The following is a 72,089-nucleotide window of genomic DNA, read 5'->3' as shown; positions in this document are numbered from 1 at the left end:
CCTACCTCCAAATGAGATCATGTCCTGAGCCCCTGAGGTCAGGACATGGATGTCTCTTTCCCTGTGGGGTACACAATCCCCCTTCAGTCTGAGATAACTGTAAGTTTGCCCAGGAAACAAGCAAGCTCCTTACCTCAGCCAGCCTCTCGAAGAGGTCTGAGCCTGCCTGGTCTCTTGGAAACTGACTGGGCAGGAGAGTGTGGCTCAGGACCCGAGTGTGTAGGACACCAGGAAGCACCCGTTTGAGGCTCCCCTTCGCAGCGGCAGCACTGGACCAGCTGATGAGGCCCAGCAGGACAACCCCGAGCTCCTAAGAGGGCTCGACCCACGTGGACTGGGGGCGACAGGCAGCAGGGAGTGGGTGTGTGAGGAAGTGTATGTGATGGGCCTACAGTGAGCAGGTGAGCACAGCTGTGTGTATCACATCAGGCACACTTGATGGGTCAACAGTGAGCAGACATGGTTGAGATCAAGTGCGGTACACACTCACGTGATCAGGTTCACGTGGCATCTTAGCGGGCAGGGCACCCCAGGGCTGCAGTGCTGCCATGGGCTCGAGCCACCGACCCTGCCTGGTGTGGAGCTTCCCTCCCCCACCACGTGCCCAGCAGCTCCCAAGTCAGCAACTGCGCAGTGGCTGCACCTGCGCAGAGTACTTCCTCTGAGCAAGTACTTCTTGAAGAGGGTCACCTCCGTGGTGACGGCGACCTTTCTCTTCTGCTGCTTCAGCCAGGGTGCCCCTGCCAGTGCCTGCTTTCACCAAGGCGTCCGGGCCGCAGAGGGCTGGTCCCTGCACCTGAGATCAAAGAGAAGGACTTGAGGGGCTGCGCTTTCTCCCACCAGGAGCCTCATATCCAGGGGGGCCAGCGGGGGCATGTCAGACACACAGGACTAGACATTCTGGTTCACCTTCCCCCTACACGGTGGGCGAAAGGACAGCCACGTGAGACCTCAGACCATGTAGGACAAGATGAGTGTCAAGGACCATCTCACCATGTCGATTGGCCCATTCAGTTTGCTCTTCTGTGAAATGCTGTTCATGACTGGCTTTTCTCTATGTGAAAGCTGAAAAGAAGAACTTGTGTTGAATAAGTGACCCATTTGTGTGAATTTGATGAAGGGGTATGTGCAACCAAGCGCACAGCTTGGTAGGAGGTTACTGCTATTCAGCAGGGACAGATACCTTCATGGTTTTAGTGCTTTTCTAAATGTGGGAAGAGGCAAGAATCCAGGTTCATAAAAATTTTCTCCTGAAAATATCAAACTCTCTGAGGGCCAGTTCTGGCCCAGAGTACAAAGTGCCTCTTCCTGATCTTCGCCCTGAATTCCTTTCAGAGTGTCCTGTAAGTCAGCGACTGTGGTGGTTGATGACTTAATTCTTGTAGAACTGAATCGTGGGCAACTTTCTTTAGGTTACAATCCCCTCTCTTTTGGTCTTAACTTTGACCAATGTTTAGGAGGCATTTCAGGACCAATTTATCCCACGCGCTAGGAATACTCATTCCCAGTTCAGGCGAGGATTTCGTTGATAGGCCACTCAATGTGCTGTTACTGGACTAGGTCCTGTTAACAGTAGCCCAAAGCCACTGGGTCGCCTGTCCTATTAGTCTGTTATGGTCCAGGAAATGGTTTTCTCTTGTAGCGTCTTCCCATATCTAGAGTTATACTATTATAATCACTGATCTTATAGAACTATGTATTTGACAGTTGTTTTAGGCACTGTCCTGTGCCTGCCTGCCCTTCCTGGGAAGGACCTGCTTGTGATTTTCTGAGCTGAGAATCTGACTCTTTTCTGCTTTACACACAAGTTATTTCTATATGGCTTTAAGATACACTGAATTTTGTAGGAATAGAAGAACCATGTGATTCTAGGAAAGCTTCTTCTCAGTTATTCAGAACTTTACCAAGAATTCTCTGACATTTTGGAAAATCAAATCCCCTGGGAAAGTGTCTCAGAGTTTCTGAATTGTCAATAAATGCACTAGGATTGCTGTCAGTAAAGTAATTAGAATTCTATACAACAATGCCTATTTGTCCTCATTTAAAAACATTAAGTATAAAGTTTGAATTGAGTTGAATGTTATCTGCCTTTTCTTAAATCTAAATTGAAGAAAAATTTAAGCAAACATCTGATTACTTAGTGTAGTTGAAGCCAAGCATTCACCTATTAAATTATGTATTATTTCAATAAAATGTATTTATCTTTAATTCTCTCTATTGTAACTAGAGATGTATACACACATATACATAATTATACTTAAATTATATGTGTAGAGAGATTATCTTATCTCTGCATCTGATTTCAGAAAGTGAGGGGAGCATTACAAAGTACTTGATATAAAAGGGGTGAGGGTCTGGTGGGCTGACAGAACACCCATGACATAGCATTTCATTCCCACTAAGGTGCTAGAATCCAAAAGACAGACGATAAAAAGGGAAGAAAATGGAACATTCAAACATCGCTAGTGGGAATGTGAAATGGTGCCACCATTTTGGAAGACAGTCTGGCAGTTCCTCTAAATGTCAATCATGGAGTCACTACAAGACCCAGCAATCCCACTCCTACGTATAAACCCAAGAGAAAGGAAAACACACGTCCACACAAACACTTGTACATGAATGTTCATAGCAGCATGACTCACAACAGCCAAAATGTGGAAACCACCCAAATGACCATCAACTGGTAAATAGAGAACAGATACACACAATGTGGTCCAATATACATAATAGAATATTACTCAGTCATGAAAAAGAGTGAAGCGCTGACACTCGTTACAATATTGACAAACCTCGAGAACACAATGCTCAGTGAGAGAAGACAGACACAGAAGGACACTGTCTTAGTCTGCTTGGGCTTCCATAAGAAACTTCCAGGCTGGGGTATTCAACAACAGAAATGTATTTCCTACAGTTCTGGAGGACAGAAGTCAGAGATCAGGGTGCCAGTCTGGTCAGTTTCTGGTGAGGCTCTCTTCTTGGTTGTACGTGGCATCTTCTCCCTGTGTCCTCACATGGAGAAGATGTGAGGGAGCTCTCTGAGGTCTCTTTTATAAGGACACTAATCCCATAATAGGGGCTCCACCCTTATGACCTAATCACTTCCCAAAGGCATGACCTCCTAATACAGTCACCTTGGGGGTAAGGATTTCAACATGTGAGTTTTTGGAGGGACACAAACATTCAGCCAAGGGCAATCACAAACTGTATGATTCCATTTACATGAAATGTCCATTAGAGGCAAAGCCACAGAGACAGTAGGGGGTTAGTGGTGCCAAGGGCAAGGGGAGGGGGAGGGGTCTCCTTCTGGGGGGATGAGAATGTTTTACAACCAGATGGAGGTGGTGCTGGCTCAACATTGTGAATGTGATCAATACCACCATGTTGTGCAAGTTAATGGTCAATGGTGAATTTTATGTTACATATTTTCATCACAATTTTAAAAAATTCGTCACATCAACAACTTGACATCTCAGGGAATTTCCATTTCTGCTAAGAGACCCTGTCTGTTTGCCCAGGTGATTCCTGGGACCGCGGGTGATGTCGTGGGGGCCGTGGAGTGTAAATGAGGGCATGAACAACCCCACACAGGGACAGTCCAGAGGCAGACCCAGGGCTCATCCCCAATAGCACAGGACAGGATCCATTTGGATTTGTCATCACACTGTGAACAGCCCCATGGGGCCGGTGGCCGGGCACTGCCTGACTGCAGCCCTCGACACCAAGGCAGTGGCCCGATCTCCTTCGCCCCAAAGCTGGGACCTGCCAGGTGAAGCCAACGGCGCTGCAGTAGGTCCTCGGGAGATGCAGAAGCAGGGGCCCAGCCACAGAGTAAGGCCAGAGCACTTCCATCTACCTGAACACCCACATGTTAGAAACAGGATTTTCCCATAACACATGGGAGACCTAAAAGTGTGTTTTCTCACGTAAACTGATAACACCGCCCCCTCCATGTGTGGACGCCGCCCTTACAGCGGCAGAGTTGAACCCTCAGCCCTCCCCCACCAGAAATGACCTCCAAGGCCTCCTGGGGGTCCTCCCCAAACCCAGAGGATGTGTCATGCCTGAGGCCCCTGACACAATATACTCCCACTCAGGACGGCCTGCAGAGGTCACGCGGAGTTCAGGCCCCATGCAGCAGGACGTGACCCTCGACACAGGTGTGTTCACCTGCACAGAGGGGTCCCTATGAACAAGTGTCAGGTCACCTCTTAGGGCCACGCCTCTGTCCCACTTGAGGTGCAAGGCCCATCCCACTGCCGGCCCACGTCCCTTTCTCTGGGGCGCCTGTGGGACTCAGGCCCGCACCTTCCCCAGCCCTGCCTCCCAGCCATGTAAGGCTGTCAGCATAACTGATGCCATCCTGGGCTCGTCCTTCCGTTGACCCGTCCCAGGACTGTACTGTGTGCTCAGTCACCTCTCTGTCCTCAAGGCTTTTCTAGTTAATAGATGCTGTTTAGTAATTATCAGGACCACGTGGCCTCTATGCGTGTTAGTCTCCATACAATGATGACCTTCGCTGATGTGTTCCCGGCACCCATGAGGCCAGTTACCCATTCATGAACCTTTACTTAGGAATGTACGCCCTGTTTCCAAGCACGCCCTGCCCACAAGTGAAGCATAAAGTGTGCCGGTGACCCCTTGGCCATGCAGAGCGCAGCTGCACATGCTGCCGATCGTGGTCCACCACATCCCAATCCCACCCTGTGAGTAAACTACCAATAATAAACGGATCTATTAATTACCTGGAGCTGCCTGCCTTGGTTTTCAGTCTCACGATGTCCTGTCAGTTCGGTGGGCACTTCTCGTTCCCTCCATCTGCTAACATCTCACTTACTACTGTGGGTTCAGTAGTGTCCCACCGTCCCCAATTTATATCTGTTCTGACCCCAGAATCAGGCCTTTTTTCTGAAACAGGGTCTCTGCAGATGTGTTTAAGATGAGGTCATGCTGGATTAGGGAGAGCCCTAAATCCAGCAGCTGGTGTCCTTATAAGAAGAGGGAAATCTGGACACAGACACAGAGGAGAAGCCATGTGACGATGGAGGCAGAGGTGGGGGTGATGCAGCCCCAAATCCAGTGACGCCAAGGATTTCTGGAGACCAGAGAAGCCGGGAGAGGCCAGGGCAGATTCCCTGAAGTTCCAGAAGGAACCAACCACATCTTCATTGTGCATTTCCAGCGTCCAGAGCTGCAAGAGAGAAATCTCTGCTGTTGTGACCTCCCCTGGCTTGTGGTATGTTGTCACGGTCGCTCCAGGACCCCCACACCTGCCAGATACGAGACACGGGGCATCGGAGGAAAGAGCCCCTCGGTATCTGGACGAGCTTCTCTATACACACGTCTGGGTGCTGAAGGTGGAGGACACGCAGCCGCCTCCGCACCCGAGCTGGGCGTCGCGCTGCCTTGCTGTCACGCTCGCTCCTGTCGTATGTGCAGTGGGTGACCCGCCTCTGCTGATGTGGGCGCCCCACTGCTCTCCTGCGACCTCCCCATGTCCCTCCCACCCACAGGCCGCGCTCCGGCCCCGGCCGCTCAGCAGCCTCAGCCTGGCTGCAGTGACGGCTCAGGGGACCCGTCCAGAAGACGGACTCCCCGGGACCTCAGAATGGGATGTGGTGTGCAGATGGGCCACCGCAGCGCTGCCCGGGTGAGACGAGGTCACTGAGCTGTGTGCGGGCATCCTCACCGGGGCATTTGGATCCAGGCACATGGGGGAGAAGGCGGTGTCACGGCAGAGACGGAGACGGGGATGGCAGTGGCCCGCGCCCAACTGACCCGAAAACCCGCGGAGGAGCGGCCCCCAGCACCTTGAGGTCGGGCTCCAGGCCTGAGAGGATGCGTCCCCTGTCCCAACCCCACCCCCGTCTGGTGTTCTGTGCCGGGGCCGCAAGACTCCCACACCCGGGCTGCGGGGCGCAGCACTGTGCTTGCTGACACCCAGGACTGCCACCGGCCGCCGCCCTCTGAGCATGACCCTCCCTCCTCCTCGGGGATGGACCCAGGGCCCAGGACCCCCGTCCCACACGTCCCCATCACAGCGACCTCCGCCCTTCCCCAGCCACCCCGCGGGTATCTCAGGCCCCAGAAAGGAGCCGCAGAGCCGAGGTGACCTCGATGAGTGGCCACAGGCCACCAAACCCACCCCAAGACCTGAGTGTGACCATCTGAGAAGGGTCGCACCAGCCCCCTGACCCAGGCGCCCCGTTTCACAGGGCAGGTCCTCTTGCTGAGTCTGTGGAAGGGGGTGTCGGGCAGGGGTGACTGAGGCCTGTGAACGTGTGGGTCAGAGAGGTCCTCCCCAGGAGCCCAGGCACAGTGAGCCCAGGACGTGTCCATCCCTCCCCTCCTGTACCCCACGGAGTGAGAATAAAGCCCCAGTACCCCAAGAAGAACATGACACCCAGAGGACTAGACCATCCACAGACCAGGGGCTGAGTGTTCACCTCATTTCCCTGGAGAGAACAATGTCTTCACCGGGGCTGCAGACTGCCTCATGTCCCCAAACACCCAGCTTCAGTGAGCCAACCAGACAGAAAACCCCCTTCCAGGGCCCCCTGTGTTAAGAGACCCAGCCTTCAGGGGAGGGGGCCAGCCCGATGGAGGATGGAAGTGCTGCAAAAACGGACACTCACTGGTCCTCGACACGCGCCTTGTCCTACATGGTGTGAGGCCCCACGCAGCTGTCCTTTCGCCCACCGTGTAGGGCGAAGGTGAACCAGAATGTCCGGTCCTGTGTGTCTGACATGCCCCCACTGGCCCCCCAGATATGAGGTTCCTGGTGGGAGAAAGCGCAGCCCCTCAAGTCCTTCTCTTTGATCTCAGGTGCAGGGACCAGCCCTCTGCGGCCCGGACGCCTTGGTGAAAGCAGGCACTGGCAGGGGCACCCTGGCTGAAGCAGCAGAAGAGAAAGGTCGCCGTCACCACGGAGGTGACCCTCTTCAAGAAGTACATGCTCAGGGGAAGTACTCTGCGCAGGTGCAGCCACTGCGCGGTTGCTGACTTGGGAGCTGCTGGGCACGTGGTGGGGGAGGGAAGCTCCACACCAGGCAGGGTCGGTGGCTCGAGCCCGTGGCAGCACTGCAGCCCTGGGGTGCCCTGCCCGCTAAGACGCCACGTGAACCTGATCACGTGAGTGTGTACCGCACCTGATCTCAGCCATGTCTGCTCACTGTTGACCCATCAAGTGTGCCTGATGTGATACACACAGCTGTGCTCACCTGCTCACTGTAGGCCCGTCACATACACTTCCTTACACACCCACTCCCTGCTGCCTGTCGCCCCCAGTCCACGTGGGTCGAGCCCTCTTAGGAGCTCGGGGTTGTCCTGCTGGGCCTCATCAGCTGGTCCAGTGCTGCCGCTGCGAAGGGGAGCCTCAAACGGGTGCTTCCTGGTGTCCTACACACTCGGGTCCTGAGCCACACTCTCCTGCCCAGTCAGTTTCCAAGAGACCAGGCAGGCTCAGACCTCTTCGAGAGGCTGGCTGAGGTAAGGAGCTTGCTTGTTTCCTGGGCAAACTTACAGTTATCTCAGACTGAAGGGGGATTGTGTACCCCACAGGGAAAGAGACATCCATGTCCTGACCTCAGGGGCTCAGGACATGATCTCATTTGGAGGTAGGACCTGGTCGTGTAACTAGGTGAAACAGGGGCCTTTGGGTGGTCCCAGTCCTGTGTAACTGCGTGCTTATATGATGAGTGGAGACACAGACACAGAGGGGAAGCCACATGAAGATGAAGGCAGACATGGGAGGGGTGCAGCCATAAGCCCAGGGATGCCTGGAGCCCCAAGAAGCTGGAAGAAGCAGGAAGGACCCTCTCCTGGAGCCTCAGCACTTTCCAACTAGACAGTTAGTATGAGTGGGCCTGAACTGAAGGCAGCACCGTGGTCCCTGACCCGTGTGTCTTGCCCGCTTGGCACGGTGTGGAGCAGCTCTCACGAGACGCTGACGAACGAGTTGGTTTCCCATGAGACCGTAGGACGCTGGTCCTGTTAACAGGCAGGCCCATCTCACCCTTCCTCCTGGGCTCTGGTCACACAGGGCAACTGTGCACCCTGTGCAGCTGGGCTTTCAGCCTCTGCACAGGACCCCTTGGTGTTGGTTAAAAGTTCAATTTACCGCCCAAGAATGATGGAAGGTGAGAACCTCATCAGCTCTGTGCAGTGCAGGCAGGGAGACACAATTAATTATAGAGTTAAAAGCAGAGAGGGTAAGGGTGACTCAGCCATGGAAAAGGAGTGAAGCACTGACACAGGCTATGATGTGGATGAACCTCGAACCCATGATGCTCAGTGAGAGAAGCCAGACAGAGAAAGACAATTAGTGGATTCCACTTACACGAGACATCCAGAACAGGCAAGCCCACAGAGACAGAAAATGGACTGGGGATTGCAGGGCTGTGGGAAATGAGGGGTGACCTCTAAAGAGTGGGCTTCTGGGGAGATGATGGAAAATGTTGTCAAACGCATTGTGCTGCTGGCTGCACAACCCTGTGAATATGCAAAACACCACTGAGCTTAATACTTAAAGTGGGTTAACTAACTGTGTGGTTAAGAAATTCAATCTCAATAATGCTGTTTATCAAATAGTGAAAACCTGGAGGCTTCCAGGCCCACCTCCAGAATGTGACAGCAGAGGTTCGGGGTCAGACAGGACCTTCGTGTTTGAAAGCCCCGTGTGTCCAACCAGGTGGTCTGAGGGCACCTTGGGAAATTCTCCCTGTGACATCAGAAGCGTGGGGCACTAGTGCGGCCAGGCCTCAGGCAGAGAGGCTGGATTCCGTGGCCTTGCTGTCCTCTCTTAGAGACTGTGCCATCATCTCTGTAGAAGGAGGTGGGTCATCTTGGAGCCGGGTTCCCTCTTCTGCATGTTTCTTCTTTCTCTCCCAGTGATGGTGCCGGCCGAGCTGTGCCAGAGCAACCAAGGCAAAAGCGTCGTGCACAGAATGACTGAGAACTTTGACCAGGTGCCGTGGACTCCTCAGAGGCAGTGACCCAGGACTGACGTCCCCGAGCATCCTTCTGAGTGTCGTGGCCCTGGTGCCCCTCTCACAGGAGTTGCTGTCAGGCTTGATGGTTGAAGCAGCCATGGTATCGGGATTTCACTGGTAGAAACTATTCCTTTTCTTCCCTGGGAGAAACAGGACTCCTTCTACTTTGTTGGGGAGACTCTCTTTTTACTAAACAAAAATTATAAGCTGAAAGTACATATTAAGGATTAGGTTATATACATGTAAAGAATAATCATAAAGATCAAGAAACAGAACAAGATGAGTGGACACCCAGGAGTGCCCTTCCCTCATCACAGCCTCCTCCCCACCGTGAGGTAGCTGTTCTCCTGATTTTGTGCCAGTGACTTGTCCTCAGAGTTTTCACCCAGAGACGCATCTCTGCACAACGCAGCCCAGCTTTGCCTAGTTCCAAGTCGGTAAGTGCGTGAACCGTGCATGCTGCTTTATTGCTCTTGATGGCTCAGCATTGTGTCCATGGGATCCTTTCATCTTGTGAATAGAGTTTTTTTTTTTTAAATAATGTTTATAGTTTTACGAAGTTCAAACAAAATGTACTCCATTGCTGTGAAATATTCCTTCATAGGAGCGTGCATGGTTCATTTCTGCATCTGCTTGTGATGGCCTTCAGGTTCCTTCAGGTTTGGCTCGTGTGGTTGCAGAGCCCATGTCCGTGTGTCCTGGTGCAGGGCCGGTGGGTTTGTGTTCAGCTGGGAGGAGCCCTGCGGGTCTGTGTGCACGGACTTCGCTCTCTGAGGCCCGACTGTTTCAGAAGTGGTTGCATCCCCCTGCTGCGTACCAGGCTTTCCATTGCCCCACAGCCTGCTGATATTTGATACTATGTCTTTCATGTCTGCCATTCTGGTAGGTATAGGCACAGTATTTTTCTTATGCTTTTAATCCCTCGGTGGTTAGTGAAGTTGTGCATCTAGTGGTATTTATGGACTATTTCCTGTTGGTTTTAAAAAGTTTTAAACATTGTGGTCCAAAACACATAACATAAAATTTAGTATCTTAACCATTTTTAAGTGCACATTTCAGGGTGAAGAAGTAATTGGCACTGTTGTGCAAACCTGACCATCATCGTCCTCCAGAACTTTCTCATCTTGCAACATTGATCCCCATTCTCCCTCCCTCAGCCCCTGGCACTCAACATCCTGCTTTCTGTCTCTATGTTTCCGACTGCTCTAGGGGCCTGTATGAGTGCAACGAGCACTGTGTGTTGTTTTGTGTCTAGCTTACATCACTGAGCACAATGCCCTCAAGGTTCATCCCTGCTGAAGGCTGTGTCAGAATTGCCTTCCTTTTTAGGCTGAATAACATTCTCTTCTATTGATGGACTGTGTTTTGCTTCTCCATTCATCCATTAGTGGACACATGTAATGTCTACATTCATTTCTCCTGTCATAATAATTGTGGAATAACATCAGAAAGTCCTTTGAATCTAAAGTCATTTGCCATTAACTTTTTTCTTAAAGTTTTTATTGTGAAAAACATCAAAGCTAAGAAAAAGGGAAAATACATGTCAGCTTCACTTGTGTTCAGGAATTAATTCTTTACGGACTCACTTTTTTCCCTCTGTTTGTGCTACGTGTGTGCATGTGCTTGTTTGCCTACATATGCTGTGCATGTCCATAGGTATGTACACTTGCACACGTTAGTGTCTGCATGGGTATATGCGTGCATGTGTGTTCATATGCTAGTGTGTGAATGTATTTGTGTTGTGCACATGCATATGTTTGTGTGGGTGCTGTGCCTGCCTCTGGGCAGAACTGTGTGTTTTCTGAAACCATTTGCAAGTTGGTTGCAGACTGAATTGTGCTCCAGATATGTCTGCACGCATCTGCTCTAACATTCCTGCTTTTCCACATAAAGATCAGAGATCTCAGGGATTTAAATGGATGGAGCAGGATGTCCTGACACAGGATCTGTCTTCCAATGACTGTCACTGTCTCAGTAACATCCTTCACACCTTCTTTAAACCCCATTCAGGGTCCATCTTAGGCCCTCATTACATTCAGTCACCTGCCCCGGGTCCCCTATAAGCTACAAAGTCACAGTTGGAGAGCCCGGCCAGGGCTGGGGGTGCCCCTCCTGTTGGCCTGGCCTCTAGGCCCTGCACGTGACTCCTGTGTTCCCATCTGTCAGCCAGGCCCCGACTTGGATGGGGCACCACATCTTTCATCACAGGGTTCCATCGCCCAGTCAAGGGGGTTCGTTCTCCTCAAACTCAGTATCAGGAGTGGGAGGGGTGACAGTCCCCACTGAGGCTACTTCAAGTGAGACACTGTGCTATTGAAAGAGCAGGCACCCTGCCCTCGGGGGTGGAGGCTGAGGGGTGACATTCTGCCCACGAAGGCTCTCGGGTCCCCGGGTGGGGTGTGCCAGTGTGTAATAGTTTCCGTGGTGGGTTCTCCTCTCTAACGGCTTCTGTGCCCCTACCTCTCCCCGTGTCTCCCTTCGAAGACAGCGTGGTGCCCGGGATGGGAACCATGGGAGCCATCAGCCACCACCCCCTCTACACACACACACACACACACACACGCACACGCTTCAGGGAGGCAGGATCTGAGTGCAGGGCTCTCAGCGGCCCTGAGCACCCCTCCTAGAATCGGCCAGTGGAATGGACAGACAGGCTCTCCCGGTCTGCACCATGCAGAACTGTCCTGCCTGGACCTCCTGTGTGGCCGCCTCCTTCTGGAAGCCTGGGAGGCTGGAATCAGGCCGCTTCTTGTCTGGCCTGGCAGCAGACTGGGCTGCACTCTAAGAAGTTCTTAGATCACATGTGGATCCTGACCATCAGGTGGCCAGAGACACTGGTAACATTTCTGTTTTGCCTGTTGAAATGTTTAATGACAACGATATTGTTCAGTGCCCTGATGTGGGTGTCCAAAGATGAGAGACCCATATGTGCGATCTGTACCTCCTATGAGATCAGCCCTAAGCTAGTTTAAACATGATCAAGTTCTGTCTACACGGTAAATTTAGACCTCTCCATGTCCTGTCTACTGTTTATGTTTAGAGCTGACCATGTGTTGCCTATAATAAGAAGATTTAGACCTGACCATGTTCTGTGTACGCTAGGAGTATGGGGACCTGGGTAGAAATCCAGCCTGGCCTCAGTACTGGGAAGCTCCATGCCTGCATATGAACGTCAGTGCTTAGATGTCTGTGTTCTGGAGCTGAGGTGGGCTTGTCTAGGTAGCAGCCTCTCTTCTGAGTGTGGTGACCTGACCACCCCAAGGGTCAGTGCTATGGTCGGGGCCTTAGTATTTATTCCTGCAAGGTTCACCTTCCTTGGGGCCCGTGGAGAATCCTCAGGAGGGCTACCTGTCGATTATTCCAATTTACCAGCACGTGCATGGTGCGTAGGGAGGCAGGTTTAGCTGGTGAATTGATTGCAGGGCACGCAGATCGGGCAAAAGGCCGATGGGCAACAGCTGAGGCTGCTGCTGAGCTCTCCTTCCTGTCTGCCGTCCCTAGTCAGCAGCGTCCAGAGCTGCCCTTCGGCTTTCAGCCCTGCTGTCCTGTGAGTTTTCTCAACAAGTAAGTGAGACAAGAAAGGACTGCGCCTGCCAGAACCAAGTAGTGTGTTCAACTCTAGCATGAAAGCTTTAAAAAGAGGTAAAATCACACAGAACCAAAGTGAAAAGAGGAGGATTTCTGTGAGACAAGTGTGGGGAGAGGAGACCCACCCTACACTTTTTCCCATCCCAGGAGGTCCCAGGAACCCAGCTTGTTTCCACATTAGGGAAGCAAGCAGCAGAACCATGGTGTCCTGACCAAGGGGATGTGTGACCCCAGGTGCAGGGTCTGGGGAGATGAGGTCACCCTGGAGAATGTGCACGTGTGACCCCAGTTGGGGGAGTCTGGGGAGGGCGGTTCATGCTGGGACTGTGTACATGTGACCCAGGTGGAGGGGTCTGGGGAGGAGGGGTCACCTGTTGAGAGAGAACGTGTGACTTAGGTGCAGGGTCTGGGGAGGTGGGGTCACAGTGGTGAGTGTGGATGTGTGACCCAGGTATAGGGCGCGGGGACTGTGTGGGTCTCACCACCTCTGCATGCGTCAGGATCACATGTATGGGGAGACCCCTATGTGCTCTTTGTCTGCAGTGTGTCTATTCCCTTTTGAGATTTCCAACCTCTGCATTAAGGGTGTTGCCCTGATTAACCGGTGGATCCTTTTCTTCCCTTAATCTTGTCACATTTATATGAAGTCATGTATGTTTGAGTGGGTTGCTGCTCTGTGTTCTGGTGAGTGACAACGTTTGGTGGTGTCATATTAATATCATAGCATATCATATGTCTAATCTATGGGGGTCACCACTGCCTGGGTCCCCCTGTACAGAGGTCAGGTGAGCACAGACTAGGCCACCCTGAGAATGGTCTCCCATGTGTCATGTGAGGGTACCGTGATGGTCCCTAAGGTAGGGGACTGTGTTTGGGCCTCCGACATTTGTGATGAACGGGAGTCGAAATGGAATCTCATTGAAAAAGACATTATTTTATGAATTTATTTTCAGTGAAATAAAACACATGTCACATACCCTTTACCATCGTCACCATTTTAAGTGCACGTTGCTGTGGCATCCGATCTATTCACTTTCTTGTGGAGCCATCACCACCATGTCTAGAGCTTTCATCTTGCAAAACCAAAATTCCACAACCATGAAAGTCTCACTCCCCATCCCCTCACACTGGCCCTGGCCCCAATGTCCACTTCAGTCCCTGAGTTGTCAACTCCAGGGTCCCCACTGGAGTAGAATCCTGCAGTGTTTGCTGATGGCTCATTTTAGAAGAGCTGACTTTCAATCTGAAGCTCTGCCTGTTTGCATCTGAAGAATCTGCATTTAAGGAGGGGGTGTATGAGGAAGGGGTGTATGAGGGACAAAGGTGTCTGGGGTGCAGTTGGGCCAGGACCTGACCAGCTGCCTTTTGTGTCCTTTGGCCCCATCTCTTGGTCTGTGCCTCATCTGGATCATCACTGTCCCAGCTGGCACCCCTGGGTGTTGTTGTCTGAGTGAGATTCCCCTGGTGTCCCTGTTCTCCTCCCCTCCTCCTGCTGGTTGGGGAAGGAACTGCTTGCTGTGTGGTCTCTACTCCTGAGGCACGAAGGATCCTGTAGCATGGACCTGCAGAGTGTGGGTGTGGTCCCCAGAGCATGGTGCCCACATAGGACACAACATCGTGGCATGACAAGTGTTAGGTTGCCTTATCTCTGACAAAGATAGTTGCCAAGATCCTGTTCGGGAGGGCGTGGTGGGTGGCCTGGGACCCCAGAGGCCTCATTCCTATCCTGGAGCTTGGAGAGTGCATCCCCATGGGCTCTAGATTCACCCCATATCTCAGCCATATCCTTCTGTCCTGTCTTTGAACTCAGGAAAGTGACCTCTACTGATCATTGTCCACAGCATAGGCATGGTTCTGTTGGTATTAAGATTCTTTAATTTAGGAGTCCTGGGATAGCAGCCCTTTTTAGTCCTGAGAAGGAACAGCTCAGGAGTGTACAACAATTTCAGATGAAACTAATATTCAATGAGTATCTCTAACTCCGCGGTTGTTGACTTCTATTAGTCATTATTCTCCTGGTTTTAGCTCTGATGTGGGGATTACAGAGGAGTCAACATTTAAATGTTCATAATCTGTGTATTTGTAGCTTCAGTATCATTACTGACCCATAGTTTTTATGGTTTGGGAAGAGTTATTGATTTCATGTATCATGTAAAGGATTCACAATGATGATAGGGCAATTAAGGTTACAATAATGGCTGGTAAATTGTTCACATTTTCTCTACCTGTGCATCTATTGTGTGTATATGAGTTAGTTTAGTTTTCAATATTAGTGAAATAATATAGAGGACTAGAGAACGTCTTTTAAAAATCACTATTAATGTGTGATGATGAAAATGTAAATGTTCTTCCATAATCGGTGATGTTGTATCTTGAGGCCCTAGATGAAATTGATATGCCTTCGTGATATACCAGATTTTAGCCTCTGATTTAACTTTGACAAAGCTACATCAATTATTACTTTTATCTCATTTATTGAGAAAGACATAATTGTTATGGTGTTGGCTTGGAAGTGGTTGAAAAGGACTTGAGACCTTCCTTATTTTACATTTACTTAGGTAGGATCTTGAAACATAGGATATGGTGGAGGACATTTGTGTAACCATTCTAGGTTAGGTAGGAGTAGCAGTTTCCAGGGCTAAGACTTCTTGTTTAGACGCAAATGCTTTTCAAAGTGTGAAGATTATTATTAGCATTACTGCTGCTACTGAGATGAATGAGCCTAAAGACAAAATTTTTCATGTGGTGTGTGCCTCAGGGTACTCAGACTAACGTAGTGACGTCCCTGAGAGGCCAAGGAAGTGCTGTGGGAAGTCATATTTACTACTACAGATATACTTGTGAAGTGAATTTTTGCTCATATTGAGTTAACTGTGTAACCTGAGAAGAGTGGGGATCAGTGTAGGAAGCCTCTTATAATAGTGAAGGCTGCTCCCATGGGCACTACGTCATGTAAGTGTGCTGCTACATAGTATGTATCCTGGAGGACAGTGTCCGGGAATGAGTTGGCTAAGATGATTACTGTCAAACCTCTTACTGTAAAAAGAAATACTAAAGCCTAAAACTCATAATATAGTGAGAGGTCATATAATATTACCTCTGTGAACAGTTGCTAACCAGGGACTTCCCTGGTGGTGCAGTGGTTAAGAATTCGCCTGCCAATGCAGTGGACACAGGTTCGAGCCCTCGTCTGGGAAGATTCCACATGCCGTGGAGCAAAAGGCCCAAACTCCACAACTACTGAGCCTGCTCTCTAGAGCCTGCAAGGCACAAATACTGAAGCCCATGTGCCTAGAGGCCGTGCTCTGCAACAAGAGAAGCCATTGCAATGAAAAAGGCCCTGCACCACAATGAAGAGTAGCTGCCACTCACTGCAACCAGAGAAAGCCCACTCCTGTAGGGATAGCTTTTGCAAAATATGCTCCTGAGTGGACAGCTATCCCTATGGTAAATATGTGATGGGCCCACAAGAGAAATCCTAAAAAGTCAGTGGGCATGACTCATACTATTCCCAAATAGTTGAAAGGTACTTTTTGTCCTAAATAGTATGTCATGATATATGAGTTTATAACAAACCCTGGTAGGCCATGAATAGAGATTTCAGGGTGACCAAGAAATCAAAATAGGTGTTGGTATAGGATTCAGTCTCCTCCTTCAATGTCACGAAAGCAGTGTTGAGATTTCTGTCTCTTAACAGTATGGCAGTTCTGGCTGCTCGGACTGAGAGTGGTAATTATAGTAATATGACTATAGTTGGGGAAGATTAAACACATAATGGTGTTTGGTATTGGGATATGACTGCTCGTTTTGTATGAAAGACAATAGTTATAAAAATAATAGCACCAAGTAGTGAAGAGACGCCTACTAAATGTAACAAGGAAATGGTTATGTCGACAGAGGCTCCTGCGTGGGCCAGATTGCAGGCTAGAGCTGAATACACGGTCCACTGGTACCAGAACCAGCTTCTACTATTGGTGACATGAGTAGGGGTAAGAATGATGGGGGAAGTAGTCAAAAGTTTACATGATTTATTCGGGGAAATGGTACCTCAGGTGTCTGAGTTATTAGCGGCCCAAGTGAGTTTTCAAACCCTGCAATACAATGGGTACAATTATAAAGAAAATTATTACAAGTGCAGAGACTGTTATGACTACCTTATAGATGTGGGCATCTCCAAGTAGCGCGCCAGGTTAGCATAGCTCGTCCTGGATTAATATACACAAGGTGCTGCCTGCTACTCCAGCTCAAGCACCAAATATAAAATCGATATCTTTGTGATTTGTTGAAAATAATCAGCAGTGTATGAACAGAGGTAAAGTGACTGAGCTAGCATTCGACTGAAACTCTAAAGACAGAGATTGAGCCCTCTTTCTCGCAAACCCTGTGGTGAATCAACAAATCGAATTGTAACTTCAGAGAAGCAGCTTCAATTCTGCCAGTGATTTTCCTGCCATTTTTTTTCTTTATTTCTTTCTCAAATGAAGGAGAAGTAGACTGAAGTCAGTTGACTAGAGGATTTGCCTGTTAGGTAAAGTTTCCTGGGGTTAAAACTCATCAATCTCGTAAAGATTTGGCTTAATTACAATGCTTGCTTTACATTCCATTGATGTAGGATGAAGTCTTGCAATCCTTATTTTTAGGAATTAAGTAAATTTTATTTGTTTAGGGTTTTGAAAGCTCTTGGTCTGACCTAACCTAAATTCCTAGCCCAGCACTGGTAGAATGGGTGTTATGTGTAGTAATTGTCTGGGTTTTATGATTGGTAATGATAGGAAGGTTATTTCTTTGTATGTGCAAATTGCTTTGTGTTTGTGTTGTTTAAGTAAGGGAATACAGTTAGTGATGTGGAGTAAGTTAGCTGCAAGTAGAAATATATGCTGAGGACTGCTATGATGGCTATTAATGTTGGTAGAATGATGTTGTCATTTTTGTTATCTCTTGGATAAGTATTCATTTGGGTAAAAACCCTGACAGTGATGGGCGATGTCCTAATGATATTATATGGGTGAGGAGAAGGATTGTGATGAGAGGTGTTTTAACTGATCTGTGTGATAATGATACTCTTGTAGTACATGATCTTTGCATAAATAAGAAGATAGTGTTGTTATGACATAAATTAGTATGTTTAGGATTGTTATAATCTGAGTATACATTATAATAGCTGTTATTCATCCTATATGGGCAATTGGTGGGGAGAATGTAATTTTTTCAGGTGGGTATGGTTAAGTCTGCCTCAGCCTCCAGCTACGACTTATAATATCACTATGATTAATAGTATTTTTAGGTTGATGGATGGTGACATGTGATATAAAACTGATAAGGGTGCAATTTTATCATGTTGTTAGCATCAGGTCTGCTGTTCATGGGACGCCTTGTGTGACTTCAGGCACTCAGAAGTGAAATGGGGAAGTCCTACTTTTGTGACAAAGGCGATTGTCATGAGGGTGGATGCTGCTGGATTAAAGATTTTTGTTATTCATTGTGTTCCTTGACCAGAGTATATTAGATTAATGATAATAGCCATTATAAGTAGTATTGATGTGGTGGATTGTTTTAGGAAATATTTGTTGGATGCTTCTGTAGCTTATGGGTTCGTGTTTTTTATTAGAATGGGGATACCATTAACCAGTGTGAGCTTCTTATACAATTATATTTCCTGAGATAATGGTCAGTAGAATGAGAGTAAAGACAATGAGTGTTTATTAGTACAGGAAGGATATATGACAACATTTTGGGGGTATGGGCCTGAAGCTTACTTAGAGAACCTTAGTATATAGCATGTGGTGTAATGTGGTAGCATGGAGAATGTAAAATTCTTAGGAAGAATTCAATTCCAGGAATAAGAGCATTGAAACCTCTATGATTTACTCTATCAAAGTAACTCTTTTTTTAAACATCTTTATTTGAGTATAACTGTTTTACAATAGTGTGTTAGTTTCTCCTTTACAACAAAGTGAATCAGTTATACATATACGTATGTTCCCATAACTCTTCCCCTCTTGTGTCACCCTCCCTCCTACCCTCCCTATCCCGCCCCGCTAGGTGGTCACAAAGCACAGAGGTGAACTCCCTGTGCTATGCTGCAGCTTCCCACTAGCTATCTAATTACATTTGGTAGTGTGTATATGTCCCTGCCACTCTCTCACATCGTCACAGCTTACCCTTCCCCCTCCCCATATCCTCAAGTCCATGCTCTAGTAGGTCTGTGTTTTATTCCCATCCTACCACTAATCTCTTCATGACATTTTTCTTTTAGATTCCATATATATGTGTTAGCATATGGTATTTGTTTTTATCCTTCTGACTTACTTCACTCTGTATGACAGACCCCAGGTCTATCCACCTCATTACAAATAACACAGTTTCATTTTCTTTTATGGCTGAGTAATATTCCATTGTATATATGTGCCACATCTTCCTTATCCATTCATCTGTTGATGGACACTTAGGTTGCTTCCATGTCCTGGCTATCATAAATAGAGCTGCAATGAACATTTTGGTACATGACTCTTTTTGAATTATGGTTTTCTCAGGGTATATGCCCAGTAGTGGGATTGCTGGGTCGTATGGTAGTTCTATTTGTAGTTTTTTAAGGAACCTCCATACTGTTCTCCATAGTGGCTGTATCATATTACATTCACACCAACAGTGCAAGAGTGTTCCCTTTTCTCCACACCCTCTCCAGCATTTATTGTTTCTAGAGTTTTTGATGATGGCCAATCTGACCGGTGTGAGATGATATCTCATTGTAGTTTTGATTTGCATTTCTCTAATGATTAATGATGTTGAGCATTCTTTCATGTGTTTGTTGGCTATCTGTATATCTTCTTTGGAGAAATGTCTATTTAGTTCTTCTGCCCATTTTTGGATTGGGTTGTTTGTTTTTTTGTTATTGAGCTGCCTGAGTTGCTTATAAATTTTGGATATTAATCCTTTGTCAGTTGCTTCATTTGCAAATATTTTCTCCCATTCTGAGGGTTGTCTTTTGGTCTTGTTTATGGTATCCTTTGCTGTGCAAAAGCTTTTAAGTTTCATTAGGTCCCATTTGTTTATTTTTGTTTTTATTTCCATTTCTCTAGGAGATGGGTCAAAAAGGATCTTGCTGTGATTTATGTCATAGAGTGTTCTGCCTATGTTTTCCTCTAAGAGTTTGATAGTGTCTGGCCTTACATTTAGGTCTTTAATCCATTTTGAGTTTATTTTTGTGTATGGTGTTAGGGAGTGTTCTAATTTCATACTTCTACAGGTAGCTGTCCAGTTTTCCCAGCACCACTTATTGAAGAGTGTGTCTTTTCTCCACTATGTTTCCTTCCCTCCTTTATCAAAGATAAGGTGACCATATGTGTGTGGGTTTATCTCTGGGCTTTCTATCCTGTTCCATTGATCTATATTTCTGTTTTTGTGCCAGTACCATACTGTCTTGATTACTGTGGCCTTGTAGTATCAAAGTAACTCTTTTGACAGATATATTTCTTAAGTTTGTGGTGGGTTGCTTGGTACGATGACAGGTAGTGAAACTTCCATATACATCGGGCTAATGTTAGTAGTAAAAAAATTTATAAGAGATGTATACATTGATCATGTCAAAATTGTGGGTAGGATGTTCAAATTCATAGAAAGGAGATTGTTAGATGTGTTTTAATGATGACTTGGGCTGTATATAATTCTGGCACCTAGAGATTGTTGAATGCTCCTAAAAATGGATTGTTGTGGAAATGTTTATTATAAGGAAATTGACATATTCTCTAGGAAGGACAGGGTGAATGGGCCTGCTAGATTTTCTACATTGAAGACAATTACAGGTTTTGATTCTACTTCTGTTAAATCAAGTGAGGCTTCATTGGATTTTTGCTACAGCGGAGATAATCAAATTCTGGGTAGTGGTCAGGAGAAAATTAGTCATAGGTGTTCTTGTGTAATGATTATGGTTGAAGTGTAAATGATCCATTTATCAGTAAGACTGAGAATAGAATAACTGCTACATTACTTCATATGAGATTGTCTATGCTACTGTCCCTAGAGCTCCAGTGTGTGAGTATTTTGAATGTGAAGCTCATCCAGAACTGAGGATGGAATAAATGGCTAGGTGTGATATGGCTAATATAAATAGTATGTGTACATTTATATTAATTAGTGGATAAGATATGGGAAGAGGAATTCATGTTGTGAGAGCCAGTGTTAAGGCTAGCATTGGGGCAATAATATATAAATTGCTGATGTTGATGGACATAGTGGTTCTTTAATAAGTAATTTGAATGCCTCAACAATGGGTTGTAATAATCCATGGGGGCTGATGATTGTTGGCCCTTTCTGGATTTGTATATAGCTTAGGATTTTCCATTTAGTTAATATGAGGGATGCTATGGTGAATTTAATTGGGTAATTTGTGAAAAACTGTTGATTATAAACATATTCTTAGGAAGAGGACTTGAACCAGTACAGATAAAGGTTTCAGTTTTACATAATTACCGGGCTCTGCCACTGTAACTAACCCTTTTCTACAGTAGGGTATGTATAAATTAATTGAATGTAGATTATATCATCATTTAGTTTGAAGACATTTTGTACAGTAAGCTGTATTGCTCTTGTCCCTTCATACTGGAAGAAATCTGCAATAGACAGAAACCAACCAGGATAACTCCAGTCTGAACTCAGATCACGTGAGATATTAATTGTTGAACAAATAGACAATTAATAGCATTTATACCATTGAAATGTTATGATCCAGCATCAAGGTCATAAACCATATTGCCTATATGAACTCCAGAATACAATTATACTGTTATCCCTAGTAAAACTTGTTCCGTTTATCAGTGTTTGAGAAGAACAGGTGATAAAGAATTTTGCCTAGCTGGTCTAAATTGTAATCACTCAGAGGTGGTTTTATTCTCCAAAAATAAATGGCGCACGGGCTCAAGGCACACCAGCTTCAGTATTTGTGCTGCACAGGCTCACTAGTTGTGGCTCACTGGCTAAATTGCTCCATGGCACGTGGGATCTTCCCGAACCAGGGATCGAACCCGTGTTCCCTGAATTGGCAGGCGAATTCTTAACCACTGCATCACCAGGGAAGTCCCAGAATCGGTCGCCATTTTAATACACCTTAAGCCCAAAGAATCCATGGAAAATTGTTACAGAAAATAAGAGAATAAAATATTGTAAGGAGTATAACAGAAGCATGTAGTACACAGTTCATATAGACACATTCCAAGCAGTTACAAAGTATATTAAAAAGGAGGCTGCAATTTTCAAAGAATAAGATAAATTTTACCCACAAACTTCCAATCTTCCCTGAAACGCTGCAATCTGAAACCCTATTGTAGGAAGCAGAACTTCCAGGAGACATTCTGCAAATGAAGGACTCTAAACCCTGTGGGTGAATAAGGAATTCTGGAAGGAAGGTATCCTCACCCAAGGAGAGCAGGTTCCTATGCTTTTCTCATATCGCATCCCTGTACAATTCCCATTGATCTTGGTCCAGGCATTCCCAGTCCTCTTGAGAAAAATCTATGGGCACATCCTGGAATGTCAGCAGTCCCTGAAATTAAAAATACACATGGCATGTGGCCACGGGAAGAGTTCATAATGTGACTCAAGAAGAAAACAGCAAGTTAAGAGAACTGGTTTTAATTTAGAAGAGTGTCTTCAATTATCCACTAATATCTATCTATCTATCTATCTATCTATCTATCTATGTATATTTTTTTACAAAGTAACTTTCTCTAATTCTAAGTACAAAAAAGAGTATGACATGTGATCCACAAAAGCAGTATAGAGACAATACTTATCTGGAAAAGAAATGATAAAATGATGGTTTCAACACTGGCATATGCATTTTTGAGTGTTTTATTTATATCAAACTGGATAAAATGTGTGTATTTCTGACAGAAAAGACATGTCGAGGTAGAAATGAACCTTTCAACTATTCATGGGTCCACAAGTACACTGGAGAGATTGTAAAATTGCAGATTCTGATTCAGTAGTTCCGGTGGGCCTGAGTTCTATTTTTTTAACAAGCTCATTTTTAACTAGTGGTGCCAGTCTCTGATTCATTAACGACAATTGTGAATAGCAGAGACATAATAAGGAAAGGTAAAAATTCATAGTTAACTTTTAACTTCAAGTGTTTTATGGATTTCACACGTTTAATACGATAGTAAGCACAGCAGCAACAATCATTTGTGAACATTGACTGTAGACCGTGGATCTTTCTGACATTTTGTGTAGGATTCCAGGAAAAAGGCCTGCGCTGCGGCCACAGTGGGCGGGGCCCCAGGCCGGGCCGCCCCTCCAGGACCCCCGACGGGGCCCTGAGCTCCTGGCGGCTCCTCCCCCGGCGCCCCCTCCCTCCCGGAAGGCCTCGGGGCAGAGAGGCCCCACCCACTGCGCCCAGAACGGAGCCCGCGTTTCCGCAGAGCTGGAACTTCCCGCCCGGGGTCTCTTCCCTCCGCCGTCACGGAGCTGCCCCAGGGCCTGAGGGGAGGGTGGCCTCATTGAAGCTGCCGGCTGCGGAGGGACCCCGGTGGCCGAAGCCGTGACAGTCGTGGGGACGGAGGGCCGGGTAAGTGAGTCCAGTGTCCGGGCGGCAGGGCAAGAGCAGCTTCTGAGGGGCAGGGGTTCGCTGCCACCCGCCGCTGCTGTGCAGAACGAGCGGCGCCGGGGTCTGGTCCCAGGGAACTTCGGCCCCTCCTCTCGGCCCTGCCCTCGGCCTGGCTCGCGGGGCCTAGGGCCGAGGAGAGGGGGCGGCCTTAGCGGTCTGAGGGGACACGGGGCAAGGGAGGCGCAGGGTCCGGCCGCAGCGTCAGCACCCCTCATCCCGACGGCGGGGAAAGCGGCCGAAAGTTCCTCCCGAGGCTTGCAGGCCTGTTATTCAGCCGAGCCCCTCTGCGCCCCTTCCTCCCTGAGCTAAAGTACGGGGGGAGGGGACAGGGCGGGGGGCTGGGGCAGGTGTTGGGGGACATGAAAAGGTGATTGTCAACTAAGGAAAACCAGCTCTCCCAAGGTGAGGAATGCAGGGCTTTCCTTTTCATAGGCAGATGCCAGAGTTGGGCTCACGGAATTCCTTCCTTTGATATGCACCTCAGCTCTCTGGGGCCTGCATTCTGTATTTGCATTTCCTGAGTGCCTCAGGACCTGTTAGCTCACATTGCAGGCCTGCAGGTGCTGATGGCTGTGACATCTTTTGTTTACTGAGATGGCAAGAAATATTCCATTTCTCACAGGCTTGAGGGGCAGACAGTGAGAAAGAGTCGGAGAATCTCACTTGGCATGTACTTTGGTTTAAGTATAGATAATATTTATACTTAACTGTGCTAATAGAGGCTCTCGAGTACAATCAACTTGTACTACTGCCCTCTATGTATTAATTTCATCAATATCATAAGATAAATGCCTATAGAATTGACTTAATCCAGTTAAACAGGATAATGATTTTTAAAGGAAACATAATAGAACTATAACAACAAAACCTTTACCACTAAAGGCTGGGTCTGGAACAGCCTAAATAAATGTTCCATTGTTAAAATATTGAAAGAGTATTCAATAGAAATATCAAAAAAATGACAAGTAATAAGGGCAGCAGAATGTTGAAATGTTCTATCTTTATCATTAAAGTGGCAGAAAATCATTTATTAGTAGGCACTGGGGCAGAAGATGCCTGATTTTATATCTTTGTCATATTTGTGCAGTTGTTTGAACAAGTAACTTAAAGACAAAATGGAAAAACAAGGAGATTTGTGCCTGAGATCATGTTGATGTGAAACTAAGGATAGCCACCTTGTGTCAGATGAGTTAAGATTACCTCGCAGGTAGCTCCCAGAGCTCCTGAGAAACAAGGGCTGGAATTTTTCTGCTGGGTGCCCCTTAGGTTCTGTGACTTGATTGATTGTGAGTCATGTTTCCGGAAAGAGCTGATCACAGGAAGAGGGTGGGAATAGAGTGATTTGGGGAGCAGCTGAAAACATTTATCACAGCTCATGGCCTGAATGAATTTTTTTTAACATCTTTATTTGATTATAACTGTTTTACAATAGTGTGTTAGTTTCTCCTTTACAACAAAGTGAATCAGTTATACATATACATATGTTCCCATAACTCTTCCCTCTTGTGTCACCCTCCTTCCCACCCTCCCTATTCCACCCATCTAGGTGGTCACAAAGCACAGAGGTGAACTCCCTGTGCTATGCTGCAGCTTCCCACTAGCTATCTAATTTACATTTGGTAGTGTGTATATGTCCCTGCCACTCTCTCACATCGTCACAGCTTACCCTTCCCCCTCCCCATATCCTCAAGTCCATGCTCTAGTAGGTCTGTGTTTTATTCCCATCCTACCACTAATCTCTTCATGACATTTTTCTTTTAGATTCCATATATATGTGTTAGCATATGGTATTTGTTTTTATCCTTCTGACTTACTTCACTCTGTATGACAGACCCCAGGTCTATCCACCTCATTACAAATAACGCAGTTTCATTTTCTTTTATGGCTGAGTAATATTCCATTGTATATATGTGCCACATCTTCCTTATCCATTCATCTGTTGATGGACACTTAGGTTGCTTCCATGTCCTGGCTATCGTAAATAGAGCTGCAATGAACATTTTGGTACATGACTCTTTTTGAATTATGGTTTTCTCAGGGTATATGCCCAGTAGTGGGATTGCTGGGTCGTATGGTAGTTCTATTTGTAGTTTTTTAAGGAACCTCCATACTGTTCTCCATAGTGGCTGTATCAATTTACATTCCCACCAGCAGTGCAAGAGGGTTCCCTTTTCTCCACACCCTCTCCAGCATTTATTGTTTCTAGAGTTTTTGATGATGGCCAATCTGACCAGTGTGAGATGATATCTCATTGTAGTTTTGATTTGCATTTCTCTAATGATTAATGATGTTGAGCATTCTTTCATGTGTTTGTTAGCAATCTGTATATCTTCTTTGGAGAAATGTCTATTTAGTTCTTCTGCCCATTTTTGGATTGGGTTGTTTGTTTTTTTGTTATTGAGCTGCCTGAGTTGCTTATAAATTTTGGATATTAATCCTTTATCAGTTGCTTCATTTGCAAATATTTTCTCCCATTCTGAGGGTTGTCTTTTGGTCTTGTTTATGGTATCCTTTGCTGTGCAAAAGCTTTTAAGTTTCATTAGATCCCATTTGTTTATTTTTGTTTTTATTTCCATTTCTCTAGGAGATGGGTCAAAAAGGATCTTGCTGAGATTGATGTCATAGAGTGTTCTGCCTATGTTTTCCTCTAAGAGTTTGATAGTGTCTGGCCTTACATTTAGGTCTTTAACCCATTTTGAGTTTATTTTTGTGTATGGTGTTAGGGAGTGTTCTAATTTCATACTTCTACAGGTAGCTGTCCAGTTTTCCCAGCACCACTTATTGAAGAGGCTGTCTTTTCTCCACTGTGTTTCCTTCCCTCCTTTATCAAAGATAAGGTGACCATATGTGTGTGGGTTTATCTCTGGGCTTTCTATCCTGTTCCATTGATCTATATTTCTGTTTTTGTGCCAGTACCATACTGTCTTGATTACTGTGGCCTTGTAGTATAGTCTGAAGTCAGGGAGCCTGATTCCTCCAGCTCCATTTTTCGTTCTCAAGATTGCTTTGGCTATTCGGGGTCTTTTGTGTTTCCATACAAATTGTGAAATTCTTTGTTCTAGTTCTGTAAAAAATGCCAGTGGTAATTTGATAGGGATTGCATTGAATCTGTAGATTGCTTTGGGTAATAGAGTCATTTTCACTATGTTGATTCTTCCAATCCAAGAACATGGTATATTTCTCCACCTATTTGTATCATCTTTAATTTCTTTCATCAGTGTCTTATAGTTTTCTGCATACAAGTCTTTTGTCTCCTTAGGTAGGTTTATTCCTAGATATTTTATTCTTTTTGTTGCAATGCTAAATGGGAGTGTTTTCTTAATTTCCCTCTCAGATTTTTCATCATTACTGTATAAGAATGCCAGAGATTTCTGTGCATTAATTTTGTATCCTGCTACTTTACCAAATTCATTGATTAGTTCTAGTAGTTTTCTGGTAGCATCCTTAGTATTCTCTATGTATAGTATCATGTCATCTGCAAACAGTGACAGCTTTACTTCTTCTTTTCCTATTTGGATTCCTTTTATTTCTTTATTTTCTCTGATTGCTGTGGCTAGAACTTCCAAAAATATGTTGAATAAAAGTGGTGAGAGTGGGCAACCTTGTCTTGTTCCTGATCTTAGTGGAAATGGTTTCAGTTTTTCACCATTGAGAACAATGATGGCTGTGGGTTTGTCATATATGGCCTTTATTATGTTGAGGAAAGTTCCCTCTATGCCTACTTTCTGCAGGGTTTTTATCATAAATGGGTGTTGAATTTTGTCAAAAGCTTTCTCTGCATCTATTGAGATGATCATATGGTTTTTCTCCTTCAGTTTGTTGATATGGTGTATCACATTGATTGATTTGCATATATTGAAGAATCCTTGCATTCCTGGAATAAACCCCACTTGATCATGGTGTATGATCCTTTTAATGTGCTGTTGGATTCTGTTTGCTAGTATTTTGGTGAGGATTTTTGCATCTATATTCATCAGTGATATTAGCCTGTAGTTTTCTTTCTTTGTGACATCTTTGTCTGGTTTTGGTATCAGGGTGATGGTGGCCTCATAGAATGAGTTTGGGAGTGTTCCTCCCTCTGCTATATTTTGGAAGAGTTTGAGAAGGATAGGTGTTAGCTCTTCTCTAAATGTTTGATAGAATTCGCCTGTGAAGCCATCTGGTCCTGGGCTTTTGTTTGTTGGAAGATTTTTAATCACAGTTTCAATTTCAGTGCTTGTGATTGGTCTGTTCATATTTTCTATTTCTTCCTGGTTCAGTGTTGGTAGGTTGTGCATTTCTAAGAATTTGTCCATTTCTTCCAGGTTGTCCATTTTATTAGCATAGTGTTGCTTGTAGTAATCTCTAATAATCTTTTGTATTTCTGCAGAGTCAGTTGTTACATCTCCTTTTCCATTTCTAATTCTATTGATTTGAGTCTTCTGCCTTTTTTTCTTGATGAGTCTGGCTAATGGTTTATCAATTTTATTTATCTTCTCAAAGAACCAGCTTTTACTTTTATTGATCTTTGCTATTGTTTCCTTCATTTCTTTTTCATTTATTTCTGATCTGATCTTTATGATTTCTTTCCTTCTGCTAAATTTGGGGTTTTTTTGTTCTTCCTTCTCTAATTGCTTTAGATGCAAAGTTAAGTTGTTTACTCGAGATGCTTCCTGTTTCTTAAGGTAAGATTGTATTGCTATACACTTCCCTCTTAGAACTGCTTTTGCTGTATCCCATAGGTTTTGGGTCGTCGTGTCTCCATTGTCATTTGTTTCTAAGTACTTTTTGATTTCCTCTTTGATTTCTTCAGTGATCACTTCGTTATTAAGTAGTGTATTGTTTAGCCTCCATGTGTTTGTATTTTTTACAGATCTTTTCTTGTAATTGATATCTAGTCTCATAGCGTTGTGGTCAGAAAAGATACTTGATACGATTTCAATTTTCTTAAATTTGCCAAGGCTAGATTTGTGACCCAAGATATGATCTATCCTGGAGAATGTTCCATGGGCACTTGAGAAAAATGTGTATTCTGTTGTTTTTGGATGGAATGTCCTATAAATATCAAGTAAATCCATCATGTATAATGTATCATTTAAAGCTTGTGTTTCCTTATTTATTTTCATTTTGGATGATCTGTCCATTGGTGACAGTGGGGTGTTAAAGTCCCCTACTATGATTGTGTTACTGTCGATTTCCCATTTTATGGCTGTTAGTATTTGCCTTATGTATTGAGGTGCGCCTATGTTGGGTGCATAAATATTTACAATTGTTATATCTTCTTCAAGGATCGATCCCTTGATCATTATGTAGTGTCCTTCTTTGTCTCTTGCAATAGTTTTTATTTTAAAGTCTATTTTGTCTGATATGAGAATTGCTACTCCAGCTTTCTTCTGATTTCCATTTGCATGGAATATCTTTTTCCATCCCCTCACTTTCAGCCTGTAAGTGTCCCTAGGTCTGAGGTGGGTCTCTTGTAGACAGCATATATATGGGTCCTGTTTTTGTATCCATTCAGCCAGTCTGTGTCTTTTGGTGGGAGCATTTAATCCATTTACATTTAAGGTAATTATTGATATGTGCATTCCTATTACCATTTACTTAATTGTTTCGGGTTGTTCTTGTAGGTCTTTTCCTTCTCTTATGTTTCTTGCTTAGAGAAGTTCCTTTAGCATTTGTTGTAAAGCTGGTTTGGTGGTGCTGAACTCTCTCAGCTTTTGCTTGTCTGTAAAGGTTTTAATTTCTCCATCAAATCTGAATGAGATCCTTGCTGGGTAGAGTAATCTTGGTTGTAGGTTTTTTTCCTTCATCACTTTAAATATGTCCTGCCACTCCCTTCTGGCTTGTAGAGTTTCTGCTGAAAGATCAGATGTTAGCCTTATGGGGATTCCCTTGTGTGTTATTTGTTGTTTTTCCCTTGCTGCTTTTAATATGTTTTCTTTGTATTTAATTTTTGACAGTTTGATTATTATGTGTCTCGGCGTGTTTATCCTTGGGTTTATCCTGTATGGGACTCTCTGTGCTTCCTGGACTTGATTGACTATTTCCTTTCCTATATTAGGGAAGTTTTCAACTATAATCTCTTCAAATATTTTCTCAGTCCCTTTCTTTTTCTCTTCTTCTGGGACCCCTATGATTCGAATGTTGGTGCGTTTAATGTTGTCCCAGAGATCTCTGAGACTGTCCTCAGTTCTTTTCATTCTTTTTTCTTTCTTCTGCTCTGCAGTAGTTATTTCCACTATTTTATCTTCCAGGTCACTTATCCATCCTTCTGCCTCAATTATTCTGCTACTGATTCCATCTAGAGTATTTTTCATTTCATTTATTGTGTTGCTCATCGTTACTTGCTTCCTCTTTAATTCTTCTAGGTCCTTGTTAACTGTTTCTTGCAATTTGTCTATTCTATTTCCAAGATTTTGCATCATCTTCACCATCATTATTCTGAATTCTCTTTCAGGTAGACTGGCTATTACCTCTTCATTTGTTAGGTCTGGTGTGTTTTTATCTTGTTCCTTCATCTGCTGTGTGTTTTTCTGTCTTCTCATTTTGCTTATCTTACTGTGTTTGGGGTCTCCCTTTTGCAGGCTGCAGGTTCGTAGTTCTATCTATTTTTGGTGGCTGTCCCCAGTGGCTGAGGTTGGTTCAGTGGGTTGAGCAGGTTTCCTGGTTGGGGGAACCAGTGCCCCTGTTCTGGTGGATGAGGCTGGATCCCGTCTCCCTGGCGGGCAGGTCCACGTCTAGTGGCGTGTATGGGGATGTCGGTAGCCTTACTATGATTCTAGGCAGCCTCTCTGCTAATGGATGGGGCTGTAGACCTGTCTCGCTCTTTGTTGGGTATAGGGTGTCCAGCACTGTTCGTTGCTGGTCCTTGAGTGAAGCTGGGTCTTGGTGTTGAGATGGAGATCTCTGGGAGATTTTCGCCATTTGATATTACGTGGAGCTGAGAGGTCTCTTGTGGACCAGTGTCCTGAGGTTAGTTCTCCCACCTCAGCGACACAGCCTTGACCCCTGGCTGGAGTGCCAAGAGCCTTTAATCCGCACGGCTCAAAACAAAAGGGAGAAAAAAATAGAAGGCAAGAAAGGAAGGAAGAAAGGAGGAGGGGAGGAAAGGAAGGAAGAAAGGAAGGGAGGGAGGAAGAAAGGAAGGGAGGAAGGAAGGAGGGAATAAAGAAAGGAAGGGAGGGAGGAATAAAGGAAGGGAGGAAGGAAGGAGGGAATAAAGAAAGGAAGGGAGTGAGGAAGAAAGGAAGGGAGGAAGGAAGGAGGGACTAAAGAAAGGAAGGGAGTGAGGAAGAAAGGAAGGGAGGAAGGAAGGAGGGAATAAAGAAAGGAAGGGAGGGGGGAAGAAAGGAAGGGAGGAAGGAAGGAGGGAATAAAGAAAGGAAGGGAGGGAGGAAGGAGGGAATAAAGAAAGGAAGGGAGGGAGGAAGGAAGGAGGGAAATAGGAAAGAAAGGAGGGAAGAAAGGAAGAAAGAAAGGGGAGAAGACAAAATAAAGTAGGGTAAAATACAGTTATTAAAATAAAAAAATAATTTTTAAGAAGAAAAATTTCTATTAAAGAAAAAAAAATGGACGGTCTAACCCCAGGACAAATGGTGAAAACAAAGCTACACATACAAAATCTCACACATCAGCACCCACATATACACTCCCAAAAAGAAAAAAGGGGGAAATAATAGTATATCTTGCTCCCAAAGTCTACTTCCTCAACCTGGGATATTTCGCTGTGTATTCAGGTTTTCCACAGATGCAGGGCACTTCAAGCTGACTGTGGAGCTTTAACCCGCTGTTTCTGAGGCTGCTGGGAGGGACCTCCCGCTCTCTTTGTTCGCACAGCTCCTGGGGCTCAGCCCTGGACCTGGCCCCGCCTCTGCGCACAGGTAGTCCGAGGGCGTCTGCCCTTCGCTCAGAGAGGGCGGGGTCAAAGGAGCAGCGTTAACGGAGCAGCTGATTCGTGGTCTCTGGCTCACTCAGGTGGGGTGGGGGGCGCGGATGTGGGGCGAGTCCGGGGCGGCAGAGGCCGGCGTGACGCTGCACCGGCCCGAGGCACACCGCGCGTTTTCCCGGGGAAGCTGTCCCAGGATCCCGGGACACTGGCGGTGGCAGGCTGCACAGGCTCCCGGGAGGGCCGGTGTGGAGAGTGACCTGTGCTCGCACACAGGCCTCTTGGTGGCAGCAGTAGCAACCCTAGCGTCCCACACCCGTCTCTGTTGTCCGTGCCGACAGCCGCGGCTCGAGCCCGTTTCTGGAGCTCCTTTATGTGGTGCCCTTAATTCCCTTTCCTCGCGCCCCAGGAAGCAAAGAGGCAAGAAAAAGTCTCTTGTCTCTTCGGCAGCTCCGCGCCCGTTTCTGGAGCTCCTTTACGCGGCGCGCTTAAACCCCTCTCCTCGTGCAGCAGGAGGTAAAGAGGGAAGAAAAGGTCTCTTGCCTCTTCAGCAGCTCCAGACTTCTCCCGAACTCCCTCCCGGCCAGCCGTGGTGCACTAACCCCTTCAGGCTGTTTTCACTCTGCCAACTCCAGACCTTTCCCTGGGATCCGCCCAAGGCTCAGTTCCCAGCCCCGCCCGCCGCGGCGGGTGAGCAGACAAGCCTCTCGGGCTGGTGAGTGCTGATCGGCACCGATCCTCTGTGCGGGAATCTCTCCGCTTTGCCCTCCGCACCCTGTTGCTGTGCTCTCCTCCGCGGCTCTGAAGCTTCCCCCTCCGCCACCCACAGTCTCCGCCCGTGAAGGGGCTTCTAGTGTGTGGGAACCTTTCCTCTTTCACAGCTCCCTCCCACTGGTGCAGGTCCCGTCCCTATTCTTTTGTCTCTGTTTATTCTTTTTTCTTTTGCCCTACCCAGGTACGTGGGGAGTTTCTTGCCTTTTGGGAGGTCTGAGGTCTTCTGCCAGCGTTCGGTGGGTGTTCTATAGGAGAAGTTCCACGTGTAGATGTATTTCTGATGTATCTGTGAGGAGGAGGGTGATCCCTGCGTCTTACTCTTCCGCCATCTTCTCGCTCTCCCCGGCCTGAATGAATTTTAAAGAAAGGAAAACAAATGATTCTTATGGAATCAGAGAATGTGAGGGCTGGACAATCCCAGGAAATGAGGAACACCCATCCCATTTTCCAGATGAGAAAACAGAGGCCTAGCAAGGTGAAATCCCTAAGCCAAGTTGCACCCGTCTCTCCTCCCCACTACATGGTTCATGTAAGCAGGACTCTTCCTGTCTTGATCACTGCTGAACCCCAAAAAGGGCCACACATCTAGCAGCTGCTCCAAAAATTTTGATTGCCTGTATGAACAATGCTATTTCTTTCTTTCTCATTCTTATTCAGGATTGTGCCAAGTACTCCCCAGGTTGCAATGTAATTCGAGATATGTAAATATTAATTGAGTTTTGTTGTGATGAGGACTTAGGCTTTGAAAGTAACAGACTTGGTTCAGATCCTGGTTCTGCCACTCAATAGCTGTTTGGCTTTGGGAAAATTACTAAACCTCTCTGAGGTTATTTCCTCCTTTGTAAAAGTAGAGATAAAACTGTCTGAGCCAGCAGAGTACCTGTATGAGACATGTGCACTAAATATTGGTCTTTCTCACTCTCTCACACCATCTCTCTGTTCTTCCCAGAGAAGTTGTACAGAAGGATATAGTACTTTTAAAAAAATATTTATTTATTTATTTATTTTTGACTGCTTTGGGTCTTCGTTGTTATGCGTGGGCTTTCTCTAGTTGCAACAAGCGGGGGCTACTCTTTGTTGCAGTGCGCGGGCTTCTCATTGCAGTGGCTTCTCTTGCTGCGCTTGTTGTGGAGCATTGGCTCTAGGCATGTGGACTTAAGTAGTTGTAGCCTCCAGGCTCAGTAGTTGTGGTGCATGGGCTTAGCTGCTCCGCGGCATGTGGGATCTTCCCTGACCAGGGCTCGAACCCATGTCCCCTGCCTTGGCAGGCAGATTCTTAACCACTGTGCCACCAGGGGAGTCCGATACAGTACTTTATAAAGAGGGGATTTTATTTAATTCAGATAATGTACATTTTTCTTGTAGAAAAGATTATTCCACTGTAGAAACATTAACACGCAATACCACTACAAATGCAGTATTCTATGGGTTAGATATTATCAGTAAATTTTATAAGGAATTGGGCAAATGCCAAAGCACTAGCCACTGTTGAGTAAGAGAATTCAGATCTGGGGTGCCCCCCACCCCAATTTCAAGAGCAGCGTGTGTTTTTCAAATCCATGTTTCATCTGGTCTTTGTTTCTCATCCATCCCCTGGGTTTGCCTTTTTCAAGAAGGCTCAGATCCTCCGCTTTCACAGCCTCGCGGCTCGCTGTGCCCCAGCTCCCGTCCTGGAACCTCTGCATGCCTGGGTGTGCCTGCTCTCCCTGTGCATCACCAGCTTTGCCAGGGAGCTGCTGCGTCCTGCACTGCTTGCTGTACCTCAGGGTACCTAGACACTTCTGGTACATGAAGTACACCCTCATACCATGTGTGTACGCCCATCCCCTTACCTTATATCCTGCCTCTAAGCCAGGCTTGGGGAATAGTACAGTGTGCATTCAGCTATGTTAGGTGCTGGGATCAAAGTGAAGTTCCCACCTTTTGAAGTTGCAGGCTTGAGGGGCACACAGTGATTTAAAGTCGGGTCACCTGACTTAAAGGGGGGGGCTGATTGATTTAAAGCCAGGGCAGCTGACTTAAAGCCTGCGTCCCTCAACTGCAGGATGAGACCAACTTTGGCGGTGCACGGGTTCGCTCCAAGCCAGCACTGCTGTTCAGGAAGAGCTTCCAGTAGCGCCTTAGTGCAGGGGGACTTGGTCCATTGTCTTGCCCCTGCCCTCAGAGGGAGGCCACCTGCTCTTCTGGAGGAGAATCAGGGAGGGGGAAGTGCAGAGTCCTGGCTGGAGTTGCGGTATCCCTTGTCTGATGGCAGGGAAAGCGGGGAGGGGCTTTGTGGTGTCCTGGGGCTGGACTCACCAGGTCGACTCAGCCTCTCAACCTCCTAACCTCACCCTACACACCGCACAAGAGTTTCCAATAATATGTAATTGCGCTTTAGGTTCTCGGTCTTCAAACTCATACCCAGGCTCCCAGGTCCCTTGATCAGCCAATTCCTCTGTGCTCTTCCTTCTATTAGATACAGTCCCAGAGGGAGGGGCCGGGGGATGGGACTGGAGGGACCCCGGCAGCACTGGCCTCAGCTGAGTGCATAGATCCGGGACCTGTGCTCTCACACATGTGCGAGGACCCTTAAGGTGGAGTCGAGGGGGCCAGTTAGAGGCAGTCCTTTTTGCCTCAAGTGAGTATGGATCACCGTCGGGTGGGGAGCACGCTGAGCCCTGAGAAGTACTGTTAGGAGGATGTGTTCCTCCCCTGGCTTCAAGGACGTGGGTGGGCTTCACGGCTCCAGTTCCCCTCCAGGCTTCCAGGTCCCACTGCACCCCAGCGGCCTTGCAGAGCTGCCTTCCTGTCCCAGAACATGCCAGGCTCCAGGAAGAATCCAGACTGCAGAGATGGTGCCTGAGCGCTCCAGCTTAAGAAGTGCTGTCCCTGGGGACCCAACAGTGGAGGCAGGAAGGGTGAAGGGAGTAGGGGGGTGGGGTAGGGAGGGGTGGCTGCCCTGGGAGACGTTGAGAGAGAAATATCATCCCACACACCCCCTGCCCCCTGCAACTGACCCACTGATGCCATAGGATCTCAGGGCCCTTTAGTCAGAGATGCCTCTGCTTCTTTACTCCTGTGTTCAAAACTATGCAAAACCAACTCTTCATCCTCTTGCTGTCTTGCCAGGACTTTTTTTTTTTTTTTTTTTTTTTTTTTTTTTTTTTTTTCGGTATGCGGGCCTCTCACTGTTGTGGCCTCTCCCGTTGCGGAGCACAGGCTCCGGACGCGCAGGCCTAGCGGCCATGGCTCACGGGCTTAGTTGCTCCGCGGCACGTGGGATCTTCCCGGACCAGGGCACGAACCCGTGTCCCCTGCATCGGCAGGCGGATTCTCAACCACTGCGCCACCAGGGAAGCCCTTGCCAGGACTTTTAAAGCACTGTTCTTTTGAAGCACTCGTTCCCTAAACTGCAGTTTGGAGCTGCCCCAGCTATTTAAAAGTGTTTTCCTTAAACTGAGACTAAATCCTACTGTTTTGGAAAAACGACCTTAACTTCAGAGGAGATCGTCTTTTCTGCCCATTCCTTCCTTCTACTGCCCTCTTAAAAACCCCTGTGCTTAAAGAGCTTGGTGATTTATTTTTTGCTTGATGTCAAAAAGAAACCTTCCCCATGCACCCCAAGAAGCTTTCCTGGAACATAGGTGTTTCAAAACCATGACAGTGTTTTGCAGTTAGTATACACTCGGTAGACTGCCTAGCAATCCCTCCAAGAGGCAGAGGTGAGCAACACCTTTACTTATTTGATTGGATGCCCTTCAAATTGAGGAAGGTCCCATTCTTATGACCCAGCAGATAAGACAGAGCCCTGGATGGCTGTGGCTGTGATTAGATAACTTCTGGTGATTTTATTTCCCTTACTGAGCTGCTGCTTCTAGGTTAAATTCATTTTGTTACCTGTCCATTTTTAAAGAAAGACTGACAAAATCACTGTAATAGGTCAGGAGTTTGAGCTCAGGGTTGGTCAAAGGTACTCACAGGGAGGAAGGTGGATAAAAATAGGTGGGTAAAATAGGAGGGTTGGCAAGTACAGCTAGGACACCCGTGTTCACCTTGCATACTAATAAAGGCCAGAATCTCCTGATGTATCTCTGGTGGGAAGTTCTGATGGTTCACAGGATCAAACTCAAATCATATTTAAACTAGGGGATATTCCTGAGCATAAAAGGAAGTATCCATCCCTAGCAGGAGTTGCTGCAGAGGAATAAAGACATAGGGAACAGACTTGAGGACACAGGGAGGGGGAAGGGTAAGCTGGGATGAAGTGAGAGAGTGGCATGGACATATATACACTGGCAAACGTGAAGTAGATAGCTAGTGGGAAGCAGCTGCATATAGCACAGGAAGATCAGCTCAGTGCTTTGTGACCACCTAGAGGGGTGGGATAGGGAGGGTGGGAGGGAGATGCAAGAGAGCACGGATATGGCAATATATGTATACGAATAGCTGACTCACTTTGTTATACAGAAGAAGCTAACACAACATGGTAAAGCAATTGTACTCCAATAAGGATGTTAACAACAGCAACAAAAAAACCCCAAAAACTAAGTCAATCAAGCCAACGGAGACATTGTACATTCTTACAGTTCAAGAAATCCACAAGAGAATCCTTTATTCTGTATTTAATGAATGGTCCATTCAAAAAGAAAAAACACTTTCTAAATGTTGTTTTTCCATTTATTGTTCAGAATGTCATTTTTCACCACTGCATTTCTTACTATTCAAAGCCAAGTCACCTGAGTTACAGGGAAGCAGCTGATTGATTTAAAGTTGGGTCATGTGATTTAAAAACCACTGACAGTTGATTGATTTAAATCCCAGTCATATGACATGAGGAGAGGGTGCTAAAAACTGCTTTTTCATCTCTGGCTCAGAATATCATATTTACCTTGGTTTTTCTTATGATTTAGAAAACATGAGCTGTCTCCCCTTGGAATCATCAGGAGAAAAATATAGTATTTCAGGTTCATTCTTGAAACCAACTTCTCACTGTTAAGGTGTATTGACTAAAAGATCTTCCTTCTTCAAGAGATTCCATACCTCTGTAAGACACTTCATTGTAATTGGTGAAAAAAGAAGAATGAAATCAGGCCAGCAGCTGCAGGAGGCCAAGGCAGACCCCAGGACTAGGGAAGAAGGAGGGGGAAAGGCTGAGAGTTGCCATTAGAGCAGACAACCTTCAGAGTGTGCTGAAGCACCGGCAGAGCCCACCTGCCACTTCCAGTTCGGCACTCCAGGGTCAGATTTGGGCTTGGAGATGGGGGTTGCTGTTACCTCAAGGAGGTGATCAGAGAGGAGGAGTTGATTACCAGTCTCCTCTGACTCTCTGGCCAAAATTGCCTGGCTTCACAGGGGGGACAGAGTTTTGCTTTCAGCAACTGATGGGGCACTTCCAGGCTGGTCGGGTTGTCAGTGGCCCGACAGCCTGACAGGCTGACTGCGGTGTGACCGCCCTTTGTTTCTCCAGAATGTGTACATCAGGAGGTGCATGGTTGTGGGAGCCCATTCACCCCCCACTGCAAGGGGGATGGCACCATCCCTGGCTGCACCGTATGATCACCAGGTACTTGAAGTGAATGCAAGTTTTTTGACTTCAAGGAAAAGCTCACATAACTGCTCTGCTTCTGTCTCATCATGTGTGGGATTTACTATAATGGAAGGACATTATAAAGAACAGGTAGAAAAAACTCACCTGTTGTTCTCCATGTAGGAGTTTATTTTGCATGAATCCCTCCTACATGAGTAGATAGCAGAGGTTTATTTTTGTTCCCCTGTGTGTAGTTGTGGCAGAGGATGTAGGTATGGTGATTTGAAGACCTCAAAGAAATATTCTCAGAACTCTCAAGACTTCTCTTGATTGGAACCGAAAGAGACCTGGAAAAGGAGGAAAAGAAAAGGAGGAGGGAGAAGGAATGGCTGTTTCTCAGTAAATTCACCTTCCTGGTTGATTGTTCTGTCTTCTCCTTTCTTTTAACTTCTATGTATGTCTAATGGAATAATGCAGAAAGGCTGATTTTATGCTTTAAAAGATTTTACATCACAAAGAAACTAGAAGTGGCTAACAGAAATTATTCAAATCAATTTGACATGGAGACTTTGATATTAAATTTGTATACTAAAATGGGTTAATCCAAATTTTCTCTTTCTTTTAGAGTGAATATTTGTAACATATTTTTGTAGATAATAATTTACCCTAGATATACAAAATTGTGAGAATGGGTACCATTTTTCACCACTTAAATGATTTCTTTTAAATAAATAGATTGTACACTTCAAATGCCAATGTTGTGTCTTACATGTTGTTTTTTAATTCCTTGATTTTCAAAACTTGTGTTTATTTAATTGATTTCTATCTAATAATCTGTCTCCCTTTTATTGTTTCTTACTTTATATTTTATTGATCTATAGTTAATATACATTATTCTATTAGTTTCAGAGGTACAACATAGTGATTCATAAACGTTTAGGTTCTTCTCCATTTATACTTATTATTAAAGAGTGGCTATATTCCCCATGGTATACAGTACATCACTGTAGATTATTGATTTTATACCTAGTGATTATACCTCAAAATCTCCTACCACCATTTTGCTCTTCCACCCTGTCTCTCCCTGCTGGTAACCACTAGTCTGTTCTTTAATCTGTGAGTCTGTTTTTTCTTGTTGTTGTATTCAATTTTTTAGATGCCACGTGTAAGTGATAACCTACCATGCTTGTTTTCTCTGCGGCTTATTTTACTAAGCATAATACCCTCCAAGTCCATCCATGTTCTTGCAAATGGCAAAATTTCATTTTATGCTGAAGTCATCATAAAAAAATCTTTTTTATCCCCTAACCTATTGATGAACACTTAGTTTGACTCTATATCTTGGCTATGGCAAATAACACTGTTATGAATATTGGTGTGCAGTTATTTTTTTGAAATAGTGTTTTTGTTTTCTTCTGATATACCCAAGAGTGAAATTGTTGGATATTATGGTAGTTCTTTTTTTAGTTTTTGTGGAACCTCCGTTCTGCTTTCCACAGTAGCTGCACTACTTCACCTTCACATCAAGAGTGTACATGTGTTTCCCTTTCTCCACATCCTCACTAACCTTTGTTATTTGTGATCTTTTTGATGACAGCCATTCTGACAAGACTGAGGTGATATATCTTATAGTTTTGATTTGCATTTTACTGCTGATTAGCTATGTTTAGCATCTTTGTGAGTTCTGTCTATCTGTATTTTTTCCTTGGAAAAATGTCTATTTAGGTCTTCTCATTTTTTTAAAAAAAGATTTTGGGTATTTTTTTTGATATTGAGTTGTATGTGCTGTTTCTGTAGTTTAGATATGAACTCTTGCTTGGTCATCTTTTTGAGGTTAATGTCTTATCATGTGCAAATATTGTCACTACTTCAGCAGGTTGTCTTTTCATTTTGTCTTTGGTTTCCTTTGCTATGCAAAATCTTTTAAGTTTAGTGAAGTCCCATTTGTTTATTTTTGCTTTTGTTTCATTTTTCTTAGTAGACTGAACCTAAAACTGTTGCTATCATTTATGTTCAAGAATGTTCTATATTTTCCTCTAGGGGTTTTATGGTCTCTGGTCCTACATTTAGGTCTTTATTCAGTTTTGCATTTATTTTATATATGGTGTTCTAAAATAATCTAATTTTATTCTTTTCCATGTAGCTGACCAGTTTTCCCAGTACCACTTATTGAAGAGACAGTTTTTTCTCCATATTGCCTGCTTCGTCATAAATCAATTAAATATAAGTGTGTGGGCTTATTTCTTGGATGTCTATTCTATTCCAGTGATCTTTGTATCTGTTTTTGCTCCGGTACGATTCTCTTTGATTACTGTCGCTTTGCAGTCTAATCTGAAGTCAAGGTGCGTGATGCCTCTAGCTCTGTTCTTTCTCAAGATTGTTTGGCTATTTGGAGTCTTTGTGTTTCTACACAAATTTTAAAATTACTTTTTCAAGTTCTGTGAAAATGCTTTGGTATTCTGATAGAGATTGCATTAAATCTGTAGGTTGTCTTTGGTAGTAAGTTTATTTTAACAGTATTAATTCTTCCATCCACGCACATGCTATATTTTCCCATCTTTTTCTGTTGCCTTCAACTTCTTTCACTAATGACTGATAGATTTCTGAGTACATGTCTTTTACTGCTTAGGTGTGTTTGTTCCTAGGTATCTTATTCTTTTTGGTGTGATTGCATATGGTATTGTTTTCTTAATTTTTTTCTTTCTGACAGCTTTGAGTTTTGTTTTGTTCTTCTTTTTCTAATTCCTTCAGGTGTAATGTTAGGTTGTTTATTTAATATTTTTCTTGTTTCCTAACAATAAGTTTGTATCACTATAACTTCTCCCTGTGAACTGCGTTGGCTGTGTCCCATAGATTTTGGATCATTGTGTGTTCATTTTCATTTGTCTTGGGTATTTTTAGAATCCCTCTTTAATTTCTTCAGTGTTCCTTTCTTCTCCTTTTATTCCCTTCATCTGTGATGTGAGGACTATCTTTAATATTATGTTTGGATTTCTTTCAGTTTTTTTTTTGTGTGTGTATGACTATTTAAGTTGCTGAGCTCTTAATTTCACGTGGACACTAACAACCCTGCATTGTTACTCTGCTCCACCACAGTTACTGAATTGGACCTTATATTTTACATCTACTTGTTTTGTGTGTCTCTTACCTTCTCGTTGTGAATATAGATGATTTTATTAGTATTTTCTTTCATCCTTCCTATTAGCTGTGTTCATGGTTGATTTACTACCTTTGTTGAATATATGCCTTACCCAATGAGGTTATTCCTTTAGTAAGTTTCCTTTCCTAATTTTTTTTTTTTTTTTTTTTTTTTTTTTTTTTTTTTTTTTGCGGTACGCAGGCCTCTCACTGCTGCGGCCTCTCCCGTTGCGGAGCACAGGCTCCGGACGCGCAGGATCAGCGGCCACGGCTCACGGGCCCAGCCGCTCTGCAGCACGTGGGATCCTCCCGGACCAGGGCATGAACCCGTGTCCCCTGCATCGGCAGGTGGACTCCCAACCACTGCGCCACCAGGGAAGCCCTCCTTTCCTAATTTTTATGTTTCAGTCGTGGCCTTTTCTTTTTCATTTAGAAAAACCCCTTTAAGATTTCTCATCCAGCTGGTTTGACGATGCTGAGCTCTTTTAGTTTTGCTTCTCTGTAAAACTTTAGATCTCACCACCAAATCTGAAGGAGAGCCTTGCTGGGTAGAGTATTTTTGGTTATAGGCTTTTCCCTTTCATGACTTTAAATATACCATGCCACTCCCTTCTGGCATGCAGAGGTTATTCTGAAAAGTCAGCTGATAACTTTATGCAAGTTCCCATGTTTGTAACTTGTTGCATTCCCTTTGCTCCTTTTAATAGTGTCTTTTTATCTTTATTTTTTGGCCATTTTAATTACAATGAGTCTTGGTGTGGTCCTCTTTGGGTTGATCCTGTTTTGGCCTTACTGTGTTTACTGGACTTGGATGTCTGTTTTCTTTTTTTCTTTCCCAGGTTATGGAACTTTTCAGCTCTTATGTCTTCAGGTATGTTCTACATTGCTTTCTCTTACCTTTTTGCTTCTGGGACCAGTATAATGCAAACATTAGTACACTTGATGTTGTTTCACACGTCTGTTCAACTTTCCTCATTTCATTTTAATCTATTGTTTTACCGTTCATCCTCAGTGATTGCCAGGACTCTGTCCTTCAGTTTTCTGATTCATTCCTCTGTATCATTTAGTCTACAGTAGTTTCCTTTTAGTGTATTTTTCATTTATTTTTCAGTTATTGTATTCCTAATCTCTGTTTTGTTGTTCTTTAATGGTCTAATTCTTTAAAAAATTTTTTAACTTCTTGCTCTGGTTGTCCATTCTTCTCCTGAGTTCTTTGATCATCTTTACAGTCATTACCTTGAACTCTTTGTTGAGGAGATTGGCTATCTCCACTTCACTTAGATCTTCTTCTGAGTTCTTATCTTTTTCCTTCATTTGGATCATGTTTCTGTATCACCTCATTTTTCTTAACTTGCTGTTTTTATTTCTCTGTATGTAGTAGGTTTGTTACATTTCCTGACCTTGGAGAAGTGGCTTTTTGTAGGAGAGGTCCTATGTGTCCCAGCAACCCACTGTTCCCTGGTCACTAGAACTATATGTTCTAGGTGTACCCCCTATGTGGGCTGCTTGGGCTCTACTGTTGTGGTGAGCTGACTACTGTGGATGGTCTGGTAGGCTTGGCTGTCCCCAGAGTGCTTGTTTGCCAGACTCTGCCTTGTATGGAGGCTGTCTGTGCTGCTTGGTGAGGCTAAACCATAAGGCAGCTCGCTGAAAACCTCCGAGGGAACCAAATCTAGTGCTGGTTCACTTGTGGGTAGAATTGCAGTCCAGGTGATACCAGGGCTAGTGCCCAGTCACTGGTCCTGGGGCTATGCTAGCTACTGGGAGGAAGACACAGGTCCTGAGTTCTGGCTGCAGGCCCCAGGAGTCGCAGAGTTGGTGTTGGATCACTGTCCCTGACACAGCTCCTGCAGGGTCTGGGGTATCCCTAATCTTGTGTTGGCATTCTGATGGGCAGGGTCAGGACCCAGCTGAGCGCATGGCTGCTTCTGGCCTGCAAGGGAGTGTTCTGGTCACACAGGCTTCTGGGCTGTGGTATTCCTGGAGCCGGTGTGTGCCTGTTGGTGTATGAGGCTGATCCCACTGCTAGTGCAGGTTTGCGGTTGTGTAGGTCCAAGCTCCATCCAGTCCCTGTGCAGTAATCACCTGGCAATGGTGAGGCTGATTCCAAGGCCAGAGGAGGCTCACTTTTCAGAGGGGTCAGGGACTCTGGGGCTGGTGCCTGTCCACTGAGGTGTGGAGGTGTGTAGGCTGGTCCTGGGGCGTTTGGTGGCTGGGCCCATGTCCAGGGGCAGCTGTGCATTGACGGTCTGAAGGCATCCTGTTCGCTGGTGGATGTGGCTATGCCCCTGCTCAGTTAGTTGCTTGGCCTGCAGCCCCCTAGTGCTTGTGTGTATAGTATGGTGGAAATGGGTAGGGCTAGGTCTTGAGGCTAAAATGATAGAGGGAGGGTTCTGAAATTTTGCTTGCTGGTACCAGTGGCCACAAGGTAGAAGGAGCTCCCCCAGATGGCTGCTGCCAGTGTCCATGTCCCCGAGGCTGTGCTGTAATTACCTCTTGCGTCTCTGGGAGACTCTCCAAGATCAGGAGGTAGGTGTAACCCAGGATCCTTTCAAATGACTGCTTCTGTTCTGATTCCCGGATCATGTGAGATTTTGTGAACATCTTTTAAGAGTGGAATCTCTATTTCCCACAACCCTCTGGCTCTCTGGAAAATAAGCACTACTGGTGTTCAAAGCCCAACTTTCTAGGAACTCTTCTTCCCAGCACAGGATCCCTGGGCTTGGGAGCCTGATGTTGGCTTCATAGCCCTTGCTCCCTGGGAGCCCCTCAGAAACTGTAATAATTCTCCCAAGTGTGGGCCACCCCCCCGGTGGTGTGGGTCATGACGCTATTGAGATGTTTCCCATCCTTCCTGCCTTGCTGAGGGGCCTCCTTATGTCTTTAGCTATAAAAGAGCTTTCATGGGGGGTCCCGCCTTTTTCATCAGTTGCTGTTCTGTAAACAGTTGTGACTTTGGTGTGCACATGAGAGGCATCCACCTCTGGGTCTCTGAACACTATCATCTTGGACAATCTCTCCACTTCATTCTTAAATCATATTGTTTATTTTTTCTTAGTATCTTGTTTGATTAGCACAGTTTGAAATTTATTATCACTCATGTTTACTTCACCTGTTTTAAAAAATTGAATTCATTTTGAAATGACGGTAGTGACCTGTGAATTTCCATACCTCAAAAATGAAGGATATGACAAAAGCCTTTTCTACCTGTGTTACCCTCAAACTCTGCACCCCAGCCCAGCCTGGGGATTAACCTCTTGCACCCATGCTCACCTTCTGTTTTTGGACCCTAAACCGTCACTGCATCTGCATGTGTGTTGACAATGTGAACTCTAGTCTTTCCAGTTTTTGTGTTTTGTTTTTTGGTTTAAGGAACAGTCCTACTATGAATATACATTTACTGGTCTGCTGAAGTTCATATATAAACCTGTCAAACACATTACCAGAATTGGAATTGCTTGTATATACACTTTGCTAAATTTTAGAGACAATGTTAGAACAGAAGTAAATTGTATTTCAAATCCCACAATATTCTCACACCATGAAAAGCCTTCCCTTTTTAATATATTTGTGTGTAGTTTATCTTTATACCCATATTATATTTCCCAGAGATGGGTAAGTGTTATGTTTCTTGCCAGCACATTTACCGTATTGTTCAAAGTGAGACGTTTAGTGGTTTTAGCATGATCATATTTCCATGGACTCGCAAATACAAGATCTTCTCTCACACTGTCTTTTACTCCCTGCTGTTTTCTATTGCCCTCGTAATTCTCAGTCCTGGTCTTTATGTTCTTCATCAACCTGGATAGGTTATACTATTTTCTCCTTTATTCAAGACCAATAGAATAGAATAGAACACCTAGAAACAAACCCTGATATATGGCCAAATGATTTTTGACAAGTTGTCAAGACTTTTCAAAGTAGAAAGGATAGTATTTTCAACAAATGGTGCTGAGAAGTCTTGTTGTCAACGTGCAAAATAAGGAAGATGGACCCTTACCTAATATCATATGCAAAAATTAATGAAAACATATCAAGAAACTAAATATAAGACCTTATAAACTAAAAAGTCTTAGAAGAAGACACAAGACAAGGGCTTCATGACATTGGATTTGGCAGTGTGTTCCTCAGTATGAAATGAAGGAACAACAAATGTACAGCTAACAAAAAAATAAACAATTTGTAGTACATAATTAAAAAATAATGTGTATGAAAGAAATGTAAACAGAATAAAATGGCAACCCAGAGATGGGAGAAAATATTTGAAAGACATCTATCTGACAAGAGATTTCTCTTCAGAATATACCAAGAACTTCTACAACTCAACTAAAAGCAAACACCCTGATTCAAAAATGGAAAAAAGATTTGAATAGATGGTTCTTCAAAAAGATGTACAAATGACTAAGCACTTGAATAGATGCGCCATATCACTAAATGCGTGTTTATATATTTGTGTGCATGCATACACACACAAGCACACACACACACAAGCAGAAAACAAGTATTGGTGAGGAAGTGAGGGAGTAGGAAGCATTGTGCTATGTCAGTGGGAATGTAGAATGATACAGCTGCTTTGCAAAAGAGTGTGGCAGTTTTTCAGATATTGAAAAATAGAATTACTCCATTATCCAGGAATCTTACTGTGAGGTATACCCAAAGGAATTGAAATCAGGGTCTTAAATATTTGTACTCCAGTGTTTAGAGCAGTAATAATCAGAGTAACTAAAATATGAAAGCAAAGTAAGTGTTCATCCACTAGTTCCTGGATAAGCAAAGTGTGATATACCCATATAATATGATATTATTCAGTGTTAAGAAGGAAAAGATCAAGAATGTGCTACAACATGGATGAATCTTGAGGAAATTTAGTTTCCCAGAATGCCATTTTTGTGACTTTTACTGAGGCATAACAATACAACTACTTATTTCAATTATATGGGATACTTAGTGTAGTCAAAACCATAGAATCTGGGAGGGTAATGATGCTTTTCATGTGTTTATGGAACAAAAAGGAAAGTTATGTTTAAAGGATATAGAGTTACAGTTTTAAAACGTAGAAAAGAATTAGAAAGATAAATGGCGATGTTGATCGCCCAATAATATGAAGGTATTTAATTTTACTGAGCGGTGCACTTTATAATAATTAACATGTTATATTTTATGTTATTTGATTTTACCAACATACAAAATTGGGAAAGAATGTAATATGAGGAAAGGGAGTGGACCTGGGATAGAGCAGAGAGTAAGCAAATGGGTGAGTCACTGCATATGTTGAAGAAGAAGAGCTGAGAGTCTTCATTACTCTGAGGGTGTATTAAATAGATATCTGTGGGTGTACTGCTATCTCCCATGGGTTATCTTAAAGAGTCTTTAATAAAGTCCATAAGGCTTGCTGAGGCTTTTTTAAAAACTGGATAACCTAGGAGACAATTAGAGGGTGGTACTTAAGTCTATGTCTAGGTTGACCGATTTTGCAGGGAACACGAACCTGAGAACAGTGGAGGTCCTGAGAGTGTAAGTACATGGAAATTAGAAAAAAAAATAATAAAGGGAATTAGGAAAACTTTGGACTTCGAAGGTCCTGTATTAATGAGTCAGACCTGAGGTTTCTAAGGAGTGATATACACAGTTGCTATTTGGATTACTTGTTGATAAAGATCAGTGGAAAAACTAGAGTCGTTTCCAAGTATAGGTAAGATATACTGAGAGGATGGAGGTGGAAAGTAGGGAGGCCCAGAGAAAAGTGGGAAGGTCATATTGGGCTACGGTGGTGGTAATATCCAGCAGAACAGATGGTAGGGGAGAGTATGGATTCATCTTTCTTCTTGCGGTTCCCCACCTCATCCTTAATAATTCTTTGGGAATATTTCATTGCTCTGTGATGCAGGTAAAGAATTCGAGTGAGGAGACTACACCCTCAGTGTCCAGCTGTCTGAGTCATCAGTGTGCTTCAAATAATGGAGAACTATTTCTTCTTTATGAGAAGAGTTAGTACCTCGTAGCTAAGCTTAGGCTGGAGCTTATGCAATATTGATTCCATACTGTTGGCATAGAGGTTCCTCCTCCTCTTTTCTTGACCATTATGAAATGAATCTATATATCTCAATATTTGGGTATATCAGATAAATACATTAAGTAAAGGAATGTTATATATTGCTCCCTGCATAGTTTGCTCTTTCTTGTTTCTCCTTTACCTTTACTAAATTATCACAGGGAGAGACCTTGAAATGTTCTAATCAGGAGATATTAGAACATCATATTTCTAGAGAGGTTTGTTGGACAGAGCAGGGGTCCCAGTGAAAATCAAAACTTCCATTTCTACATGGAAGTCCTGTGTAGAGTAGAGAGCTCCAGGAAATATCCTGGAATATTCCAATGTCCCTGCAGGAGATCATTAAGAGAGGCAGGATGTGGTACCAGATCAGGGTACTATGACATGTTTGTCCGTCATCTGATGTGAGATTCTCAGAGCCAATCCCATATGGTAGGGCTGACTGCAGAGTGATGTAGAACCTGTTAAAACCTTTGATTCCATGTTAAAGATGAAGCTCTGATTTTGGGGAGAATTTTCTTACCTGACTGAATGTCACCCTTCTGTGGGGATGAGATTCTGTGCTTTTCTTCTCTTGATGACCACTGACTGAAAATCATTAGAGGATCATGTCTAGAAAGCATTCTTTATTTAATTTCTTAAAGAAGAAAACATAGAAAACATTTTTATCCACTTTCAAATTGAGGATCAATGGGAATGACATCAGTGAAAATGTCAGAGTAGGGAGCTCTGGCTTGTGTCCATCGCCAGAAACACTGACATACGTGGTCAAACCTGTCAGAATGATCTTTTCAACACATGTAAGTTTTCTTTTCTTTTCGCCCTGTAGATTTATCTTTTATTGAAACTTAGCTTACTACAGGATGTGGAGAATAAACAGGGAAGGTGAAACTGTATTTCCTGATGAGAGAATCAGTAAGTAACATTAGCTGTTCTGAGCTATGTCTTACTCACCGTGACTGTAATTAAAACAAACAAACAAAACACTTTTTTTTTGGTAAGTCAGTTCTGACATTTCCTCGTTAAAGACAGGGTAACAGATACAGACTTAGATCTACCAGAATTGAGCAAAATTTTGATTGTACCTGTGCTGAATATATGAGCATGACTTGCTATAAATTTCATTATACTTATTGCCACAACTGACAAATCCCCTTTATCCACTCCTGATATGTTGCACATAAGGAATGCCTAGGTCACTAACCCCAGCTGGTCACAGGTAAACTCTGCCACATGGATTACTGCATGTTTTCCTGCCAGAAGACTACACATTCTCGAGTATCATGCCTGTGGAGTATTTGGACTCTTCTTTCTTCTGGATTTTATGAGAAATATATAAATTGTATTTGCATGTTCTTCATGTTTTTATTTATCCATTCTCTTTCAAGTCTTAAGTGCAGATGTTAAAATGATTTCCAAGAGGGTGGTAAATAAGACAGCTACGTATATGCTCCAAAATTAGCAATAAAGCATAATACAATTGTAAATGCATTAATGTGTGATTAATATGCACATATTTATGTAAATGGAATCTTAGTAATGCTTTGTGGAGAGCTTCAGAATCTAAGTATTACAAAAAAGAAGGAGTTCTTCAAGCTCTCAGGGAATTCTAGAGAAGTCTTTGTGTCTAGAAATATCAATCTGAAATAATGCATATTCTCAGAAATAAACTAGGCATAAAATTGTAGGAAAAACTTCATGAAATGAAAGAACATGTGATGGCCATAAAAGAAAAATAATATTCTCAGAGAATAATGAACAGTGTGGAGTTCAGCAGAAGATTAATACAGATTCAGAGAGTAAAGCTTTGGAGAGCCTAATTATGAGTTCCTCACATTTCATCTTTGGAGAAAGAGTAGTCAGCCCTTTGAAATATGATGTTATAAGAAGACGATAAAATACTTAAATACTTTCATTTAGATATGACCACTTAGAACCAGAATAAGTGAAAGAGATCACAAAATTATGTTTTTGTTGATTTTTAAAGACCTCAGGTGAGTGCTGTTAATTTAAAAATACATGATGTCTTTCACCGCAAAGTAGAGAAACTGTTATAGTGGAGGATAACTGGACTGAATGTCAATATTATGACATAGTATGAGTGTGTTTTGTAATTGCAATCGTTGATTTTGTTGTGGTCATCCATTTAAAATGCTTGGTGTAACTAGCACACCTTTCTGTCCATTTTTCCCTTCCCTGAGATAGGAAAGGTGTACTGAAGTCCAGGTTGTTGTAAACAGAAAAGTCTTACCCATTGGGGTGGGGTGCCAGAGTCTAGTTGATTTTCAGTTTTCCAAAGATATAGACCCATGGCTGGAGGGGCCCTATGCTCCATCGTTCTGTTTTGTACATGTTTTAAGAAACAGCATACACTTCTCCAGAGTGGCTGTTGGCATTTTCCATCGCTCCCAGGAGCTTAACAAGAGTCCCTTGTCTCCATGGCCTGTCCTGCCTTTCTGATTTTACAGATTTTTTGGATGGCTCTTTTGCCCGAGGGGTGGGGGGTGAGACTTCTTTGTAGTGCTGATTTTCTCTCCCAGGCTGCTTGGTTGGCCAAAAAGGGCGTATGCGTTTTTTCCTGAATATATTCAGGAAAAAACGCATACGCCCTTTTTGGCCAAGTGCCTCATTGTCCACGTTCTGCCGCTTTTCATGTGCTGGGAAGGCCATTCCCATCTACCTCTCGAACTCCGTTGCGTGCAATTCTGCCTTGCGTTCAAATCCCCTTCGTTGCCTGACCTCAGTATATTTTTGGACGAGTGTTATCAGTTAGAGGTCGGCAGGTTTGTGAAGTGCAGTGCGCCAGAGCTCCGTTTTAGAGCTCGCTTTCGTGTGAGCTGGCCGCAATAGCGCAGAATTGCTTCATGCCCTGTTGTGCTTCCGGCCGGGCAGGCTGAGCCTTTGGTGAATTCCTCTTCGTGATGGGAAATTAGAGTGACATGTGCCTCTCCGAACACGGCCAGCTTGTCTCTCATTGGTTCCCCCCCTTCCAGTTCATCCTTGGGACCAATTGCAGAGTGTAGGAAAGAGCAGTGTCAAGACGCTGATTCTCCAAGTGGGGAAATTGTTAGTAAAGCGGCTGGAATGGCGCACGCGAGCCCCAGGAGATGAAAAGTGAGGTGCGCTTTAGAAAGCTTTCCCGATCACACGGTTTCCCATCTCCTGGGATTCCCAGAGTGGTTTCGCGGTAGGAAGGTTGCCTTGAACCTGCAGAGGTGGGACCCATGGAATGGGTAGCACGCAGTAGCGCTCTAGAGGGTCTGCCTTTGCTCACCCAGCCTCAGCAATGCTCTCAGCCAGAAGATATCCAGCCTTACGTCTTATGCCGCTGTGGGTGTAGATGTGGTCAATCCTGGTTGCATCACAGCCCCTGAACGCATTTTGGAAGAATTTCCCTCCCTCTCGCCGTGCTTCTGTCTTCTGTGTTTTGGACATGTATTTGTATAATGGGCTTTAGCTGATTTTCACTGCCGTGTGGATGCCGCTTTACACACACTTGATTCACTTACAGAGAGGTATCAATACTTAGGTGTTAAGACGCTTACGAGTCTGATATAGTCTTCTGTGATGAATAGGAGCTGTTGAGTCCCGTTCACTGAGCAAGGAGTAGGTCGTGTCTATTACATATTTGCTTTTCGGAACGGTATCTGTGCTCATTTCCAAGTCGTGTTTTAGGCATCACGCCACCTCACCTTTCCGCTTAAGCAGGCATGGGTGTGTTTTTTAAAAGCGTGTGTCTGCTCTCGTTTGTAATTCAGTTCATGGGTAGCGATTTTTCCATTCCCTCTCTAAGTGATTTCCTAAGTTTCTTTTTCTGTGTGACAGATTTCACTTAGCATCATCGTACCTCAATCCACTTCTTATGCTGCTACCAGCCTTATGATGTGGATTCCATGGCTGAGGGATAGTCCATCGTACCTAAGTAGCACAGCTTCTTTTTTCTTGGCGGTACGCGGGCCTCTCACTGTTGTGGCCTCTCCCATTGCGGAACACAGGCTCCGGACACGCAGGCTCAGCAGCCATGGCTCACAGGGGCAGCCGCTCCGCGGCATGTGGGATCCTCCCGGACCGGGGCACGAACCCGTGTCCCCTGCATCGGCAGGCGGACTCTCAACCACTACGCCACCAGGGAAGCCCCAAAACTTATCCACTTCTCTTTCTTTTTTTTTTTTGGTACGCGGGCCTCTCACTGTTGTGGCCTCTCCCGTTGCAGAGCACAGGCTCCAGATGCGCAGGCTCAGCGGCCATGGCTCTCGGGCCTAGTCGTTCCGCGGCATGTGGGATCTTCCTGAACCGGGGCACGAACACACGTCCCCTGCATCGGCAAGCGGACTCTCAACCACTGTGCCACCAGGGAAGCCCAAACCATTTCTTTTTTTTTTTTGGGGGGGGGTATGCTGTTGCGGAGCCGGACGCGCAGGCGCAGCGGCCATGGCTCACGGGCCCAGCCGCTCCGCGGCATGTGGGATCTTCCCAGACCGGGGCACGAACCCGTGTCCTCTGCATCGGCAGGCAGACTCTCAACCACTGCACCACCAGGGAAGCCCGTAGCACAGCTTCTTTGTCAATTTCTCTCTCCCCTGGCATATGAACGGTGTACCGAAGTCGAGGTTGTTGTAAAGAGAGAAACCCTAAACCGTGGGGTGCCTGCGTCTGGTTGATTTTTAGTTTTCCCAAGATATAGGCCCATGTGTGGAGGTGCCCTACGCTCCGTGGTTCTGTTCTGTACCTGATGTAGGAAAGAGCATACGCTTCTCCGGAGGGGCTGTTGGCATTTCCCGTCCCTCCCCGCAACTGAAAGAGGCTCCCTTATCTCCTTGGCCTGTCCTGCCTTTCTGATTTTACAGATTTTTTGGCCGGCTCTTTTGCCCGGGGGGCGGGGGGTGAGAATTCTTTGTAGTGCTGATTTTCTCTCCCAGGCTGCTTGGTTGGCCAAAAAGGGCGTATGCGTTTTTTCCTGAATATATTCAGGAAAAAACGCATACGCCCTTTTTGGCCAAGTGCCTCATTGTCCACGTTCTGCCGCTTTTCATGTGCTGGGAAGGCCATTCCCATCTACCTCTCGAACTCCGTTTCGTGCAATTCTGCCTTGCGTTCAAATCCCCTTCGTTGCCTGACCTCAGTATATTTTTGGACGAGTGTTATCATTTAGAGGTCGGCAGGTTTGTGAAGTGCAGTGCGCCAGAGCTCCGTTTTGCAGCTCGCTTTCGTGTGAGCTGGCCGCAATAGCGCAGAATTGCTTCATGCCCTGTTGTGCTTCCGGCCGGGCAGGCTGAGCATTTGGTGAATTCCTCTTCGTGATGGGAAATTAGAGTGACATGTGCCTCTCCGAACACGGCCAGCTTGTCTCTCATTGGTTCCCCCCATTCCAGTTCATCCTTGGGACCAATTGCAGAGTGTAGGAAAGAGCAGTGTCAAGACGCTGATTCTCCAAGTGGGGAAATTGTTAGTAAAGCGGCTGGAATGGCGCACGCGAGCCCCAGGAGATGAAAAGTGAGGTGCGCTTTAGAAAGCTTTCCCGATCACACGGTTTCCCATCTCCTGGGATTCCCAGAGTGGTTTCGCGGTAGGAAGGTTGCCTTGAACCTGCAGAGGTGGGACCCATGGAATGGGTAGCACGCAGTAGAGCTCTAGAGGGTCTGCCTTTGCACACCCAACCTCAGCAATGCTCTCAGCCAGAAGATATCCAGCCTTACGTCTTATGCCGCTGTGGGTGTAGATGTGGTCCATCCTGGTTGCATCACAGCCCCTGAACGCATTTTGGAAGAATTTCCCTCCCTCTCGCCGTGCTTCTGTCTTCTGTGTTTTGGACATGTATTTGTATAATGGGCTTTAGCTGATTTTCACTGCCGTGTGGATGCCGCTTTACACACACTTGATTCACTTACAGAGAAATATCAATACTTAGGTGTTAAGACGCTTACGAGTCTGATATAGTCTTCTGTGATGAATAGGAGCTGTTGAGTCCCGTTCACTGAGCAAGGAGTAGGTCGTGTCTATTACATATTTGCTTTTCGGAACGGTATCTGTGCTTATTTCCAAGTCGTGTTGTAGGCATCACGCCACCTCACCTTTCCACTTAAGCACGCATGGGTGTGTTTTGTAAAAGCGTGTGTCTGCTCTCGTTTGTAATTGAGTTCATGGGTAGCGATTTTCCCATTCCCTCTCTAAGTGATTTCCTAAGTTTCTTTTTCTGTGGGACAGATTTCACTTAGCATCATCGTACCTCAATCGACTCCATATACTGCTACCAGCCTTATGACGTGGATTCCATGGCTGAGGGATAGTCCATCGTACCTAAGTAGCACAGCTTCTTTGTCAATTTCTCTCTCCCCTGGCATATGAACGGTGTACCGAAGTCGAGGTTGTTGTAAAGAGAGAAACCCTACACCGTGGGGTGCCTGCGTCTGGTTGATTTTTAGTTTTCCCAAGATATAGGCCCATGTGTGGAGGTGCCCTACGCTCCGTGGTTCTGTTGTGTACGTGTTTTAGGAAAGAGCATACGCTTCTCCGGAGGGACTGTTGGCATTTTCCGTCCCTCCCCGCAACTGAACGAGGCTCCCTTATCTCCTTGGCCTGTCCTGCCTTTCTGATTTTACAGATTTTTTGGCCGGCTCTTTTGCCCGGCGGGGGGGGGTGAGACTTCTTTGTAGTGCTGATTTTCTCTCCCAGGCTGCTTGGTTGGCCAAAAAGGGCGTATGCGTTTTTTCCTGAACATATTCAGGAAAAAACGCATACGCCCTTTTTGGCCAAGTGCCTCATTGTCCACGTTCTGCCGCTTTTCATGTGCTGGGAAGGCCATTCCCATCTACCTCTCGAACTCCGTTTCGTGCAATTCTGCCTTGCGTTCAAATCCCCTTCGTTGCCTGACCTCAGTATATTTTTGGACGAGTGTTATCATTTAGAGGTCGGCAGGTTTGTGAAGTGCAGTGCGCCAGAGCTCCGTTTTAGAGCTCGCTTTCGTGTGAGCTGGCCGCAATAGCGCAGAATTGCTTCATGCCCTGTTGTGCTTCCGGCCGGGCAGGCTGAGCCTTTGGTGAATTCCTCTTCGTGATGGGAAATTAGAGTGACATGTGCCTCTCCGAACACGGCCAGCTTGTCTCTCATTGGTTCCCCCCCTTCCAGTTCATCCTTGGGACCAATTGCAGAGTGTAGGAAAGAGCAGTGTCAAGACGCTGATTCTGCAAGTGGGGAAATTGTTAGTAAAGCGGCTGGCATGGCGCACGCGAGCCCCAGGAGATGAAAAGTGAGGTGCGCTTTAGAAAGCTTTCCCGATCACACGGTTTCCCATCTCCTGGGATTCCCAGAGTGGTTTCGCGGTAGGAAGGTTGCCTTGAACCTGCAGAGGTGGGACCCATGGAATGGGTAGCACGCAGTAGAGCTCTAGAGGGTCTGCCTTTGCTCACCCAACCTCAGCAATGCTCTCAGCCAGAAGATATCCAGCCTTACGTCTGATGCCGCTGTGGGTGTAGATGTGGTCCATCCTGGTTGCATCACAGCCCCTGAACGCATTTTGGAAGAATTTCCCTCCCTCTCACCGTGCTTCTGTCTTCTGTGTTTTGGACATGTATTTGTATAATGGGCTTCAGCTGATTTTCACTGCCGTGTGGATGCCGATTTACACACACTTGATTCACTTACAGAGAGATATCAATACTTAGGTGTTAAGACGCTTACGAGTCTGATATAGTCTTCTGTGATGAATAGGAGCTGTTGAGTCCCGTTCACTGAGCAAGGAGTAGGTCGTGTCTATTACATATTTGCTTTTCGGAACGGTATCTGTGCTCATTTCCAAGTCGTGTTTTAGGCATCACGCAACCTGACCTTTCCACTTAAGCACGCATGGGTGTGTTTTGTAAAAGCGTGTGTCTGCTCTCGTTTGTAATTCAGTTCATGGGTAGCGATTTTCCCATTCCCTCTCTAAGTGATTTCCTAAGTTTCTTTTTCTGTGGGACAGATTTCACTTAGCATCATCGTACCTCAATCGACTCCATATACTGCTACCAGCCTTATGACGTGGATTCCATGGCTGAGGGATAGTCCATCGTACCTAAGTAGCACAGCTTCTTTGTCAATTTCTCTCTCCCCTGGCATATGAACGGTGTACCGAAGTCGAGGTTGTTGTAAAGAGAGAAACCCTACACCGTGGGGTGCCTGCGTCTGGTTGATTTTTAGTTTTCCCAAGATATAGGCCCATGTGTGGAGGTGCCCTACGCTCCGTGGTTCTGTTGTGTACGTGTTTTAGGAAAGAGCATACGCTTCTCCGGAGGGACTGTTGGCATTTTCCGTCCCTCCCCGCAACTGAACGAGGCTCCCTTATCTCCTTGGCCTGTCCTGCCTTTCTGATTTTACAGATTTTTTGGCCGGCTCTTTTGCCCGGCGGGGGGGGGTGAGACTTCTTTGTAGTGCTGATTTTCTCTCCCAGGCTGCTTGGTTGGCCAAAAAGGGCGTATGCGTTTTTTCCTGAATATATTCAGGAAAAAACGCATACGCCCTTTTTGGCCAAGTGCCTCATTGTCCACGTTCTGCCGCTTTTCATGTGCTGGGAAGGCCATTCCCATCTACCTCTCGAACTCCGTTTCGTGCAATTCTGCCTTGCGTTCAAATCCCCTTCGTTGCCTGACCTCAGTATATTTTTGGACGAGTGTTATCATTTAGAGGTCGGCAGGTTTGTGAAGTGCAGTGCGCCAGAGCTCCGTTTTAGAGCTCGCTTTCGTGTGAGCTGGCCGCAATAGCGCAGAATTGCTTCATGCCCTGTTGTGCTTCCGGCCGGGCAGGCTGAGCCTTTGGTGAATTCCTCTTCGTGATGGGAAATTAGAGTGACATGTGCCTCTCCGAACACGGCCAGCTTGTCTCTCATTGGTTCCCCCCCTTCCAGTTCATCCTTGGGACCAATTGCAGAGTGTAGGAAAGAGCAGTGTCAAGACGCTGATTCTGCAAGTGGGGAAATTGTTAGTAAAGCGGCTGGCATGGCGCACGCGAGCCCCAGGAGATGAAAAGTGAGGTGCGCTTTAGAAAGCTTTCCCGATCACACGGTTTCCCATCTCCTGGGATTCCCAGAGTGGTTTCGCGGTAGGAAGGTTGCCTTGAACCTGCAGAGGTGGGACCCATGGAATGGGTAGCACGCACTAGAGCTCTAGAGGGTCTGCCTTTGCTCACCCAACCTCAGCAATGCTCTCAGCCAGAAGATATCCAGCCTTACGTCTGATGCCGCTGTGGGTGTAGATGTGGTCCATCCTGGTTGCATCACAGCCCCTGAACGCATTTTGGAAGAATTTCCCTCCCTCTCACCGTGCTTCTGTCTTCTGTGTTTTGGACATGTATTTGTATAATGGGCTTCAGCTGATTTTCACTGCCGTGTGGATGCCGATTTACACACACTTGATTCACTTACAGAGAGATATCAATACTTAGGTGTTAAGACGCTTACGAGTCTGATATAGTCTTCTGTGATGAATAGGAGCTGTTGAGTCCCGTTCACTGAGCAAGGAGTAGGTCGTGTCTATTACATATTTGCTTTTCGGAACGGTATCTGTGCTCATTTCCAAGTCGTGTTTTAGGCATCACGCAACCTGACCTTTCCACTTAAGCACGCATGGGTGTGTTTTGTAAAAGCGTGTGTCTGCTCTCGTTTGTAATTGAGTTCATGGGTAGCGATTTTCCCATTCCCTCTCTAAGTGATTTCCTAAGTTTCTTTTTCTGTGGGACAGATTTCACTTAGCATCATCGTACCTCAATCCACTCCTTATGCTGCTACCAGCCTTATGACGTGGATTCCATGGCTGAGGGATAGTCCATCGTACCTAAGTAGCACAGCTTCTTTGTCAATTTCTCTCTCCCCTGGCATATGAACGGTGTACCGAAGTCGAGGTTGTTGTAAAGAGAGAAACCCTACACCGTGGGGTGCCTGCGTCTGGTTGATTTTTAGTTTTCCCAAGATATAGGCCCATGTGTGGAGGTGCCCTACGCTCCGTGGTTCTGTTCTGTACGTGTTTTAGGAAAGAGCATACGCTTCTCCGGAGGGACTGTTGGCATTTCCCGTCCCTCCCCGCAACTGAACGAGGCTCCCTTATCCCCTTGGCCTGTCCTGCCTTTCTGATTTTACAGATTTTTTGGCCGGCTCTTTTGCCCGGGGGGGGGGGTGAGACTTCTTTGTAGTGCTGATTTTCTCTCCCAGGCTGCTTGGTTGGCCAAAAAGGGCGTATGCGTTTTTTCCTGAATATATTCAGGAAAAAACGCATACGCCCTTTTTGGCCAAGTGCCTCATTGTCCACGTTCTGCCGCTTTTCATGTGCTGGGAAGGCCATTCCCATCTACCTCTCGAACTCCGTTTCGTGCAATTCTGCCTTGCGTTCAAATCCCCTTCGTTGCCTGACCTCAGTATATTTTTGGACGAGTGTTATCAGTTAGAGGTCGGCAGGTTTGTGAAGTGCAGTGCGCCGGAGCTCCGTTTTGCAGCTCGCTTTCGTGTGAGCTGGCCGCAATAGCGCAGAATTGCTTCATGCCCTGTTGTGCTTCCGGCCGGGCAGGCTGAGCCTTTGGTGAATTCGTCTTCGTGATGGGAAATTAGAGTGACATGTGCCTCTCCGAACACGGCCAGCTTGTCTCTCATTGGTTCCCCCCCTTCCAGTTCATCCTTGGGACCAATTGCAGAGTGTAGGAAAGAGCAGTGTCAAGACGCTGATTCTCCAAGTGGGGAAATTGTTAGTAAAGCGGCTGGCATGGCGCACGCGAGCCCCAGGAGATGAAAAGTGAGGTGCGCTTTAGAAAGCTTTCCCGATCACACGGTTTCCCATCTCCTGGGATTCCCAGAGTGGTTTTGCAGTAGGAAGGTTGCCTTGAACCTGCAGAGGTGGGACCCATGGAATGCGTAGAACGCAGTAGAGCTCTAGAGGGTCTGCCTTTGCTCACCCAACCTCAGCAATGCTCTCAGCCAGAAGATATCCAGCCTTACGTCTGATGCCGCTGTGGGTGTAGATGTGGTCCATCCTGGTTGCATCACAGCCCCTGAACGCATTTTGGAAGAATTTCCCTCCCTCTCGCCGTGCTTCTGTCTTCTGTGTTTTGGACATGTATTTGTATAATGGGCTTCAGCTGATTTTCACTGCCGTGTGGATGCCGATTTACACACACTTGATTCACTTACAGAGAGATATCAATACTTAGGTGTTAAGACGCTTACGAGTCTGATATAGTCTTCTGTGATGAATAGGAGCTGTTGAGTCCCGTTCACTGAGCAAGGAGTAGGTCGTGTCTATTACATATTTGCTTTTCGGAACGGTATCTGTGCTCATTTCCAAGTCGTGTTTTAGGCATCACGCCACCTGATCTTTCCGCTTAAGCAGGCATGGGTGTGTTTTGTAAAAGCGTGTGTCTGCTCTCGTTTGTAATTCAGTTCATGGGTAGCGATTTTCCCATTCCCTCTCTAAGTGATTTCCTAAGTTTCTTTTTCTGTGGGACAGATTTCACTTAGCATCATCGTACCTCAATCCACTCCTTATGCTGCTACCAGCCTTATGACGTGGATTCCATGGCTGAGGGATAGTCCATCGTACCTAAGTAGCACAGCTTCTTTGTCAATTTCTCTCTCCCCTGGCATATGAACGGTGTTCCGAAGTCGAGGTTGTTGTAAAGAGAGAAACCCTACACCGTGGGGTGCCTGCGTCTGGTTGATTTTTAGTTTTCCCAAGATATAGGCCCATGTGTGGAGGTGCCCTACGCTCCGTGGTTCTGTTCTGTACGTGTTTTAGGAAAGAGCATACGCTTCTCCGGAGGGACTGTTGGCATTTCCCGTCCCTCCCCGCAACTGAACGAGGCTCCCTTATCTCCTTGGCCTGTCCTGCCTTTCTGATTTTACAGATTTTTTGGCCGGCTCTTTTGCCCGGGGGGGGGTGAGACTTCTTTGTAGTGCTGATTTTCTGTCCCAGGCTGCTTGGTTGGCCAAAAAGGGCGTATGCGTTTTTTCCTGAATATATTCAGGAAAAAACGCATACGCCCTTTTTGGCCAAGTGCCTCATTGTCCACGTTCTGCCGCTTTTCATGTGCTGGGAAGGCCATTCCCATCTACCTCTCGAACTCCGTTTCGTGCAATTCTGCCTTGCGTTCAAATCCCCTTCGTTGCCTGACCTGAGTATATTTTTGGACGAGTGTTATCATTTAGAGGTCGGCAGGTTTGTGAAGTGCAGTGCGCCAGAGCTCCGTTTTAGAGCTCGCTTTCGTGTGAGCTGGCCGCAATAGCGCAGAATTGCTTCATGCCCTGTTGTGTTTCCGGCCGGGCAGGCTGAGCCTTTGGTGAATTCGTCTTCGTGATGGGAAATTAGAGTGACATGTGCCTCTCCGAACACGGCCAGCTTATCTCTCATTGGTTCCCCCCCTTCCAGTTCATCCTTGGGACCAATTGCAGAGTGTAGGAAAGAGCAGTGTCAAGACGCTGATTCTCCAAGTGGGGAAATTGTTAGTAAAGCGGCTGGAATGGCGCACGCGAGCCCCAGGAGATGAAAAGTGAGGTGCGCTTTAGAAAGCTTTCCCGATCACACGGTTTCCCATCTCCTGGGATTCCCAGAGTGGTTTCGCGGTAGGAAGGTTGCCTTGAACCTGCAGAGGTGGGACCCATGGAATGGCTAGCACGCAGTAGAGCTCTAGAGGGTCTGCCTTTGCTCACCCAACCTCAGCAATGCTCTCAGCCAAAAGATATCCAGCCTTATGTCTGATGCCGCTGTGGGTGTAGATGTGGTCCATCCTGGTTGCCTCACAGCCCCTGAAAGCATTTTGGAAGAATTTCCCTCCCTCTCGCCGTGCTTCTGTCTTCTGTGTTTTGGACATGTATTTGTATAATGGGCTTCAGCTGATTTTCACTGCCGTGTGGATGCCGCTTTACATACACTTGATTCACTTACAGAGAGATATCAATACTTAGGTGTTAAGACGCTTACGAGTCTGATATAGTCTTCTGTGATGAATAGGAGCTGTTGAGTCCCGTTCACTGAGCAAGGAGTAGGTCGTGTCTATTACATATTTGCTTTTCGGAACGGTATCTGTGCTCATTTCCAAGTCGTGTTTTAGGCATCACGCCACCTGACCTTTCCGCTTAAGCAGGCATGGGTGTGTTTTGTAAAAGCGTGTGTCTGCTCTCGTTTGTAATTCAGTTCATGGGTAGCGATTTTCCCATTCCCTCTCTAAGTGATTTCCTAAGTTTCTTTTTCTGTGGGACAGATTTCACTTAGCATCATCGTACCTCAATCGACTCCTTATGTTGCTACCAGCCTTATGACGTGGATTCCATGGCTGAGGGATAGTCCATCGTACCTAAGTAGCACAGCTTCTTTGTCAATTTCTCTCTCCCCTGGCATATGTACGGTGTTCCGAAGTCGAGGTTGTTCTAAAGAGAGAAACCCTACACCGTGGGGTGCCTGCGTCTGGTTGATTTTTAGTTTTCCCAAGATATAGGCCCATGTGTGGAGGTGCCCTACGCTCCGTGGTTCTGTTCTGTACGTGTTTTAGGAAAGAGCATACGCTTCTCCGGAGGGACTGTTGGCATTTCCCGTCCCTCCCCGCAACTGAACGAGGCTCCCTTATCTCCTTGGCCTGTCCTGCCTTTCTGATTTTACAGATTTTTTGGCCGGCTCTTTTGCCCAGGGGGGGGGGTGAGACTTCTTTGTAGTGCTGATTTTCTGTCCCAGGCTGCTTGGTTGGCCAAAAAGGGCGTATGCGTTTTTTCCTGAATATATTCAGGAAAAAACGCATACGCCCTTTTTGGCCAAGTGCCTCATTGTCCACGTTCTGCCGCTTTTCATGTGCTGGGAAGGCCATTCCCATCTACCTCTCGAACTCCGTTTCGTGCAATTCTGCCTTGCGTTCAAATCCCCTTCGTTGCCTGACCTCAGTATATTTTTGGACGAGTGTTATCAGTTAGAGGTCGGCAGGTTTGTGAAGTGCAGTGTGCCAGAGCTCCGTTTTAGAGCTCGCTTTCGTGTGAGCTGGCCGCAATAGCGCAGAATTGCTTCATGCCCTGTTGTGCTTCCGGCCGGGCAGGCTGAGCCTTTGGTGAATTCCTCTTCGTGATGGGAAATTAGAGTGACATGTGCCTCTCCGAACACGGCCAGCTTGTCTCTCATTGGTTCCCCCCCTTCCAGTTCATCCTTGGGACCAATTGCAGAGTGTAGGAAAGAGCAGTGTCAAGACACTGATTCTCCAAGTGGGGAAATTGTTAGTAAAGCGGCTGGAATGGCGCACGCGAGCCCCAGGAGATGAAAAGTGAGGTGCGCTTTAGAAAGCTTTCCCGACCACACGGTTTCCCATCTCCTGGGATTCCCAGAGTGGTTTCGCGGTAGGAAGGTTGCCTTGAACCTGCAGAGGTGGGACCCATGGAATGGGTAGCACGCAGTAGAGCTCTAGAGGGTCTGCCTTTGCTCACCCAACCTCAGCAATGCTCTCAGCCAGAAGATATCCAGCCTTACGTCTGATGCCGCTGTGGGTGTAGATGTGGTCCATCCTGGTTGCATCACAGCCCCTGAACGCATTTTGGAAGAATTTCCCTCCCTCTCGCCGTGCTTCTGTCTTCTGTGTTTTGGACATGTATTTGTATAATGGGCTTCAGCTGATTTTCACTGCCGTGTGGATGCCGATTTACACACACTTGATTCACTTCCAGAGAGATATCAATACTTAGGTGTTAAGACGCTTACGAGTCTGATATAGTCTTCTGTGATGAATAGGAGCTGTTGAGTCCCGTTCACTGAGCAAGGAGTAGGTCGTGTCTATTACATATTTGCTTTTCGGAACGGTATCTGTGCTCATTTCCAAGTCGTGTTTTAGGCATCACGCCACCTGACCTTTCCGCTTAAGCAGGCATGGGTGTGTTTTGTAAAAGCGTGTGTCTGCTCTCGTTTGTAATTCAGTTCATGGGTAGCGATTTTCCCATTCCCTCTCTAAGTGATTTCCTAAGTTTCTTTTTCTGTGGGACAGATTTCACTTAGCATCATCGTACCTCAATCGACTCCTTATGTTGCTACCAGCCTTATGACGTGGATTCCATGGCTGAGGGATAGTCCATCGTACCTAAGTAGCACAGCTTCTTTGTCAATTTCTCTCTCCCCTGGCATATGAACGGTGTTCCGAAGTCGAGGTTGTTCTAAAGAGAGAAACCCTACACCGTGGGGTGCCTGCGTCTGGTTGATTTTTAGTTTTCCCAAGATATAGGCCCATGTGTGGAGGTGCCCTACGCTCCGTGGTTCTGTTCTGTACGTGTTTTAGGAAAGAGCATACGCTTCTCCGGAGGGACTGTTGGCATTTCCCGTCCCTCCCCGCAACTGAACGAGGCTCCCTTATCTCCTTGGCCTGTCCTGCCTTTCTGATTTTACAGATTTTTTGGCCGGCTCTTTTGCCCGGGGTGGGGGGGGGTGAGACTTCTTTGTAGTGCTGATTTTCTGTCCCAGGCTGCTTGGTTGGCCAAAAAGGGCGTATGCGTTTTTTCCTGAATATATTCAGGAAAAAACGCATACGCCCTTTTTGGCCAAGTGCCTCATTGTCCACGTTCTGCCGCTTTTCATGTGCTGGGAAGGCCATTCCCATCTACCACTCGAACTCCGTTTCGTGCAATTCTGCCTTGCGTTCAAATCCCCTTCGTTGCCTGACCTCAGTATATTTTTGGACGAGTGTTATCAGTTAGAGGTCGGCAGGTTTGTGAAGTGCAGTGCGCCAGAGCTCCGTTTTAGAGCTCGCTTTCGTGTGAGCTGGCCGCAATAGCGCAGAATTGCTTCATGCCCTGTTGTGCTTCCGGCCGGGCAGGCTGAGCCTTTGGTGAATTCCTCTTCGTGATGGGAAATTAGAGTGACATGTGCCTCTCCGAACACGGCCAGCTTGTCTCTCATTGGTTCCCCCCCTTCCAGTTCATCCTTGGGACCAATTGCAGAGTGTAGGAAAGAGCAGTGTCAAGACACTGATTCTCCAAGTGGGGAAATTGTTAGTAAAGCGGCTGGAATGGCGCACGCGAGCCCCAGGAGATGAAAAGTGAGGTGCGCTTTAGAAAGCTTTCCCGACCACACGGTTTCCCATCTCCTGGGATTCCCAGAGTGGTTTCGCGGTAGGAAGGTTGCCTTGAACCTGCAGAGGTGGGACCCATGGAATGGGTAGCACGCAGTAGAGCTCTAGAGGGTCTGCCTTTGCTCACCCAACCTCAGCAATACTCTCAGCCAGAAGATATCCAGCCTTACGTCTGATGCCGCTGTGGGTGTAGATGTGGTCCATCCTGGTTGCATCACAGCCCCTGAACGCATTTTGGAAGAATTTCCCTCCCTCTCGCCGTGCTTCTGTCTTCTGTGTTTTGGACATGTATTTGTATAATGGGCTTCAGCTGATTTTCACTGCCGTGTGGATGCCGCTTTACACACACTTGATTCACTTACAGAGAGATATCAATACTTAGGTGTTAAGACGCTTACGAGTCTGATATAGTCTTCTGTGATGAATAGGAGCTGTTGAGTCCCGTTCACTGAGCAAGGAGTAGGTCGTGTCTATTACATATTTGCTTTTCGGAACGGTATCTGTGCTCATTTCCAAGTCGTGTTGTAGGCATCACGCCACCTGACCTTTCCGCTTAAGCAGGCATGGGTGTGTTTTTTAAAAGCGTGTGTCTGCTCTCGTTTGTAATTCAGTTCATGGGTAGCGATTTTCCCATTCCCTCTCTAAGTGATTTCCTAAGTTTCTTTTTCTGTGGGACAGATTTCACTTAGCATCATCGTACCTCAATCCACTCCTTATGCTGCTACCAGCCTTATGACGTGGATTCCATGGCTGAGGGATAGTCCATCGTACCTAAGTAGCACAGCTTCTTTGTCAATTTCTCTCTCCCCTGGCATATGAACGGTGTTCCGAAGTCGAGGTTGTTGTAAAGAGAGAAACCCTACACCGTGGGGTGCCTGCGTCTGGTTGATTTTTAGTTTTCCCAAGATATAGGCCCATGTGTGGAGGTGCCCTACGCTCCGTGGTTCTGTTCTGTACGTGTTTTAGGAAAGAGCATACGCTTCTCCGGAGGGACTGTTGGCATTTCCCGTCCCTCCCCGCAACTGAACGAGCCTCCCTTATCTCCTTGGCCTGTCCTGCCTTTCTGATTTTACAGATTTTTTGGCCGGCTCTTTTGCCCGGGGAGGGGGGGGTGAGACTTCTTTGTAGTGCTGATTTTCTCTCCCAGGCTGCTTGGTTGGCCAAAAAGGGCGTATGCGTTTTTTCCTGAATATATTCAGGAAAAAACGCATACGCCCTTTTTGGCCAAGTGCCTCATTGTCCACGTTCTGCCGCTTTTCATGTGCTGGGAAGGCCATTCCCATCTACCTCCCGAACTCCGTTTCGTGCAATTCTGCCTTGCGTTCAAATCTCCTTCGTTGCCTGACCTCAGTATATTTTTGGACGAGTGTTATCAGTTAGAGGTCGGCAGGTTTGTGAAGTGCAGTGCGCCAGAGCTCCGTTTTAGAGCTCGCTTTCGTGTGAGCTGGCCGCAATAGCGCAGAATTGCTTCATGTCCTGTTGTGCTTCCGGCCGGGCAGGCTGAGCCTTTGGTGAATTCCTCTTCGTGATGGGAAATTAGAGTGACATGTGCCTCTCCGAACACGGCCAGCTTGTCTCTCATTGGTTCCCCCCCTTCCAGTTCATCCTTGGGACCAATTGCAGAGTGTAGGAAATAGCAGTGTCAAGACGCTGATTCTCCAAGTGGGGAAATTGTTAGTAAATCGGCTGGAATGGCGCACGCGAGCCCCAGGAGATGAAAAGTGTGGTGCGCATTAGAAAGCTTTCCCGATCACACGGTTTCCCATCTCCTGGGATTCCCAGAGTGGTTTCGCGGTAGGAAGGTTGCCTTGAACCTGCAGAGGTGGGACCCATGGAATGGGTAGCACGCAGTAGAGCTCTAGAGGGTCTGCCTTTGCTCACCCAACCTCAGCAATGCTCTCAGCCAGAAGATATCTAGCCTTACGTCTGATGCCGCTGTGGGTGTAGATGTGGTCCATCCTGGTTGCATCACAGCCCCTGAACGCATTTTGGAAGAATTTCCCTCCCTCTCGCCGTGCTTCTGTCTTCTGTGTTTTGGACATGTATTTGTATAATGGGCTTCAGCTGATTTTCACTGCCGTGTGGATGCCGATTTACACACACTTGATTCACTTACAGAGAGATATCAATACTTAGGTGTTAAGACGCTTACGAGTCTGATATACTCTTCTGTGATGAATAGGACCTGTTGAGTCCCGTTCACTGAGCAAGGAGTAGGTCGTGTCTATTACATATTTGCTTTTCGGAACGGTATCTGTGCTCATTTCCAAGTCGTGTTTTAGGCATCACGCCACCTGACCTTTCCGCTTAAGCAGGCATGGGTGTGTTTTGTAAAAGCGTGTGTCTGCTCTCGTTTGTAATTCAGTTCATGGGTAGCGATTTTCCCATTCCCTCTCTAAGTGATTTCCTAAGTTTCTTTTTCTGTGGGACAGATTTCACTTAGCATCATCGTACCTCAATCGACTCCTTATGTTGCTACCAGCCTTATGACGTGGATTCCATGGCTGAGGGATAGTCCATCGTACCTAAGTAGCACAGCTTCTTTGTCAATTTCTCTCTCCCCTGGCATATGAACGGTGTTCCGAAGTCGAGGTTGTTGTAAAGAGAGAAACCCTACACCGTGGGGTGCCTGCGTCTGGTTGATTTTTAGTTTTCCCAAGATATAGGCCCATGTGTGGAGGTGCCCTACGCTCCGTGGTTCTGTTCTGTACGTGTTTTAGGAAAGAGCATACGCTTCTCCGGAGGGAGTGTTGGCATTTCCCGTCCCTCCCCGCAACTGAACGAGGCTCCCTTATCTCCTTGGCCTGTCCTGCCTTTCTGATTTTACAGATTTTTTGGCCGGCTCTTTTGCCCGGGGGGGGGGGTGAGATTTCTTTGTAGTGCTGATTTTCTGTCCCAGGCTGCTTGGTTGGCCAAAAAGGGCGTATGCGTTTTTTCCTGAATATATTCAGGAAAAATCGCATACGCCCTTTTTGGCCAAGTGCCTCATTGTCCACGTTCTGCCGCTTTTCATGTGCTGGGAAGGCCATTCCCATCTACCACTCGAACTCCGTTTCGTGCAATTCTGCCTTGCGTTCAAATCCCCTTCGTTGCCTGACCTCAGTATATTTTTGGACGAGTGTTATCAGTTAGAGGTCGGCAGGTTTGTGAAGTGCAGTGCGCCAGAGCTCCGTTTTAGAGCTCGCTTTCGTGTGAGCTGGCCGCAATAGCGCAGAATTGCTTCATGCCCTGTTGTGCTTCCGGCCGGGCAGGCTGAGCCTTTGGTGAATTCCTCTTCGTGATGGGAAATTAGAGTGACATGTGCCTCTCCGAACACGGCCAGCTTGTCTCTCATTGGTTCCCCCACTTCCAGTTCATCCTTGGGACCAATTGCAGAGTGTAGGAAAGAGCAGTGTCAAGACGCTGATTCTCCAAGTGGGGAAATTGTTAGTAAAGCGGCTGGAATGGCGCACGCGAGCCCCAGGAGATGAAAAGTGAGGTGCGCTTTAGAAAGCTTTCCCGATCACACGGTTTCCCATCTCCTGGGATTCCCAGAGTGGTTTCGCGGTAGGAAGGTTGCCTTGAACCTGCAGAGGTGGGACCCATGGAATGGGTAGCACGCAGTAGAGCTCTAGAGGGTCTGCCTTTGCTCACCCAACCTCAGCAATGCTCTCAGCCAGAAGATATCCAGCCTTACGTCTGATGCCGCTGTGGGTGTAGATGTGGTCCATCCTGGTTGCATCACAGCCCCTGAACGCATTTTGGAAGAATTTCCCTCCCTCTCGCCGTGCTTCTGTCTTCTGTGTTTTGGACATGTATTTGTATAATGGGCTTCAGCTGATTTTCACTGCCGTGTGGATGCCGATTTACACACACTTGATTCACTTACAGAGAGATATCAATACTTAGGTGTTAAGACGCTTACGAGTCTGATATAGTCTTCTGTGATGAATAGGAGCTGTTGAGTCCCGTTCACTGAGCAAGGAGTAGGTCGTGTCTATTACATATTTGCTTTTCGGAACGGTATCTGTGCTCATTTCCAAGTCGTGTTTTACGCATCACGCCACCTGACCTTTCCGCTTAAGCAGGCATGGGTGTGTTTTGTAAAAGCGTGTGTCTGCTCTCGTTTGTAATTCAGTTCATGGGTAGTGATTTTCCCATTCCCTCTCTAAGTGATTTCCTAAGTTTCTTTTTCTGTGGGACAGATTTCACTTAGCATCATCGTACCTCAATCCACTCCTTATGCTGCTACCAGCCTTATGACGTGGATTCCATGGCTGAGGGATAGTCCATCGTACCTAAGTAGCACAGCTTCTTTGTCAATTTCTCTCTCCCCTGGCATATGAACGGTGTTCCGAAGTCGAGGTTGTTGTAAAGAGAGAAACCCTACACCGTGGGGTGCCTGCGTCTGGTTGATTTTTAGTTTTCCCAAGATATAGGCCCATGTGTGGAGGTGCCCTACGCTCCGTGGTTCTGTTGTGTACGTGTTTTAGGAAAGAGCATACGCTTCTCCGGAGGGACTGTTGGCATTTCCCGTCCCTCCCCGCAACTGAACGAGGCTCCCTTATCTCCTTGGCCTGTCCTGCCTTTCTGATTTTACAGATTTTTTGGCCGGCTCTTTTGCTCGGGGGGGGGGGGGGGGGTTGAGACTTCTTTGTAGTGCTGATTTTCTCTCCCAGGCTGCTTGGTTGGCCAAAAAGGGCGTATGCGTTTTTTCCTGAATATATTCAGGAAAAAACGCATACGCCCTTTTTGGCCAAGTGCCTCATTGTCCACGTTCTGCCGCTTTTCATGTGCTGGGAAGGCCATTCCCATCTACCTCTCGAACTCCGTTTCGTGCAATTCTGCCTTGCGTTCAAATCCCCTTCGTTGCCTGACCTCAGTATATTTTTGGACGAGTGTTATCAGTTAGAGGTCGGCAGGTTTGTGAAGTGCAGTGTGCCAGAGCTCCGTTTTAGAGCTCGCTTTCGTGTGAGCTGGCCGCAATAGCGCAGAATTGCTTCATGCCCTGTTGTGCTTCCGGCCGGGCAGGCTGAGCCTTTGGTGAATTCGTCTTCGTGATGGGAAATTAGAGTGACATGTGCCTCTCCGAACACGGCCAGCTTGTCTCTCATTGGTTCCCCCCCTTCCAGTTCATCCTTGGGACCAATTGCAGAGTGTAGGAAAGAGCAGTGTCAAGACGCTGATTCTCCAAGTGGGGAAATTGTTAGTAAAGCGGCTGGAATGGCGCACGCGAGCCCCAGGAGATGAAAAGTGAGGTGCGCTTTAGAAAGCTTTCCCGATCACACGGTTTCCCATCTCCTGGGATTCCCAGAGTGGTTTCGCGGTAGGAAGGTTGCCTTGAACCTGCAGAGGTGGGACCCATGGAATGGGTAGCACGCAGTAGAGCTCTAGAGGGTCTGCCTTTGCTCACCCAACCTCAGCAATGCTCTCAGCCAGAAGATATCCAGCCTTACGTCTGATGCCGCTGTGGGTGTAGATGTGGTCCATCCTGGTTGCATCACAGCCCCTGAACGCATTTTGGAAGAATTTCCCTCCCTCTCGCCGTGCTTCTGTCTTCTGTGTTTTGGACATGTATTTGTATAATGGGCTTCAGCTGATTTTCACTGCCGTGTGGATGCCGATTTACACACACTTGATTCACTTACAGAGAGATATCAATACTTAGGTGTTAAGACGCTTACGAGTCTGATATAGTCTTCTGTGATGAATAGGAGCTGTTGAGTCCCGTTCACTGAGCAAGGAGTAGGTCGTGTCTATTACATATTTGCTTTTCGGAACGGTATCTGTGCTCATTTCCAAGTCGTGTTTTAGGCATCACGCCACCTGACCTTTCCGCTTAAGCAGGCATGGGTGTGTTTTGTAAAAGCGTGTGTCTGCTCTCGTTTGTAATTGAGTTCATGGGTAGCGATTTTCCCATTCCCTCTCTAAGTGATTTCCTAAGTTTCTTTTTCTGTGGGACAGATTTCACTTAGCATCATCGTACCTCAATCCACTCCTTATGCTGCTACCAGCCTTATGACGTGGATTCCATGGCTGAGGGATAGTCCATCGTACCTAAGTAGCACAGCTTCTTTGTCAATTTCTCTCTCCCCTGGCATATGAACGGTGTTCCGAAGTCGAGGTTGTTGTAAAGAGAGAAACCCTACACCGTGGGGTGCCTGCGTCTGGTTGATTTTTAGTTTTCCCAAGATATAGGCCCATGTGTGGAGGTGCCCTACGCTCCGTGGTTCTGTTCTGTACGTGTTTTAGGAAAGAGCATACGCTTCTCCGGAGGGAGTGTTGGCATTTCCCGTCCCGCCCCGCAACGGAACGAGCCTCCCTTATCTCCTTGGCCTGTCCTGCCTTTCTGATTTTACAGATTTTTTGGCCGGCTCTTTTGCTCGGGGGGGGGGGGGGGTGAGACTTCTTTGTAGTGCTGATTGTCTGTCCCAGGCTGCTTGGTTGGCCAAAAAGGGCGTATGCGTTTTTTCCTGAATATATTCAGGAAAAAACGCATACGCCCTTTTTGGCCAAGTGCCTCATTGTCCACGTTCTGCCGCTTTTCATGTGCTGGGAAGGCCATTCCCATCTACCTCTCGAACTCCGTTTCGTGCAATTCTGCCTTGCGTTCAAATCCCCTTCGTTGCCTGACCTCAGTATATTTTTGGACGAGTGTTATCAGTTAGAGGTCGGCAGGTTTGTGAAGTGCAGTGCGCTAGAGCTCCGTTTTAGAGCTCGCTTTCGTGTGAGCTGGCCGCAATAGCGCAGAATTGCTTCATGCCCTGTTGTGCTTCCGGCCGGGCAGGCTGATCCTTTGGTGAATTCCTCTTCGTGATGGGAAATTAGAGTGACATGTGCCTCTCCAACACGGCCAGCTTGTCTCTCATTGGTTCCCCCCCTTCCAGTTCATCCTTGGGACCAATTGCAGAGTGTAGGAAAGAGCAGTGTCAAGACGCTGATTCTCCAAGTGGGGAAATTGTTAGTAAAGCGGCTGGAATGGCGCACGCGAGCCCCAGGAGATGAAAAGTGAGGTGCGCTTTAGAAAGCTTTCCCGACCACACGGTTTCCCATCTCCTGGGATTCCCAGAGTGGTTTCGCGGTAGGAAGGTTGCCTTGAACCTGCAGAGGTGGGACCCATGGAATGGGTAGCACGCAGTAGAGCTCTAGAGGGTCTGCCTTTGCTCACCCAACCTCAGCAATGCTCTCAGCCAGAAGATATCCAGCCTTACGTCTGATGCCGCTGTGGGTGTAGATGTGGTCCATCGTGGTTGCATCACAGCCCCTGAACGCATTTTGGAAGAATTTCCCTCCCTCTCGCCGTGCTTCTGTCTTCTGTGTTTTGGACATGTATTTGTATAATGGGCTTCAACTGATTTTCACTGCCATGTGGATGCCGATTTACACACACTTGATTCACTTACAGAGAGATATCAATACTTAGGTGTTAAGACGCTTACGAGTCTGATATAGTCTTCTGTGATGAATAGGAGCTGTTGAGTCCCGTTCACTGAGCAAGGAGTAGGTCGTGTCTATTACATATTTGCTTTTCGGAACGGTATCTGTGCTCATTTCCAAGTCGTGTTGTAGGCATCACGCCACCTGACCTTTCCGCTTAAGCAGGCATGGGTGTGTTTTGTAAAAGCGTGTGTCTGCTCTCGTTTGTAATTCAGTTCATGGGTAGCGATTTTCCCATTCCCTCTCTAAGTGATTTCCTAAGTTTCTTTTTCTGTGGGACAGATTTCACTTAGCATCATCGTACCTCAATCCACTCCTTATGCTGCTACCAGCCTTATGACGTGGATTCCATGGCTGAGGGATAGTCCATCGTACCTAAGTAGCACAGCTTCTTTGTCAATTTCTCTCTCCCCTGGCATATGAACGGTGTACTGAAGTCGAGGTTGTTGTAAAGAGAGAAACCCTACACCGTGGGGTGCCTGCGTCTTGTTGATTTTTAGTTTTCCCAAGATATAGGCCCATGTGTGGAGGTGCCCTACGCTCCGTGGTTCTGTTCTGTACGTGTTTTAGGAAAGAGCATACGCTTCTCCGGAGGGACTGTTGGCATTTCCCGTCCCTCCCCGCAACTGAACGAGGCTCCCTTATCTCCTTGGCCTGTCCCGCCTTTCTGATTTTACAGATTTTTTTGGCCGGCTCTTTTGCCCGGGGGGGGGGGGTGAGAATTCTTTGTAGTGCTGATTTTCTGTCCCAGGCTGCTTGGTTGGCCAAAAAGGGCATATGCGTTTTTTCCTGAATATATTCAGGAAAAAACGCATACGCCCTTTTTGGCCAAATGCCTCATTGTCCACGTTCTGCCGCTTTTCATGTGCTGGGAAGGCCATTCCCATCTACCTCTCGAACTCCGTTTCGTGCAATTCTGCCTTGCGTTCAAATCCCCTTCGTTGCCTGACCTCAGTATATTTTTGGACGAGTGTTATCAGTTAGAGGTCGGCAGGTTTGTGAAGTGCAGTGCGCCAGAGCTCCGTTTTGCAGCTCGCTTTCGTGTGAGCTGGCCGCAATAGCGCAGAATTGCTTCATGCCCTGTTGTGCTTCCGGCCGGGCAGGCTGATCCTTGGGTGAATTCCTCTTGGTGATGGGAAATTAGAGTGACATGTGCCTCTCCGAACACGGCCAGCTTGTCTCTCATTGGTTCCCCCACTTCCAGTTCATCCTTGGGACCAATTACAGAGTGTAGGAAAGAGCAGTGTCAAGACGCTGATTCTCCAAGTGGGGAAATTGTTAGTAAAGCGGCTGGAATGGCGCACGCGAGCCCCAGGAGATGAAAAGTGAGGTGCGCTTTAGAAAGCTTTCCCGATCACACGGTTTCCCATCTCCTGGGATTCCCAGAGTGGTTTCGCGGTAGGAAGGTTGCCTTGAACCTGCAGAGGTGGGACCCATGGAATGGGTAGCACGCAGTAGAGCTCTAGAGGGTCTGCCTTTGCTCACCCAACCTCAGCAATGCTCTCAGCCAGAAGATATCCAGCCTTACATCTGATGCCGCTGTGGGTGTAGATGTGGTCCATCCTGGTTGCATCACAGCCCCTGAACGCATTTTGGAAGAATTTCCCTCCCTCTCGCCGTGCTTCTGTCTTCTGTGTTTTGGACATGTATTTGTATAATGGGCTTCAGCTGATTTTCACTGCCGTGTGGATGCCGATTTACACACACTTGATTCACTTACAGAGAGATATCAATACTTAGGTGTTAAGACGCTTACGAGTCTGATATAGTCTTCTGTGATGAATAGGAGCTGTTGAGTCCCGTTCACTGAGCAAGGAGTAGGTCGTGTCTATTACATATTTGCTTTTCGGAACGGTATCTGTGCTCATTTCCAAGTCGTGTTTTAGGCATCACGCCACCTGACCTTTCCGCTTAAGCAGGCATGGGTGTGTTTTGTAAAAGCGTGTGTCTGCTCTCGTTTGTAATTGAGTTCATGGGTAGCGATTTTCCCATTCCCTCTCTAAGTGATTTCCTAAGTTTCTTTTTCTGTGGGACAGATTTCACTTAGCATCATCGTACCTCAATCCACTCCTTATGCTGCTACCAGCCTTATGACGTGGATTCCATGGCTGAGGGATAGT

This window comes from Kogia breviceps, chromosome 2 (genome assembly GCF_026419965.1).
Source record: "Kogia breviceps isolate mKogBre1 chromosome 2, mKogBre1 haplotype 1, whole genome shotgun sequence".
Lineage (NCBI taxonomy): Eukaryota > Metazoa > Chordata > Mammalia > Artiodactyla > Physeteridae > Kogia > Kogia breviceps.
The sequence above is the reverse complement of the archived record's forward strand: the minus strand, read 5'-3'. Positions refer to the sequence as shown.